At 35.3% G+C, this 72,089-nt stretch overlaps 1 protein-coding gene across 1 annotated transcript; it reads left to right on the top strand.

Annotated features, from left to right (window-relative positions):
* The first annotated feature begins 37,887 nt into the window (after positions 1 to 37,887).
* On the top strand, positions 37,888 to 67,971 carry tll (nuclear receptor subfamily 2 group E member tailless). The gene is made up of 5 exons (XM_069849398.1): positions 37,888 to 38,020; positions 47,684 to 47,958; positions 52,384 to 52,527; positions 55,794 to 56,041; positions 62,900 to 67,971. Exons 1-5 carry the CDS (start codon positions 38,008 to 38,010, stop codon positions 63,192 to 63,194), a joined length of 975 nt encoding a protein of 324 aa, XP_069705499.1. The 5' UTR covers positions 37,888 to 38,007; the 3' UTR covers positions 63,195 to 67,971.
* The last annotated feature ends 4,118 nt before the right edge of the window (positions 67,972 to 72,089 follow it).

The following is a 72,089-nucleotide window of genomic DNA, read 5'->3' as shown; positions in this document are numbered from 1 at the left end:
TTCTATACATTGTAGGACTCTATTAACAGATTGACGGATTATTCGAATCTCTCTCTTTTTTTCCTACAGATATAGGTTAATACTTTACATTATATTAATACGTTCGTTATTTTTTCTAGAGAATGTTATTACATGCCTTTTCACTTACAAGTATGGTCTACTCAACTTCTGTATAAAATGTACTCCAAAAGGTCAAAAAAAAAAAAAAAAAAAAAAACGTGTTGTGCTAAGTATCGAAAAAAATGCAAATAATTGAGTAGTTTGGGGAAAGAGAAACTGTGGCTCATCTCGCATCAGAATACGAGACTGGTGTTACAACTGTGCGCGATTTAATAAAATATCAAGGATGGAGTGTATAAAGTATGTAAATCTACAAGATGAGACCTTTACTATTCCTATCCTTCCGCTGACAGCCATTACAAAGAGTTTCCTTGCCCCTTAAAAACCAGTTGCTGACAACCAAACTTGAATCAGTGAACTTCTGATCTCCTATCTTGCAAGTTAAACACAAGATCATGGAGAAAATTACGAAAGTATTGGTCACTTAATTTACGAAAATATTTTGTGATACGAATTATCCGATTTTTTCGATTAACAGTTCAGTTCACCCCCTTCATTATCATAGTTAATAGAGGTTCTACTGTAATTGTATTTGTAATGTTCTTTGTATCGTAGTTTTACAATAAATTAGTATTAAATTGTAACAAAATTAACATAATCCAATTCTGCCCAAATTCAACCTCGCAAACTTCAAGCGCAATAATTAACAACAGGTCTCTAACAGAAACAACAACCACTAAATTTCTTGACTTAAAAATCGATAATAGGCCTATATTAAGTTACAATAGACTATTAAAGAAATTTCCCCCAAACTAAATTCAGTATGTTTTGCTATGAGATCTAGACCTATGCAAGATTTATTAAATATGAATACCTTAAAAATAATATATTCTGCATACTTCCACTCGGTAATGAATTTTAGAATAATATTCTGTGAAAATTCTACATGGGCCTGTAAGTTAGTAACAGTAGTCTATATTTCTACTACAAAAAAGAGTAATTATAATAATAGTAGGTGTCAAATCTAGAGAATCGTGTAGGAACATTTTAAAAATACTACAAATAATGCCCATAATGTCCATGGCTTGACAGTAGGCATATATTTTTTCATTAACAAACATCCTCTTATGCAATCGTGAAAACTTTGTAATAATTCAACAGATCATAGCATAAATATTCGTCAAAAAATAACTTTCATACTTCATCGGTAAATTTATCGTGCTATCAAAAAGAGTTTGTTATATGGTAGCAAAAATTTTAGTAGCCTCCCTATGGATATAAAAAATGAAACACAAAACATAAGATTATTTAGGGCCAAATTAAAGAATTTCCTAATGTCTCACGCCTTCTATACTGTAGGTGAATTTATGATAGGTCAAGAACAATGCATGAATATTTCTGTCTTGTATTAAGTATCGATACTAACTCCTTATATTGTACTAGTACATTGTAAAACACTTCCGTATAGTCTACTTATATTTCAACTAGGCTGTGACTATGATTTAAGACTTTGTAATACTATTAAATTTTTTTGACATGTTCCATATTCAAGTTGTGAAACGGTGTACGAATACCTGGAATATAAATAAATACAATAAAATACAATACAATACAATGGGTACAATACAATAGGTACTCCTGGTTGAGTGTTGAACGTTATTATTATTATTATTATTATTATTAGTAGTAGTAGTAGTAGTAGTAGCAGTAGTAGTAGTAGCAGTAGCAGTAGTAGTAGTAGTAATAGTAGTAGTAGTAGTAGTAGTAATAGTAGTAGTAGTAGTAGTAGTAGTAGTAGTAGTGGTGATGGTGGTAGTAGTAGTAAATTATTATACAGGCCTGTACATGTCTTGTATGTAATTAATACAATATAATACGGTAGTTTCAGTTTAGGGTATATTATTTTCCAAATATCGGACATTTCCCAACAACGTATAATTTTTAATTTCTTGGACGTATCCGCTATTGAGGAGTTTTACTCTGTTATCAATAGAGCTCGGATGTTTGGAAAAATGCCTTTTTTACTAAGTGGAAGTAAATCATTATTTTCATAGATGTAAATGTGATTTGGGGTAAATCAAAGTGATAGGGCCAATTTTTACTTTGCCTTTTTAAGGTGTTACTTACTAATTCAATAACAAATACCTTTTTTTGTTATTTTAAAGCAGTATTTGTTACTTATTTGCAATTTTCTAATTAACTGTATATGAAATTTAAATATATGAAACAATGAATAACTTTACTAACAATAGTAAATGAAAGTAATTTATTTCGGTGCTTAATCTGCTAATAATCGTGCTTTAATACTATTGGTGTAATATGAATAATGATCAACAATCCACAGTTACAAATATAATGCCATGTCTTCACGATACCAACAATCAGCTTTATAATTTTAAATATTTGGTCCCAAGACACTTTCAATGATTGAAATATAAATATTTCAGAATTGCCCAAATTATTTATGCCCAAATTATTTTTTATTAAAAATATTGGTGTTTCTTATATATTCCTACTTATTGACACATAAGAAACAAAATAAGATGATTATTGGTCCTCTCAAATCATTTACGCCGTAAATAATGCATGCTCCCATTTGGGAACAGTGGGAGTAAAGGGGTTAAACCCGCTCTCACAGAAGTTGTCAAGTAGCATTTTCAATTGTTTGCTTTCACATTTTCAAATCTTCTGTTACAAGTTTGTGCTATATGTGTTTATTATTGTAGGATGAAGAAATTTGAGTGATGAACAGTCAGTTATCGTCGGGTGAAAGAAGGTACAAGATCGGTTAGCTAGAATGTTCAGTAAAGCATTGAAAAGTAAACTTCATGCTTACGTTAGTGAATTTGGTGCCCATGTGTTTTCAACCGATGGAACAGTATTGTTATGTAAAGTTTGTGAAAAGAGAGTTAATCACGAAAAAAATAACTATTTTATGAGTCAACATGTGTCAACTACGAAGTAAAAATGTGAGTTATGTTGATATAATTTAAATTTATTCCTAAATGCCTTTTTTCAAAATTTATTGTGCCTTTTTTTACGTTTTATTTTCTTTTTGCCCGCCTATTTTAACTGTTATAAATACCTAAACATCCGGACTCTAGTTATCACAAATGATTATAGGCCTTGAACTATAAAAACTACAAAAATAATTTATGTTATCATGTCCACGTAGGTTCTAAATTTTCTGTTTACCCGTTTCAGTACAGTACAAAGATATGTAGATCTATGTACTCATATGACAAAGTAGGTATCCCTCTATCTCGGTACAATCTTAATCTCTAATGATACGGTAACAGTGTAAAGCAAACGCTTTTAAAATAATTTTGCCATCATCTTCCTAGACAATGCAACGAGTCAGAAAAAAGAAAAACTCCATGTACATGATACTTCAAAACGACTGGGAAAGAAGGCAGTGAGGACTGAAAACGAATGGATAGACCCCTCTCTGTGTAGAAGAATAGAACACGTCTGCCACAACAGGCATCCTCAGAATGCCTCGGGGAGAGAAACAAGTGGTTTGATTCCCAGCAGGACGAGGGGTGGGCTCTCCCCCAGCGCTAAGGTCAGAGATCTGTCCTCATTGACTGCACCAGAGGGTTGAAGATAGGGGACTCCTATGTTAGGGCGGTCCCTTTAGGGTACACAGCGACCAATGACAGGGCTTTAAATTATAACATAGGTGGGTTCTCTAGGGATGGAGAGGGGATGTACCCATGGCCAAAAAAGGTTCACATCTGCAAAGCCTCAAAGTCTATCCAAAGCCATCAAAAGTCTTTTGACTGTACCTGCGACTTGTGTGTGAGGACAGTGCCTTCAATCCGAGTGCAAAATGCAGCAACAACATCACATCGATCATCGATTATCGAAAGTGACATCGGGCACATCCAGTAAGTCACAATATTACGATCAATATTTATCACATGATTTGAACACGTCATTGATGTAAATGTGATTGTAAAAAAGTGCAGTACATTTAGAGGAACAATGCCGTTATTACAAGTCACTTTTAATTAATAAAAATATATTATTTTCTATTAAAAACATCTAAAACAGACTTAATAATTTAAGATATAACTACATTACAGTTTATTAATACCTTGAGACAGTGTAATTGCTATTAAATGCAATTTTAATCTTTTAGATGATAACTTTGGACATATTAAATTTAAGCTATTATTGTTGCAAATTTTGAAGAAATTGATGAAGTATTAAGAATGTTCTTTTCTTAAATATAAAATGTACATTTATAGTTAACTCTGACATAGGCCTATTAACTTATGACTTCATTGCGTCTGGAAGTATTACAGAAAAATCCAAAACAATGCATGAATTCTGGTTTGTAATGAAATCATTAAACAATGTTGCATATTGCCAATAAATAGAAATTTTATTAATTGAAGTAGATATAATTAGAGCTTCAGAATATGATACATTATTCAGTACAGATGCGTTAGATTTATGTAACACAATATACAAATAGCCTACATAGCATCAACATTTCTTTCGAGTTGCGCTCTATGCCAGAGACATCAACGCACAAGTGAGAACGTATCCAGAAACAAATCCTAAACTTTTCCCGTTATAAACGCATTTAGGCTAGAGATTGTAATGAATAACTTTTGTTCAGATTAACATTTTTTAAGCCTTGATTGATATTTCATTGTCTTTTAAACGTAAGGTTTTCTTTGTTACGTTTCCTAGTTCGATAATCGTATTCATTGCCGCCATCTTGTCGGCCCAGTATTCATCTAGCTTAAAACAAAGTTAAAACGTCCAGCGCTTTCTTAGTTTGTTCGAGCTAGTCATTTACGTTCAAGTATGCTATAATTTGTTACCAGGAAGTGAAATAAACTAATAAATTGAATTGTAAATATGATGGATGGCAATTAACTAAAATAATTATTATTAAATAGACCATATCTCATTAGGATTTTAAAAAACATATGTACATTAAAAATCGGGTGAAAAAATCAAATACAAACTATAAATTATTAAAATATGGATCCTAACACAAATAGTTTTCATATAAATGCAGTTATAATGATTTCATCAATGAGAGTCTTACAAAACTGGTAAGTGGCGTTAAGTATATGTTATGATGACGATCGAGAAAATTGTCAATTTTATTTAAAACAGAGTGAAGCTTCTTCTGTTGTAATTCAACAAAAAGCGTTTCCAACTACTAACTCAGGGAACACAAATTCGATTCGCAATAAAGAAGATGAAATTCATCTCCCACAGGTACTTTACTGGGTGTGTATTTTCGTTGTCTTGTATAAGTTCTGCCTCATTTTGAGTGGTATTCTTGTGCCGTGCTGACGACGTGATCACTGTTCTCAACTAATGCAAAATATTCAGTTAAAATTTCTTGTAAATGTGAGGATGTAACAAACCAAAATGTGCAATCCATTTAGTAAATTAGTATGTATAAAGGCCTTTTTTTTCAAAAACAACCCTTTCTGCGGACAAGAGGTGTAAGCCTATTAAATGAGACATTGTGTTACATAAAGCCATATTTTTAAATAAAATTTTATATTATACATTATCAAATGTATTTCTGAAGTTCTTGTAAATCAAGAGAAAATTTATCGCTAAAATTACCATTACTTATTTGTCTCCTTTCAAGAGCTCAATAGGCCTATCCAGTTTATTTATTTACTTATTTATTTACTTATTTATTTATTTATTTATTTATTTATTTATTTATTTATTTATTTATTTATTTATTTATTTATCTGTACTTATTTATTCATTCATTCAATCATTTATTTATTTGTATTTATTTGTTTATTATTTATTCATTCATTCAATCATTTATTCATTTGTATTTATTTCTTTATTATTTATTTATTTATTCATTTATTTACTCATTTGTTTACTCATTTATTTACTCGTTTATTTATTTACTGATTCATTAATGTTTTTATTTGTGAACATCAACCATGTTAACTGAATAGACCATATTATTTTTTTAACATCACAGACAAATGCTTAAATACAAATACATAGACAGAAGACGGGGGAAAAAGATGGATTGTAGTACAATTTCAGCCTTATAATAATGGAGCTAGCCGTAGACAGTCCGTAATTACTGCTACTAATTACGATAATGATTATTTTATTACTATTAACTTATTATTGTCATTATTATCATTAGGACTAATATTATTATATTATTTTATTATTAGTCTATCAATATCATTACTGCAGTCTTTTATATTTCTATCATCGTAATCCATTGCTACTTTGAAACATGTGTAGAGAATATATTTTATTTTTTTACTGTATTGCATTTCTGTATGTTATTATTGTTACAGGAATTCAATTTTCTTTTTGCATCACGTTTACACGTAGTTAGCTTACGCCTATCATCATACGTATCCATCACCTCCTCCTTCATCGCTGACGTCATTACCTCCACCGACTAAATAGCTCTGTGAGAATTCTATGCGTCTTCAATATAGCTAATTATTCTAGACATAAAATTAAATACTGCGATCTTAGATGTTTAAGACAATAATATAGTCAGACGGACTATCAAAATAACGAGCAAGCAATGTTTACGGTATTTGAATTTAGCAACTTCAGAATATTCTCGGCTTATATAGACCAGGAGTACCTAAAACTAGCTTATATAGGGAAAAATTTTCAAGCAAATAGGCATAATTGATTGGAAACATGTTTGGATAGAGTAATCTGGCACATTATTGTTTATTTTGCAGCGAAAACCTTCACAGCTTGTGAACTCAATAATAATAATAATAATAATAATAATAATAATAATAATAATAATAATAATAATAATAATAATAATAATAATGATAATAACTGTAATAATAATTATTATATAATATTTATTTATTTATTAATGCAGAGGTAATTGACAAATGCCATTAACCTTGCAATGACTAAAAGCAAAACAAGCAGGGAATATACAAAGACAATTGCAAGAGTACAACTTAAAAGTAAATAGTTCAGAAATTCAACATTTTTTCTCTGGCCTCCCAGTGTCTGTCCACAAAACCGCTAGCTGAGAGTGATGAGCAAATTTGTATATTATTATCAGCGTCCATAACGTCCAAGGTATTGCAGAGGATACAATATGAACTTGGTAGGATACCTAGGCGATGAAGGCGGCTGCCTAGGCAGTCATGCCGTTGCAGTACGGAATAAAGCAACGGAATATTATCTTTGAAAGCACAAGTGTACTCCAATGTTCAGTAAACTAAGATAACAGTGTTCAGTCGTAATGCTGCGGTTTGCCACTCTTTTTGTAGTGTGCACTGAATGAAGAATTTAAAACTTCAGCAATTTCTAACACAGAAACTTTACTGTTACAGATCTGCATAATTTAAACATTTAAACCCAGAAACAATGATATGATATGATAAGTGGAATTTTAAATGAAGTACAAAGAATAATAAAGCTTAATTGTATGTCATAGTTATGTTGGAAGTTGCGATAGATAGGCCTATATTATTATTTTTAATTTTCTTCACTTCGTAGGTTTCCAAGTAACACTGCGTAGGCCCATCTTCCACTTTATCTGTTTAACAAATAATATTTCCACAGCTCTCAGAATCTAGCCGAACATTTTTCGTGTTTCTTTGACTGTAAAGTGAAAGTGCGTATATTCCGCCACTGGCACTGTCTGTTGAGAATCGAATATCGGTCCCTTTGATAGAAGCCGTCAGTCGATATTGTTCCCGCAGCATCAGATCTACGCTTTAATCACTGTGTACGCTATAGACCTACTGATTTCCATTACATTGTCCTTTGAATCTCTTGCTCATCACGAAGTAACATAATTAACTGTAACAACTGAGGTAACAAGAACATTCTGACTGGGCTGTAGACCTATATTGTGTTAAATGCCGCGTTCACAATTTGGCAGAAGTTCTGCGATGAACTTCAGTTTGTCACATTATCATTCAGTTGGCATTCTGCCCAAATTTTCTTGTCTATAACAGTCACTACAACGGAAATTTAAGTACTGGTCTTTGGCCGAACAGGACATTTCGAGCATTTCAACGAAGTCGAGAATGGAGTTTTATATGGCTTGATTGAATCAAAATGGCGGAATTGAATATAATCACCTAATCAAAGAGAGTTAGCTTGTTATCGTGTTTGTGTAAATATATCTGCAGCAACATGAAAAACTCGCACAAAATGTCTACTACGTAAACTAGGAGGAGTGTAATCAGGATGATAAATTCTTGATTTTATTGCACGTTATTCTCGGCGACTTGTAAAACATGTATATGCCTAACTAGAGATTTCTCACGGATCGTTTTCCAATTATTGGCTGAAGGTAAATCCAACCAATTCCTTTAACTTTCTCACGGTTTGTATCAGATATTCATTTTGACAGCGACGTTTACAGTGCGCGCTTTATTACACGGCAACTTGAAGTTTCTAAATTGTAAGGAATTAATCAGAATGATTAATTACAAATTATCGGAGAGTGTCAACTTGACATATTTGTTACGCCTCTTTTAAAAGTACGATGTTTGAAATTTAATCTAGATATAAAACAGGAGCGGGAAAAAGTGTATAAACAACAACTACAAGTCGATAATAAAATTTACAATTAGCCTATAAAAATATCCATTTATCCATTTAGGTATTTGTTTATTTATATGCATTTATTTATTCATTCATTCATCAATTAATTAATTAATTTATCTATTTGTTTGTTTGTTTATTTATTCATCTACTTATTTATTTATTCATTCATTCATTCATCAACTTATTTATTTACATATCTGTTTGTTCATTTATTCATCTACTTATTAATTAATTAATTTATTTATTTATTTATTTATTCATTCATGCATTCATTCATATTAGTTAATAATATGCTAATATCATGTAGCAAAGGCAAGGAATAGCTATAAAGCCTCATAGGCATACGTATAAATTATCTATATGTAGTAATTTAGGTAGCCTATAGTATATTGCTAAAATATCCTTAATAAAGAGGTTGCTTTTATTCTAAGCAAATTTTGCGGATGTGTATACCGAGGAAAGAGATTAATATCGTTCCATAGAATTCTTTACGAACATAGGTTCATGAAAGACTTTAAATTGTATACTTTTTATTTTTACAGAGTCTGATTGATAGACTACGCTTAGTACAAAATAGAATATTAAAAGTTAAATCGACTATCAAAAAAGGGAACAAAATTTCTAACTGCATCATTTTTTTTATGTTCTAATGATATTCAACTTATTTTATATTTTTGTTTTCATATTTTCCGATAATGTTATATCTCTAATGTGATAAGTTGAGCTATATATAATCTTAATTTTTCTTATTGTGTGTACTTAGAAATATTGTATTCACTGTATACTTTGTACTGCACTATTTTATTACTAATATTACTATTATTATTATTATTATTATTATTATTATTATTATTAGTATTATTATTATTATTATTATTATCATCATTAATATTCTTATTTTATTATTATTATTATTATTATTATTATTATTATGAATAATTGTCTTTTTTTTTGTATGCCTCATTTATTTTGACCTGCTGTTTACATATTATTATGCTTTTTTCTTTCTTTCTGTATATTATATATTATGTCCGATTTCTTCTTATTTGTTGTTTATTTTTTATTATTATTATTATCTTATTCAATTTTGTGTGTAAAATTGTAGTGTAATTTGTAAATTTGTAGTGTTTTTGTAACGCAGTCTTTACTCCTGGTTGAGTGTTAGAGAAGGCCGTATGGCCTTAACTCTGCCAGGTTAAATAAATCATTATTATTATTATTATTATTATTATTATTATTATTATTATTATATAACATGAAGTCATATGGATAAATATGTAGAGATAAATTATAGAAATAATTTTTGACTCAATTTGTTGTTAATTTTGATTTCGTTTGATTAAAAATATAATTCATTCTTAAGAAAAGTAGTTCTTCTAGAGAAATTTCAATATAGCATTTGTTTTGTAAAGATTTAAGTTTACATAATTAATAATAAGTAGGCCTACTAGTGTTATTATTATTATTATTATTATTATTATTATTATTATTATTAAATCAACGTGTGCAATGCAGAAAGGGGCTTATGATACAAAATATTAAGATCTCTGACAATTAGTTCTGGTAGTTTTCATTTACTTAATGTAACTGAATTTAAGAAAGTGTTCCTAATTGAATTATAACATTTGCTCTGGAAACAACTGCATAGCATTAACAATAATAATAATAATAATAATAATAATAATAATAATAATAATAATAATAATAATAATTGCATGGCTCAGATCCGCACGTCTAATCACGTTTTATGAAGACTGTTATAACGAGTATATTCCATCTCCCTTTAAGTCTTCCTACATTTCTTTAGCGTCTCATTATGCGTACTGTATCAATGTATATGATAGACTATTTCAATGTATCCTGAGTTTTTTGTTAAAGGCTTACGTATATTGACATAAACTGTAACAATTCAATTACATAACTGCAACTCTATCTTTATTATGTCGATCAGATTCCTGTGATAATAGCCTAACGTGTTAAAACAGTGATCACCATTGTTTTATAGAACTGTATGAGATCATGTATTCTTACACATTCTTTGGTAGAAATTCTCTTTGTGACAAGGTACCTATTATTCCTTGAAGCTTTGAAATTTCTTTATCGGTATCATAATGTAGTGTAAGCAGAGCCTATGAAGCTATTAGACTAATATCACAAGTAAACAATAGGCCTATGTGCTATTTCATTTAATTATTATTTTTCTTCTTGTTATTTCCTTTTTTTTTAATGTATTTCAAATCCTATGATTTTAATAGCTATATTGTTTTCTTTGAAGAAATGTCCAAACTATATCCTTCTACCATTCATAAGTTACGTCGGCTATATTCTGTAGTTGCCTTCGTTAACAGCAATTATTATTATTTCTCCAATGTATAGAAACTACTGTGCGGACAATTAATCCGATAAATAATTATTAGTGTATCTTCCGACGTTTAAAAATGTAGGCGAAAAATTAATTCACACAACAAATCTATATTTAATAAACCTAAGAAATTATTTCTACTAACAAGATATAGAGTTACGTATTTCTCTACAGTATTGTTTCTAAATTGCAGGCCTATCTATACCTTCATCTATGTGTAGGCTATGATTTTGCGGGTCGTAATTCTAAGGGCGAATGCAAAGTTATGTTTTTTTTTTTTTTTTTGTCTACATTTAGTAAGTCACCTAGTAGTTTTGAATGTGAAGGGGATAATTTTTTAAACGTAAATAAAAATAACTGTTACCAGAAATAAACTCTGAACAGTGTTGCCTAATTAAATGTAGTCTACACATGAAATTGATTTTAAAAGGATTTAGAACAAAAATTTCAAATATAAGATGCCTAGGATAACTGTGTTGAATTTACAAAAACTTGTGCCAGTGATAGGCCTAATACTTCACCTACATTTATTCCCTGGACACTTATATAAACTAATGATCCTGAACGGTCTTCATAAACTTCAGTAAAGGAGTTATTAACTCATACGATTTAGATAAGTTCAAATCTGTCGAATAAGAATCACTCAAAGAGATTAAAACCTTCATCATCATTTATTCAAAATGCTGCATATAAGAATAATAATAGCAATAATAATAATAATAATAATAATAATAATAATAATAGTAATAATAATAATAATAATAGTAATAATAATAATAATAATAATAATAATAATAATAATAATAATAATAATAGCCTACATTTACAGATCATCAACTTAGCAGCAGCATCTAGTGAAGATGACTTTCAATATTCGGTACACAATTTCTACATTCTTAGTGAAAAATATGGTATGCAAATAACTTAAAAATGATGAGGAAAATATTTTTTTCAAATAAAATTTGCAGAAAAGGCAAATTAACTGAAAGAGCAAATGGTTTAAATACCTGGGATACTAAATATGATCATTTTTTATGAGTTAGATAGGTTATTTCTTTTTAAATTTGTGAATAAAGTAAAACAAATGGGATAATTAACAGAATATTGAAACCTTACCTAATACACGATAAGATTATATGAAACATTAGCAAGATTTGTATTATGTTACGGAAGTGAGACATGGACAATGAGAAATAAAAACGTAAATCGAATTAAAGCAAATGAAATGAAACTGATCAGAACAACAACAGGATACTTTCGCTGGGATCATAAAAAAAAAACGAAGATGTCATGCAAGAACTTCAGTTACAAGCACTTATAAAGTTTATAAATAATTACCAGTTCAAATTGAAATCATTTACAACAAAAGAATACCAAAATCCATGCTTCATTTCAATCCACTTGGAAATAAACCGTTGGGCCGTCCAAAGTAGAAGTGACCTGAAAATGCAGCATTAAAACCTAACAGGTCATTGGGTCTCATATGTTAGTGGAAGATGATTATAATGATGATAATTTTATAATGATGATAATAATAATAATAAATAACACAGCTAATGATTTGCATTGAAATAATGGAATGGTTTCACAGTTTATTAATAAAATTGAAACAAGATTAATGTTCAACTTTATTTTTATTTTGTTAACCAAAACTAATAGACTTATTCAATACAGGTTCAGAAAAATCTGAAAGTTAGAATTTATAAAAGAGTTGTATTACCGGTTGTTCTTTATGGCTGTGAAACTTGGACTCTCACTTTGATAGAGGAACATAGTTTAAAGGTATTTGAGAATAAGGTGCTTAGGAAAATATTTGGGGCTAAGAGGGATGAAGTTACAGGAGAATGGAGAAAGCTGCACAACACAGAACTGCACGCATTGTATTCTTCACCTGACATAATTAGGAACATTAAATCCAGACGTTTGAGATGGGCAGGGCATGTAGCACGTATGGGCGAATCCAGAAAGGCATATAGAGTGTTAGCTGGGAGGCCGGAGGGAAAAAGACCTTTAGGGAGGCCGAGACGTAGATGGGAAGATAATATTAAAATGGATTTGAGGGAGGTGGGATATGATGATAGAGAATGGATTAATCTTGCTCAGGATAGGGACCAATGGCGGGCTTATGTGAGGGCGGCAATGAACCTCCGGGTTCCTTAAAAGCCAGTAAGTAAGTAATAATAAGAATGGACAGATGTTAGTTTCATTATAAGTATCAAATATTAATCAGTAATTAATCTGTTAAGTAAGAATTTATATAATTTTGACCTAAATGAAGTTATTGTCCAACAACCCCTTACATCACTCGGAAGCGAGTTCCAATTTCTAGCAACTGAAACTGTATGGGATGAAGAATATAAAGATGTGTTATAGTAAGGTATAATGAGTAAATTGTTATGATGAGACCTGGTACTTAGCTGATGATATGCGGATAAATTTTGAAAACGAGAAGCCAAATAGATTGGGGTAGTAAAATAGAGGAAACAGGAAAAAATATGCAATTACAATTTCATAATAAAAAACACACAATGTAGGGCTACTAATGAAATTTACTGGTGGTACTAAATTAGTAACAGCAAACGGCAATAAGAAATATTAATTTCATGAACTTTAAGTTGCTTTCAATAGACCTTCATGGTCTAAATGTAAACTTTTCATCACGATGATGTTCATAGTAATAATGAAGATTTCAATTTTATCGGATGTCAGCAGAAAGATGAAATTCATACACAATACGATTAGTGAAGGCAAAAGCAATTTGAGCATTTTATAGGTAAAAGAAATTAGATGGACTGAGGTGATATTTCTGTATGGACTTAGGCCTATCGCACTTTGACAATGGTCTCTATTGTGGACAAATGGTCCAGGTAGAGTTCATCTTCACATTGTTCTTTTCACGGGCAGGGGTGCATCAGCTGACAGCGACTCATATGTTGCACAGTTTCTCACGTCAATTTAGTGGGATGCCCCGTTACCGCATTGCGACGCCATATGCGGTCGGTGCTCTATGGGAAATGCGTGAGAATGTCGCTACCGGCGCATCTATACCAATCTGTTGAGTGTCATCTGTTCCATTGTTTAACCAGCACCATATGCCATCACATCATGATTCCTCTCCGGTTTTGCACACATATATCATATGAATTGAATGATTAATAGGTCCATTCTGTTGCGTTGATTTTCCGACGGTAATTTAAGTGTCGATGCATATCGTAAACGTTGATAAGGGAATAAAAGATACAAAAATAATACATGACAGTGTACATAGAAATAGAATATCTCATTGTTTTCTTTCATCTTCTTCTTTTTTACTTTCTTTCTCAGTCGTTTCTTTTATATATTCTTTACTATCAAGCTTTATGATTTTGTTTTATTCTTGATCTAATAACATTAGATTAAAGGTAGGCGTTCACTACATCATTTTGCACTCCTCGTACGAATCGCACGCAACGGACATTTTAAGTGCAGTGCGTTCACTGTAACGGCTCTACCTCATCGTCTCATCGGATTCTTTATCAGCTGTTTAAAACATATGACTACGATATTGACATTGATGAAAACAGAGGAGTTTTGAGGTTAGGTCTATTAATCATGACTGTTAGCGAATAAGAATCTGTAATTGTTTCATGCTTCTTAATTGAAGAGTAAGAAACGAAAGAGATATTGGTGACATTATATATATATATATATATATGTGTGTGTGTGTGTGTGTGTGTGTAAGAAACGACTTGATTACTGTAATGGGAATGCCTCAAATTATATAATTCTGCGCAGTTTCTTACAAGCGAAATAAGTTTTCCGTCTGCCATTTTGGCGCGACACTGAACATGGCACAACATAATAGTAACAGTTCAGCAATTAAAATTGATTTATTAAAGAAGGCCATGATCGCACGCATCGGAAAAGTTGCTCATCCGAGAAACGTGGACGGATTTACCGACAGCCGATGCGAACAATACGATGTAATGAACGCGGTTACATAACAATTACAGCAAAGATTGTCTTTTTCCGATCCGTGCGATTCGGCCGATGAGTGCGAGAGGTGTGAAGTAGGGTATATAATGAGACTACACAGAATATAAATGACAATGTAGAAATTGAGCCCACCAATGTTTCTTTCCTACAGTTCTGAAGTTGTATTTAGTCGTTATTTATATCAAGTTAAGAAGTAATAGAACATCTGACGTCACTTGCTTAGCAACGGCAATGATTAAGTCTCTCTATTTTGGTGTCACTTACTTATCAACGGATTATTCAGACGAAAAAGAGTAATTACATCGTAAATACCTGTTTAGATATATGGTAGGCCTATATGACCATATTTAATAAAATTGAAGGAAAAATAACCATTGATATTATAATACACAAATTGCATACCTTACACTGTAAATCATATTGACGATTTATTCATATAAATAAGAACCAATTTGTTTAAAATCCGAATATTACAATAATACTTAACCGAAAGCATAGCCCAGGCGTTTCAAGCAATTACGGGAATCGCATGAATTCCCTATCATTTTTTATTTAGTGAAGTATTCAATATCACCTAAGATCCTAGACAGGATGGGGTATTTATGGAGACAGCGAAAATCTCGACGTAATAGATACAGAAATACAATAGATTTTTACTAATCTTTACGAATTAAATGATTCTGATTAATAATATGCGGATAAAACAATAGCGATAAATCGCGAATTAGAATTCTAATAGCGAAATATGAACACATTCGCGAATTATTACTATTGCGTCTTTTTATAGCGAATTTCATATTTTAGGTTTTTTCGGATTTTTTTACTTCAATTTGTTATATATCCAAGTAGGCTACATTACATGATATTCCAAGTGTTCTGATTACATTAGTGAACTCAAAAGACGGAGAATTCAACATTTCACTAATAATTTGAAAGTATTAATTTGAGGCCTGCAAGTTTTTTTCGTTTTTAATGAATGTGTGTTAAATACAGTCTCAATCCAACAAATATTGTTTATTGGCCATACCGCATCTTTACCAGAATCCAAAGAAGCTTTAATGTCAATTATTTGGAAAGTAATATTCATACTGAGTTAATACTCCAATTCCAAAATAATTGTATTTTTCAAAATTTCCATTAATCTCCACCAAGAGTACAAATCAATCTCCAACAACCTCCGCCGACACCAATATTAAAAAACACAAAACATAAATATCTGCAGTCACCGGCGTAGCTCTGTCGGCTAAGGCGCTTGCCTACTGATCCGGAGTTGCGTTCGGGCGCGGGTTCGATTCCCGCTTGGGCTGATTACCTGGTTGGGTTTTTTCCGAGGTTTTCCCCAACCGTAAGGCAAATGTCAGGTAATCTATGGCGAACCCTCGGCCTCATCTCGCCAAATACCATCTCGCGATCACCAATCCCATCGATGCTAAATAACCTCGTAGTTGATACAGCGTCGTTAAATAACCAAGTAAGTATGTAAACATCTGCTCCTGGGCCTAGACTATAAGTTTGACAACTTACTGAGCTACAAACAAATTCCAATATATTTCAAATAAAGACTGTTCACAGAAAGAAAGAGAGGTGGCATGTAAATAATACTGTAATTCTTCGAAAATTAGTCGTATTTCAAATAAAAAAAATAGGAATGGATCTTTACATAACCGCAGTACTTTTTTATTATGAAAAGTTTAAGATTATGGGAGTATAATACGAATATAAAAGAAAATATATTAAACTCTGATGGAGCTAATCGAACTGAAAAGTGAATTTGTGTGCAAAAGAATTGTTTCCTTACGAGAATTATTTCAGGTGTGTTTAAAGGGCCCAGGCAAGAACACAGAAAGATGGAGGTGCGGATACAGGCTTATGGTTTAAATTTCCCTTGTATCACAATCAGGTGGTCGCAGCTGCTGTCAACTCGAGCGTTAATAAGCTCTCATGTGTTTAATTAAGAGTCAATGATTGCGTGCTCAATGTTCACAAGCTTGAGCATGCAGCGCTAATAATAATAATATTAGCAAACTCTAGAAAACTATTAATAAACCAGATTATACATTATTATTGTTATTGTAATATTCTGCGGGGTAAAGGTAAAGTCCTTCCTGGTGACTGAGCAGCACGCAACGGAGGAGTAGAAGGGGCATGGAGGTGAGTCAGGCCACTAATTAATAATCAAGTGCTCGGCCAGATCCATGTGCGTCACGAATGGACCTCCGCCCGCTACACCACGTTTCTCATGGCGATGCAGTAGCGTTGCCAGATGACAGCACAAGTGCATTCCCACGCATTTCCCCATACGGCACCGCGCAATCTCGCATCATATGGCTTGCCCTTATCACAGAGTTCCGGTATTTACTCACGCAGTTCGTCTATTTTACACATACATCGTCACATCAGCCTTTTAAAGCCATCCTCTGATCACATCAGCTGTAGCAATAATTTATTAACTGTACAGACATGGATGAACTAATAAAGGGTGACTGTCGTAGCTCAGGCGTAGCAAACTCTACCTTACCTCTAAAGCTACAGTTTGTCTACGACGATCTTCGTTGGGATTTCGTCCCGTTGATTTGAATGTGCATGGTTTATTTACGGCGATGAACGTCAACGAACATCGTCGGAGTTTGCCTTCGAGGCAAAAACTTGGCGATCATCGCCGAGAAACCAATTGTAAAATTACAGTAAATCATGAACTAAACCATTTAATAACATGTGATTTACATATCCTACCATAATGGCGGTAGAACAGAAATCTTTCTGCAATTTTTCCACTAATGAAGACGAGATATTAATTAATTGTATTTAAACACAAATCCCTGTTCGACATGAGCCAAAAAGAAGAACCAACGTAAATAATACTTACTTACTCACTTACGTACTTATTTACTTACTTAGTTACTTGCTTACTGGCTTTTAAGGAACCTGGAGGTTCATTGCCGCCCTCACATAAGCCCGCCATTGGTCCCTATCCTGAGCAAGATTAATCCAGTCTCAATCATCATATTCCACCACCCTCAAATCTATTTTAATATTATCGTCCCATCTACGTCTTGGCCTCCCTAAAGGTCTTTTTCCCTTCGGCCTCCCAATTAACACTCTATATCCATTTCTGGATTCGCCCATACGTGCTACATGCCCTGCCCATCTCAAACGTCTGGATTTAATGTTCTTAATTATGTCAGGTGAAGAATACAATACGTGCAGTTCTGTGTTGTGTAACTTCTCCATTCCCCTGTAACTTCATCCCTCTTAGCCCCAGGTATTTTCCTAAGCACCTTATCCTCAAACACCCTTAAACTATGTTCCTCTCTCAAAGCGAGAGTCCACGTTTCACAACCATAAAGAACAACCGGTAATATAACTGTTTTATAAATTCCAACTTTCAGATTTTTTGACAGCAGACTAGATGACAAAAGCTTCTCAACGGAATAATAACATGCATTTCCCATATTTATTCTGCGTTTAATTTCCTTCCGAGTGTCATTTATATTTGTTACTGTTGCTCCAAGATATTTGAATTTTTCCACCTCTTCGAAGTATAAATCTCCAATTTTTGTGTTTCCATTTCGTAGAATATTCTGGTCACGAGACATAATCATAAACTTTGTCTTTTCGAGATTTACTTCCAAACCTATGGCTTTAGTTGCTTCAAGTAAAATTTCCGTGTTTTCCCTAATCGTTTGTGGTTTTTCTCCTAACATATTCACGTCATCCGCATAGACAAGAAGCTGTAATGTAACTCGTTCAATTCCAAACCCTCTCTGTTATCCTAAACTTTCCTAATGGCATATTCTAGAGCAAAGTTAAAAAGTAAAGGTGATAGTGCATTTCCTGCTTTAGCCCGCAGTGAATTGGAAAAGAATCAGACTCTGCTGTAAGTTTCACTGAGACACATTTTAATTAATCGAACTAGTTTCATAGGAATACCAAATTCAATAAGAATATTATACAAAACTTCTCTCTTAACCGAGTCATGTATAACTGATGTACTTTACCCTTATACTCCCATTTTTTCTCCAATATCCGTCTTGCCTCTCTAAAACTAGGTATATTTCCACCAATCACAAAATGTCTTTGCACCTATGTACTTGTAGGAGTTTCATTGTCAAAACAAAATTAATGGTTCACTGAACTTGTAAACATTTATATGGTTAAGTACTCTTTGTCCCTTGTGGCAGCTCACGAATAGTGAGAAGATTTCTAAATTAAAATCTATTACGCCAAGTAGGCCTATATTTTATGCAATTCTTAATATTTAGTACATATAAATACGATGTCTAATTAAATGATTTAATATATTGCTTTAATGTTGTAATAGGTCTATGAGTATACAGTACACACACATTAAGCACGTGCTGTTTAATTAAATTTATATTTGCATAAATATGTTGCAGAATGAGAACGTCCGTATGTAACTTTCCGCCTTTCATTATAAACATCAAGCGAATGAGTAGCAGAGATCTTTGTAACAAATGCTACAGTAAACTATCAAATTACAAAGCAAAATATTAAGCCTGCACAATGTAAAATCTATTACACACCAAACAATGGTTCGGAGGGTACAATAAGTAGGCCTATATCCACTTTGTTTAGCGAACCTTACATCTGGACATGTCCTTAACAAAATTCCATGACTGACAACTTTGATATGTTTACGATATAGCAACTTTATTGATTAAATTTTGGGTAGAAGTGTTTCAAAGAGCTCAATTTACTTTGATTAACGCGACAGATGGGCATACTGCTGCATAGCGCTGCGCCAAATGACGCTTCCTGCTGCAGAGCGATCCCACGGCTCAGCCGTGATGACTCTCATCCCCGGTCTACATCACCTGGGCGGGCTTAGATTGCAACCTGGGCACCGGTGCGCGAATTCCTTTACCAGTCACCTTGTTTCAATATTTATATACTTACTTATGGCTTTTAAGGAACCCGGAGGTTCATTGCCGCCCTCACATAAGCCCGCCATCGGACCCTATCCTGAGCAAGATTAATCCAGGTCTCTACAATTATATCCCACCTCCCTTAAATCCATTTTAATATTATTCTCCCATCTACGTCTCAGTCTCTCCAAAAGTATTTTATCCTCCGGCCTCCCAACTAACACTCTATATGCATTTCTGGATTCGCCCATACGTGCTACATGCCCTGCCTATCTAAACGTCTGGATTTAATATTCCCAATTATGTCAGGTGAAGAATATAATGCGTGAAGTTCTGTGTTGTGTAATTTTCTACATTCTCCTGTAACTTCATCCCTCTTAGCCCCAAATATTTTTCTAAGCACCTTATTCTCCAACACCCTTAACCTCTATTTCTCCCTCAAGGTGAGGGTCCAAGTTTCAGAACTATAGAGAACAACCGGTAATATAACTGTTTTATAAATTCTAACTTTCGGGTTTTTTAAGAGCTGACTGGATAACAAAAGTTTCTCAACCGAATATTAACAAGCATTTCTCATATTTATTCTGCGTTTAATTTCCTACCGGTTGTCACTTACAGTTGTTACTGTTGCTCCAAGATATTTGAATTTTTCCGCCTCTTCAAAAGATTAATTTCCGATTTTTATATTTCCATTTCGTATTATGTTCTGCTCACGAGACATAATCAATAATTGTATTTATTTATATATTCATTTACTATAATAATAATAATAATAATAATAATAACAATAATAATAATAATAATAATAATAATAATAATAATAATAATAATAATAATAGCGTCCACCTCTGTTTCGGTATGTGGACGTGAGACCAGCAGCCGGCTGGTAGGCCATGGCCCTATATGTTCTGTCGTGCATGGGATGATTATTATTATTATTATTATTATTATTATTATTATTATTATTATTATTTTTATCTCACAAAGAAAGGGAGACGTCTGCCTGACAAATTAAGTGGCCATTCACATCCAGATTTCAATACAACACAAGAATTTAATTTAACTAATTACCATGGAAACGGTAATAATTTGGAAATTAACATTACTAACTATGAAAACTGTATTAAAATTTGATTCAATAACAATATTAATATGCAGAATACAAATGACTATTTAATATAAGTATAGAGACCTTAAGAATTTGTAGACAAATACTTTCAAAATTCATGCTGCAGTATGCCTAGAAATTTCAAATAACTATTAGTACATTTAAGACTAGAAAAATTTGAATTACATTTCATATAATTACTCAAAAACCTTGGGTGATACAATAATTTTTAAAACACATTGAAATCAGCAAGAAAAATTCTATAATTATCACCCATTCGTTATCTTTTAACAAAAATATGTTTAATTTTGTTGACCAGTGTAATGTATTTATACTGATCTTGTGAAATAATTTGCACTTTAATTCTAAATTTTTCCACAATTTGTTAATCATATTAGTCCGAGCCATAACACCAATATACGAACCGGTGTAAGAAAGAACAGGGTATCTAGAAAAGGAAGCTTGTGGAATGTTCCACTATGCTCGGATTATATCCTCCACACCCAAGCTATGAAGAAAAAGGTCTTTGATCCGCCGACTGTATGTTTATGGTCAAAATACGGGGCCTAATGAGTGTCCCACAACAACTGTTGACAGGTAGACAAGACACAATGTGACGCCCACACGGCCGGTACCCGTCCTACACAAGTCATATTTCAGACGCTCACTTTCTAGCGCTGACAGCGGCAACTTCACAGTTAGCAGATCTGCCAGTGGGACTCTGCATCCTCTTATCTCCTTCGATCTTTACACAAAGGGGAGAATTTTGCAATCTAAAAACGCATCTTTACCGTACAAATAACGTACTGCGAAGAAAATATTGCACTCAAATAAGAGTTCAAAAAAGTTGTTACTGTCCATGTCATACAATTTTATATCAGAATTTCTTCTTCTTATTCTTCTTCTTCACTACAAGAATTAGGTTTCCTAACTTGTTCCGTCAAACGTTTTTGCAGTCTCCCGAGATCTGTAAGCTCTCTTCGGTCAATGGTCAAGGCTTCTAGAAATTTTCGAGTGTTGCGGAAGCTGGCACTTCATCCTAGCGGACCCCCTAAAATGTTTCGCGTAATTTAGACTGGTAAAGATGTTTTTTTTATTTTATTGGGTTATTTTACAACGCTGTATCAACATCTAGGTTATTTAGCGTCTGAATGATATGAAGGTGATAATGCCGGTGAAATGAGTCCGGGGTCCAGCACCGAAAGTTACCCAGCATTTGCTCGTATTGGGTTGAGGGAAAACCCCGGAAAAAACCTCAACCAGATAACTTGCCCCGACCGGGATTCGAACCCGGGCCACCTGGTTTCGCAGCCAGATGTGCTGACCGTCACTCCACAGGTGTGGACGGTAAAGATGTTCTATTCATTAAATATTAACGTACTTAGTAAATTAAACATCCTTAATAAATTGACAGCGACATTAAATTTTGGTTTTACATTAGAATAAAATAAAAAAAAATCATGTAGGCCTATATACATTTTTTTTTTTACGTTACGGTATATCACTCTCTGAAACCAGTTTTATCGACTTATAAGATTGTTAATGGGGTGGTTGATATTGCCTTGCAGCAGTCAATTTTGCAATTGTAAATTCTCTAATACGTAAATCTGCCTCAACTTTAGGTTCAAGAATACTACAGAGTTGATATCGGTTTGGTTTACCGATGTATAGGCGAGCGAGTCCTCGGAAAGGACTGTAGTTGCGGCCGTCAGAATTAACACCGTAACAGCGTCACCTTACATGGAGTCTAAAAACAAATAGAAATAATTCATTGAAAACACAGAACAATTTATTTTAGAGTATTACACTGGGTTATATAGTAGTGATAACGTTTAAGATGTAATAAATGTGTTGCATTTCTTGTAGATGTAAGAGACATGCTAGTCTACTGGACTAATTTCTTCCTAGAGATTTTTGTGGCGAACGTTCAAGAATAATGCCAATGTCATCTAATCTAGCCTATGTTAAAACTGGTCTGCTTCTAGGCTGTTTTTGTCCAACACGATCCCGTGTTTTTAAATCTATTCACTAGCTTACGTACTGTCTCTCTCGTCGGCGGTCGAGTACAGTAGTCGGAAATTTCGCAATAAACTCCATAGAGACTCGGCGAGCCGTCGTACTTATAGTAGTCTATGGCCCGGTTGGAGAAATGCAAATCAAATTAGTTCCTGATCACCAATCAGTTGATGTCCGATGTATATGATTGTTCATTGCGTTGCACGAAACTGAATCTCCAAACAATTTGCCTCGATTTACTAATTGCTGATTTAAGAAAGAAATGCATTTGGCATCAACAATATTTAACAACCACGGCCGATTTGATGCTCTTTAAGAGGGGAGAAACGTGCATCGAGTGGGCACTGATCAAGAAAACAAATTAATGCTTTGCCGTTTTGTTTTGTTTTTGTTTTTTGTAGGAGTAAAACAGACGAATTCCATATGTATAGGCTACAGAATAAAGTAAAAGAAATTAAACCGAACTAAAAACGTAAAGAGCCAAATTTTTCTGGTAATAATGATAATAATAGAGCCTTCTTATTAAACATTATAAGGGCTTTATTAATGTAATAAAAAAGTAAGACGAATGGTATTTCGGTGAAGCAGAAAATAAAGAAATCACGACGTCATTCATCATATGACGTATGACATCGCTTACGAATATTTACCGAATATTTTCTTCATTTTGTTTGGAATTTTCATCAGAAGAAACTATTAGGTAATTTTAGAACAATATAACTACCTACTTTAACTATTGTCTATAAAATACTATAACTTACTACAAACAAATACACTTGATCAATGATCAGTCAATAATCAGCAAAAATCTGTTGATCAAATCTGATGGAAGTTAGATTTTCGATCAAATAATGATTGTCCTTTCTGAAATGAAAATAGAATTGATGACCAGTCAAACCCTCCTTGATCGTTCATCATATCCGATCGGTCTTTGTGCAACCGGCCCTATGTCTTGCACACAAACACACTTTCTCCTAGAGGCAAATAGCGAGCCTTTCTTTGCGGTATCTTGCACGAAACTGTACTCGTAACAATTGCACAACACGCATGGGCGCGTGAAGGGAAATCAGAGAGGAGAGTGGGCGGCAGACAATAACACTAACGCCGGTCGGGTAACATGCCTTACGACGGTAAACCAAACAAATAACGACTTTGTATATATCTTGAAGAAGACTAGGGAAAAAATTTTACACTCATACAGGTATGTTTATGCAAGCTGTGTCAAGCAGCGGTGGATTTGAAATATATATTTTTTTATTTCATATATATTTTATTATTTTATAACATTGTTTACTTGAAAATAAGAAATAAGCGGTGAACATAAAATATGATACCGGACTATATTCTTTACGCCGAGAGATATAGCCTACTGTCGGCAAGCGTCCAATCATGAGACAACACAACACGTGCATTTGTTGACATCAGGTTTTCGTGTCCACACCTGTGGAGTAACGGTCAGCGCGACTGGCCGCGAAACCAGGTGGCCCGGGTTCGAATCCCGGTCGGGGCAAGTTACCTGGTTGAGGTTTTTCCCGGGGTTTTCCCTCAACCCAATACGAGCAAATGCTGGGTAACTTTCGGTGCTGGACCTCGGACTCATTTCACTGGCATTATCACCTTCATTTCATTCAGACGCTAAATAACCTAAGATGTTGATACAGCATCTTAAAATAACCCAATAAAATAAAAAAATCAGGTTCCGTAACCTTTGAGTTGGATGAATAATAGCTGGGATGTGAAGTAATATGCGAGAGTAGGTAGGCATCCATACAAGAGCAACCCCTAACACAAATTCCGAATAAAATATCCATGCCCTAGGCAGGATTAGAACCCGTGACCGCGGCTTTCACGGATCGATAAAGCTACGCATCTCAGCCTTTTCCAACACCGCGATAAACCATTCAGGAAACCGAAATCTATTCAAACACAACAACAGCACTGTTACCTATTATTGCGTGACAACGTGAAGGTAATCGAAGACTGATTCTTCACTTGATCCTTCGATCCACATTTGAAACCCACAGCGCCACCCATATCTCCAGCAACAAGCTTGACAGCGCCGCACCGCCAGTGAGATATGATTCTATAGCGGTGGCTAATTATGTCGACGTTCTCGCAATACGTGGACCCGTCAACATTTGCCGCTTCGCTGGCCTCGTAACTGCCGGGGAAGGATGCGTTGTATTGTCCCAGCCGGCGCGGAGCGCAAGTTTGTCACGAGGCCTGCCTGGTTCATGCTTCCGGTGTTTCGTCTACTGATGCTTGCATTTCCGTTTGTGCACGTGTATTACATCGTTCCACATTAATTTTCCTATTTCCCTGTTTTATCAGCACGTACACTGATTATTCCTCTTTCATACCTATTTTACGTGATTATCGATTCCTTCCTCAATATGAAGTGAACGCTATAGAGCGGAAATGTGTATAATATCAATTGCTATTGTGTTCAGCCATTCATATCAGCCCATAAACGACATAAAAATACTGTAAAACTAAAGTATTCATCTCTCTTAGTCATAATGGAATCACTAGACTATGACAATGGTAATAGTTTCATTCAGAGTTCCTTTTGAAGGCATGAAGGCTTTTAGAGAAGATTATGATAAGACGATGTTAAGCAAAAGTGAAGTGAAACTGGCAGCAACGGAAAGAAAAATAATAGGATGATACTTGGCACAAATCTACTTCATTCACCACAAATCTATTAAGAACCGCCATGGTTTGAAAATACTACATTAGGCCAAACTAATATATATATATATATATATATATATATATATATATATATATATATATATACCTATTTAATTCTTCGTTAGTTGTTTAGTCAGTTGCGTGCTTGATTGTCTCAATTACTTGGTTGGTTGACTGATTGGTTAGTCGGTCGGTCGTTAGTTAGTCGATTAGTCGCACGGTTCGTTGATTGGTTAGTTGATCAATCAGTCGATTGGTTGGGTGGTTAGTCGGTGGTCGGTCTGGCTGTAGGTTAATCGATCAGTCTGTCGGTTAATTGTTTGGTCGGTTGGTTGATCAGTTGATTAAGTCATCTGTCGGTCAGTTGGTTCGTTGACTGGTTAGGCGGTCGGTCGCTTGATTGGTTCGTAGGTCGGTCGTATGGTTGATTAGTTGATTGGTCGATCGGTTAGTTGATGGCTAATCGGTCAATTGGTTAATTGATCGGTTAGTCGGTTAGTTTATCGATCAGTTAGTTGATTGATCGATTGGTTGGTTGGTTTATCGGTCGGTTGGTTGCTTAGTTGGTCAATTGATCGGTCAGTCAGTTGGTTGTCTAAGCGGTCTGTCATATGTTTGATTGGTCAATTGGCCGATCGATAAGTTGATTGGTCAGTCGCTCGATTGGATGGTTGATCGATCAGTTTGTTAGTTGATGTGTTGGTTGGTTGATCGGTCGGTCGATTGGTTAGTCGATCGATCGGTGGGTTGGCTAGCTGGTTGGTTGGTTGGTTGGTTGATCTGTCGGTCGGTTGGTTGGTTGGTTGATCGGGTCGGTGGGTTGATTAGTTTATCGGTCGAACATCGGTTGGTTGGCTGATTAGTCGACTGGTTAGGCGATCAATCAGTCAGTCGGTCGGTTGGATTTCTCCATAGGAGTGCTTATAGGTAGGCCTATTTAAAAGCTGCCACAATGGAAATTTGAAATACTAGATAGACAGTATTAACATTTCAGAACATGATACTCCAAAATTAACTTTTACTTGCAACTCTGCCTTGATCAGATTTTCAGACAGTTCGTTTCAGTTACTGTCTAGATTTGACAAGAAAATTGAAAATTCTTTCACAGAAGGCATTAGATGCTGGAATTGGCATTACAAATATTATAAATTTCAGTAATTCACAGTATATCCATAGACTGTTCATCAGAAGCAGTATATTCATACACACTTCTTAAGATACAGAAGCCGTCATATCATTCAACTGAATATCCGGCTCGTCTAGTCAGCATGAAATCTCAATTCCTGGACATTTCGACGTACAGGGCAGGATCAAAATGTTTTTTGGACAAAAAAAGTCCCTTTTCTGGACTGTCCAGATGAAACCTGGACGGTTGGCAAACCTAGATGTGGATTTACAAGCCTTGTGATGTTTATTTTATTTACGGAGAGACGAGATGTGCTAAGAAGGCAGCGCTTCAATTTCATGTCCGAAGTATCGGCTTCCTGCACGTTCAAAATTTGTTGCTGTTGTCTTAATTTTTAAATTAAAATGGAATTTGTGGCCAATCGCTAAAATCCATCCCATAAACATGTTTCATTAATCAAAATGCGACCCGACTAATTAATTTATAAATTACTTAATTCTATTATAAATATTACACCCGTGGAGACCAAGACCAATCAACCAACTGCTAGCTTCATGTTCACTACAAGAACTATTGCTCTAAAGCATGAGTGTCCAAACGCCTATAGAACCCGAAGATATTGCACATCACGCATGCTCTGCTGATCAATAACTTCCCATATAAAAAGGAAAAACGACCTTAAAGAATATGCGCTGCGGGTTGCTTACGCCAGGGATTACCTCGTATGAGTTACAATTGAAGGGTTCAGAGCCATAGTGGTCCAAGCGCCATTTATTAAAAACGGATAAAACAAGAGTTAAAATTGATTACCATAATTTAACGAAACATATAGCAAGCAAGATGACGTATGCAGATTAAAATTAAATGATATGTCAATCTTCATTAAATTATGGTATTTACTTAACTTTGTCTTGCTTTCTCCGTTTTTAATAAATGGCGCTTGGCCCGCTATGGCTCTGAACCCTTCAACTGGACATCTAAGCTCTAAAGTCTAAATACTGTAAGAACTTACGGAAGATTAAAACACAAACGACACATTCAGATTGCCATATACTGAGTGACATGCTGTCCATGTTATTCTGCAATCATCTTGGAGAATCCTGACGTCTCTGTTGAAAGAATTAAATTATACGCTTCGCTAAGCAGTATTTTGTCTCTGTTACAATGTGACATGTAGCCATAAAGCTAACATCATCTCTGCTTTACATCGCGATACGCTCTCTCAGCGGTTGGTCATGTAACCGTATAGTAGACTCGCGCAGTAGGAGTTGTCTTATATATCACACGTGTGGGTTTAATGTAGCTTCTTTTTATTACAAATATCAGTCTTCTGATAATGCCGTACCATCACGTAGGATGCGATCTCTTGGTTCGCGCAGGATTAGCAGAAAGTACTTTAGACAGCGCTCTCTGTAGCCAAATGCGGTCACATAAATGTTTTCGTGTGTTATAGATATCCCACTGTTTTCAATGTAGGCGGCTCAACAGTGCCAGTATATTTGAAGGACGCAATTTCTCTTTAAATTTAAAATAAAAAGCAGTCATATATTTGAAAAATATGAACTCTTGAGTATGTTTGCTATTCAGAATGTGCGCGGCCGAGCTTTTAAGTGGCTATATAAATGAGACGAATAAGGTAAATTTAATCCTGTGAGCAAGCATAATAATTTCCACATTACATTAGTGAAATTTACAATAACTTTCATGAAGGCCTGAACAGAATATAAACTGAGGAAATTCTGATTTCAATTTTACGTTTTAAAGATAAGCACAAAACCATAAGCATATTTCAGGAGCATAGTATCAAAGTTAGACAATCCCATTTTTTGCGATTTCGAGATATTGTTTCTCATAGAATTTTGTTTGCTGAATGCGATTGTGGAACTGTTTAGTTTAAAAAATGGACAGAGCAGAGTGAAAATAGCACTTAATTGTGCGCTTTAGAATCAAAATGTAGACAACTCCACTGTGGCTTGGTTTCAAATTAGGAAAATTTCTTCAGCAGCCAATGAGAAGTCCACATTCGTACCACCTTTTTCCATCACGCATCGCGAATCCAATATGGCTGATTGTTTATATAATCGGTTTGTGGATGAATAAGTAGGCCTACTGTTTTACGTAAATTCGCTTTGAAACCGGGTTAAAAGAGACTTAGATTCAATAGTAGACAATTTCACTTTAAATATGGTTTTGTTTGGTTGGGAAAAACGTAATACGGCGAACCCTAAGCTCCGCCCACGCTCCTTTTCCACTTTTCCCCTACAAGCTCACCACACACTCTACGTGATAGGCTAGTGTTGTGTCGAATGCACATTTCATGTGGGTGGGGATAACTTCCCCTACTGGCGTTCACCGTATTACGTTTTCGCCGTTTGGTTTAAAAAACAGACAACTCCACTTTAAACATGGCTTCGTTTGGTTTAAAAAAACAGACAACTCCACTTTAAATATGGCTTCATTTGCTTTAAAAAAAAACAGACAACTCCATGACTTAGTTTCAGAGATGGATAACTCCACATTTTAAACCTGAATTTCGACCTGAATATTAATTTTAATCACAATTTGAGACTGAAAAAATTTTTCTATGCCCCATGAGAATGTTTAAAAAAAACATTAACATTGGTTTCCAAGGATCTAGTTTTTTGCCTCTCCTGTAAAAAAATGCAAAAGTGGACTTGTCCAACTTTGATACCAAGCTCCTCATTTATACAACACGAAGACTTTCCACGCTGAAAACTAGGATTAAGATCTCCGAGCTGAAGTGAATTTTCTGACTGGGAAGACTAGTTCCTCAGGAATAATTGCAACCAAGAATACCAATTTCTGATAACGCTTTGTAGCTAAATTAAACCTCGAAAAGCACTAGATATAGCTAAAAATAACGTAATATTAAAGGTAACCTCAGAAGTTGCTAGATTTCGCTAAAAACATAAGTTTAGTAAGTGTATAGTAATACGATCTCCACAGGCCACAACGTAACTATCACCTGGACTAACTTAGTGTCACGAGTCTCAAGTTAATTTTCTAGTGACCTCATTACATAGCGTTTCCACATCACTCAAATTTTAATGTAATAAATCGTCCAATACAAAATACTTATAGGCCTATACAGAGTGGAAGTGAGATAAACCTGAAGATTTTCAGAGCGAATAACTCATGTTGTAGGCCTATATAACAAAAATGTGTAATGCCATATTGGTGGAAAGTTCATAGTTTTCTCAGAAAAAATGTTTCTTCCCAAATATTTAACACCCTCTTATTTGGTAACTATTGCGAGCAGGATCGTGATTTTTGTCTATATCGAAAGAAAATGTAATAAAAATTAATTTATTCCTCAGGTATATTTAAATAGCGTGGACGGTTTTCGTGTAATTTTAATTTAAAAACCACTAATTCCGAGCCACTGAACGATGCTAATAGATAGCAACATTGTAGTCAGAGAGGGAGGTGGGAGGTCGTTTACTTAGAAAGACAGACCTGACTTCTTTGATCTCTTAGGCCTACATCTGTATTACGAGAAGAAAGAGTAGTGTGTTAGTGACGATGTTGCCGGACTGCTGAAACTTCTGTCTTAATTTTGTAATTAACAGTGCATTTAATCCAAAACGTAATATAGATTTTATATTCATTTAAGTGTAACCTATGGTCCCTTTCAATTTGTAGGATTATTTCACTTTTACCTTGTGTACCCTATATGACAAGAAAATTTAACTTATATTCTTAAAAAGTAATAAAATTATAATAAGGGCGCAATACAAAAATTCAGCAACAATAACATTCAAATCAACAAATAGACTTTAAATCAGAACTTCAATATCATTAATATTTAAATTTCCATTATTAAATAATAATGAGTTTTGGGATAAGTAAAATTTTAACTGGAATGATTTGTAATTTTGAAATAGGCATAAAAAATCAGGTTGATGCGCTACTTACTCATCTCCCCAGATAACCTCCGACAGAGACGAGACAACCTGGAAGAAGGGAGAACAGATCAAAGTTAGCCAGTCAAGATCGTAAAGGAAAGCAGAGGCAACCTATTAAGATTAAGTTCGTGGCATGACAGCCCATGAAGAGCCAAGGCCGGTACCTGGCCTCTCGCCTACATGCTTCCGCAGAGGTGAAATGAAAAACTTTCTTCATGACACAATTCTTGTTTATTCCGCACAAAGAAAGTGCATAAAATGTTAAGATGAATGTTTACACCAATTACACATATTATTTTATTGCGACATTACAGAGAATATTTTGATACTTTATTCAACACAAAAACTAGCTATTCTTTTTTTAATAATACGCGAAATTTTAACAGAATTAACACCATAAAAATACGGCTTTCATTATTAAGCAGCGTGTTTTTTATAAACGAGCCGCCACTGTTCTCCTCTAGTCTCATCCTACTTTTCCGTAATTAGGCCTATCCGTAACATCGTCTCATCACCAATAACACTCCCTACAGTTCGAAAGGGATGTTAAATAATTACTACAATATATTATTGTAAAGTGGATGTTGGGGTTCCTCTTTGTGTCGCACATCCAGAGAAAGAGCGGAAAGACGTGACGCAATCGCCAGTGACATTTGGTGGTCCTTCCTGTATCACCTCGCATGTGTATAATGCTCACTTTATTATACATCCTTTCTGTTTCTGCAACCTGTTATTTCCGGTGTTCATCTAAACCCCTCATACACCCCATCAGGAACCTCAATCTCCCCAGCTTCCGTGCGGGAAAAGCACATTCCGATATTGGCCTTTTAAAGCACCCCCTCAAATGTGGGCACAAAGCACCGGAAGAGGGCGCTGCAGAAGGTGTACCACAAGAAACGCAGTGGCCTCGGTTACGAGCTGTTTAAACTGCGCTTAAAGAATGTCCTTGAAAGATCCTTTTAAATACACGTCATCTATGTTTGTATTTGAAGTAGTAATACTTATGGGGACTTGTATGGGGTGCGCACATGAACTCATGGAAAAATCATTATAAAACACACAAAATACACAAAATGTTGAAGCTATAATCTGATCATTCGGGAATAGTTTAAGGGCAAGACAGGTAAGTTATAGAATTACGTATAGTCCGGGTCAGCTTACTTCATACCCTAAGGGTGAAACCTAACCATTTTCCCCCCATTACTACATATGCTAGTGGATTGTGGTGATTTTATAGTTTGCAGGTTGAATTTTTGCCAACTTCGTTTCGAATCTCGATACTAACAAATACTACAAATGGTACTGTAAAGTGGGGTGACTTTGAACGCTGAGGTGAATTTGAACAGTAATTTAGTTCCTTTCTAAATTAAATGCCGCACCCAATTGGGAAAAAAATTGTTTAAGTTGTTAATAAATTAGTTCAGTTTTTTCGCAATAGAGTACAGCATTTAATTTAGAAGAGCGCTAAATTACTGTTCAAAGTCACCTCGGCGTTCAAAGTCACCCCACTTTACGGTGGTGATTTTGCAGCAGGTATGTTGGCAGCTGAGACAAATATCGACAATATTTGTCGGTACTGGAGTTCCATGAAATTAAAATTGTACTAGATTTCTGAGCCGGTTACTGGAAGCTAGTGAAATTTGAACATACTAATAATTAATATCAGTATTCATATTAATACATAATAGTTATTTTATGTGTTCAGTTGTGGTTATAATTCAAGACTATAGTCAGATAAGTTTTCGGAGTTAGTACTAATAATTTCATGTAGTCAAACAAGTTTTTTTTTTTTAGGTTAGGTCTCGTGATTCAATTGTTTAGTCAAACCAATTAATTTCGTATTACCAGACAAAATACCTAACATGTTGATCTCTTTCTCGTATAGTTTGCCTACGAAAATATGTTACTAATTATTGAATTACTTGGAATAACCTTCCAACATAAAGTACGATAAGTAAATAAGTCATTTATTACGTTGGATCGTGTGATATCTGATAACAGTTAGCAACACTGACAAGATGGCAATATTTTCTGTTTAGGAACTGTTCTTACGTGACCCTCACTATACAGCCTTAGACACAAAAATTGATCGATCTCCTACAGCAGTGGTCGTCAGCACTCGCTGAAATGGATAACGGGTAAAGACTGGTTCTCAATAAACCGGAAACGGAAACGAGAACGGAAATAATGTTAAAATAAATGTATTTAAATGTGAGCATTTACAACAGTTAATTGTGAATGCTTACATTTAAATACATTTATTTTAACATTTCCGTTCTCGTTCTCGTTGTCGTTACCGTTCCCGGTTTATTGTGAAGCAGTCTTAAGCAGTGCATCGTAATACCCCGTCGTGCAGCAGGAAGAGTCAGAGAGCATACCCACTTGCATCCACGGATGCACTATAGTGCAGTCTCTTATCCGCGGGTAAGAGACTCGAGCCCGAGGATGCACTGTGCTGATGACCGCTGTCCTATACCATGAATTTGTCTAAGTCCACTTCGGGGAGCGCTTAGTTCACACGACTAGGAAAAGAATGTTCATTTTGCATCCAATTTACCCCTTAAATATATCTTTATCATCACACTTTATCTATAAACAAACAGGAAAAGAAACAAATAAACCAAAGGAAAAACAGAGCGGAGTCGTGCATAAGAAATTCGTTCATATGTAAAGGTAAGCTCTCACGGATCTTTCTGTATCACTAAACAGTTCCTGAATGGGTAGGCGCCTATAATTGATGTTATTTTACTTAAGAGAATAGTAATACTATTTTTCAGCAACATCTGCTCTGAGCCCTTATATTCCTTTCTCAATCTAACAAATTTTCACATAAACATCGTCAAAACAGACCAAACTTTCATAAGACTTTATAATTCTTCGGCATCTTTATCATATTATGAGGTACGTTGATTCAATTTACACATACTGAATTGTCATTAAAGTTTCATTATTTGTATCTTCTACAACTTGTATTGACGTAAGTACTGTTTTTCCTAACGCCATTGTCATGGTTATTATAATATATTAAGTTGGTCCCTCCTATAATTTGCACCTAATTATTCCTGGCACTACACCAATTGATTTCTCAAAAGGTGAAGGTTGACAAGTTTTCTGCTCATAGAGAAAGAGAAAATAAACACAATTTGATACAAGATATGCAATGAGCATATCGCCCTGCCTTGGAAAACAATCAATTCATCTCCGTCAACAATTCAATAGTCGCCATTACTGTCAGCATTATCATCATCAACAACGCTGTCAAAGCCTTAATAATAAAATAAGGAAATATAGAAACATCGTAATTTCAAGATGAAGAAAAGAGATATTGTTGCATTTCATTTAGTCGCAGTATGCTTACATTGGCGGCTACTAAATGCAATGCAATATAATGTATGGCTAGAGCACTGGACCCAGCTTCGATCCCTGGTGTACCTCTGATTTATTACTTTTGTTGGGAAAGCCCATGGTCCAGGTAACACACGGGTTTTCTCTGAGAGCTCCGATTCCTCTGTGGCATCCTAATAAATCTCCATCATCATTATCTTATCGCGGGTGTAGCGTAGACCAGCCTCATGTGTAGGTAAATTTGTCTACACAACAGGCTTCATATGAGTAAATGAACAGTCAACTATCCACCATTAGAAGAAAAAAAAAACAAAATATTTGAATCGCTTATTTTTAAAACCCCTCAAGTGATAAAAACAAAACTCTTGCGAAACCAATAAAAACTGTTTAGTTTCATTAATTTTATTTTAATTGTCAAATTGTGTTTAACAAGTGATATTAGTTGTTAAATATGAGGTTTATTTACCATTAGTTGTGTTTTATAATATATATATATATATATATATAAAGTCCCCCCAAAAAATTAAATTAATTAGGATGTTATGGGGTTTTTCCAACAATCAAACTGAAACTAAGCAAATTATTGCCTTTTTGCAAGTATTAGAGTGAATGAAAGTAGGCTAAGTATGAACAACTTTATAATCTATGTAAAAACTACGTATAAAATCACAAAAAAATAAATAAAGTTTTTTTTTCTGCTTTAACAGACATTTTTCTTATCAGGACTTATTATTTTTTGTGTTCGCTTCCTCTGCCATTATTATCTTTGTTGGTGGTAGGCCATGTGTACAGTTCTGCGTAGAATCCTTTCACTTCATCCGATATGTACTGCAAAATCTTCTTAAGGTCCTCTTCTTTTAGCATTGATTGGTAGCCTCGAGCTGTTATAAGCTAGGTCTGTTAGCAGTTCAAAAGGTAAATTTTCAGCACAAACATTTTTCTCAGGAATTCAAATGGTGAATAATTCTGCCGTTCAATGAACTCTTCACAAAGAACTTTACCTTTTCACTCATTGCAGTGAAAAAACTCATTCACCTTCGACTACTTTATTTGAAAAACACCATATGTGATGCTAGTTGTGGGTTTTTTTTTTTTTACAATAAATGCATATTTCTTGTCCAATTTTTTTACATGTTACAGTCATGCTAGATATAGGGCTTTTATATCAAAAGATGCGCATTCATGCTGGCAATCAAAATCTACACAAAAAACGCATTTTGTAAAAAATGTCGGTTGTGGTGTTTTTACAAAAAACGATTCATTTAGTAGTGCGTCTTAAGGTTCGTTCCAACAACAGTCAGTAACCGTCTGCAACCATCGTGAGTATGCGCAGTACAGGAAAGGCGTTCCAACACACTGCGAACCAGTTCTGGACCGGAAACATGTACTGCAGTCAGGCGTGCCAACAAACTTTTGACACGGATCCGGAACTGTCAGAAGTAGTCAGCGGATTGAGGCATGGACTGGTGAGTGCGTATCTCGGGCATGCGCATACGCTCACCAACGTCTCCTGGATACTGAAGAAAGACATGATCGACTGTTCACATCAGTGAGGTTAAGATGAAAAGCGACAATGCAGACGAATAATAAAACTAGTGATTTAATTTAAATTTCCGCCAAAAAGAAAGAGAATGAAAATTATTTGGGTATTGAAATAATTAATTACATTTTCAACATGCAACTTTGATTAAAAGTATAATAAATAAGTATAATAAATAAAGCACATAAATTAATTATTAAAATGGAAAAAATATATTTCTTTTTAGATGAAAGAGTCCCCGAGTGTACGACGTCGAATTAGCAGGTTCTTAGCTTCCATATTTTTTGTTATCTTTCTACAGAAAATTATCGAAATTCTGCAATTTGAATTAGCTGTGAAACGATAAATTCTCTGGCAAAGATGATCACAGTTATAGCATCTCTGGATTTAGTATCAATGATCCGAAAGAGCGTTCCAACATCATCCAGTTCAGTTTCAATACCGTAACAGAAACCCAACCAGTGCATGCACATAAGATAATCCATGGTTAGTATATGAACTGCTAGGCCTACATGAACCGCTACTTGGAACAAACCTTTAATAAACACAGTTCAGTTCCGTACAAGTAATGGTATTTATTTATTTATTTATTTATTTAGTTATTTATTTATTTATTTAGTTATTTATTTATTTATTTATTTATTCATTCATTTATTATTTATTTATTTATTTACTTATTTATTTATTTGAATATACAATTTCTTGAACCCTATTTTACCCGAAAGTACATTAGGGTTATAGTCATAGAATGATAGTTTGTATTATTACAAGGAGAATTCATTTGACGTGGGTAACCCAGTCTTGCTACTTGAAAGTAACACTTATATTTACTACATTAATTTTAATTAATTACAAGTTCTTAAATATATTACAAATAAAATTACAAAACTATAACATGTTTTTCTGAACACATTAAATTATGATGTCATATATTGCATTACAAATATGTAAATGTCCGACCATAATTAATATTCTGTTTTCGAATACTGGACAATGAAACAAAGGGTGGTCCACAGTTTGCTGTCACAGACACATAAGTAGCCATTTTCCTTATATAATTTAAATCGTTCTAAATAAGACCCACATTTTCCATGACCTGACAAGAATTGCTCTAACAAGCAAACATCCTGATGGGGCAGTTAAAAAAGTTAAATTTTCTTCTTTCACCTTGTTAATAATGTCAAAACAAGTGCTTATACAAATGTTGGTCATTCGACCGCAATTACGAGGCCGTCCAGAAAGTGATTTTCCGTCGGGCCGTTTACAGAAAAAAACACAATTTCATGGAAAGATTTATTGAAACAGGTATAGCAATTGTTGCGCTATTTTTCAACATATTCCCCATCAGAATTAAGACATTTGTTTTACTGTGGGATCAACAGAGAGGTGCACAACACGACACAAGGATACAAATATTGATCCCATGGTATGACAAATGTCTCAATTTCAGTGGGGAATATGTTGAAAAACAGCGCAACAATTGCCGTATCCGTTTCAATAAATCTTTCCATGTAATTGTGTTTTTTTTTCTGTAAACGACCCCAAGGACGGCCTCGTAATTGCGGTGGAGTAGCCAAAATTTGTATATGCACTTGTTTTGACATTATTAACATTGTGGAAGGAAAAAATTTAACTTTTTTATCTGCCCCCATGAAAATGTTTGCTTGTAAGTATAATTTTTTTTATTGGGTTATTTTACGAAGCTGTATCAACATCTAGGTTATTTAGCGTCTGAATGAAATGAAGGTGATAATGCCGGTGAAATGATTCCGGGGTCCAACACCGAAAGTTACCCAGCATTTGCTCGTATTGGGTTGAGGGAAAACCCCGGAAAAAACCTCAACCAGGTAACTTGCCCCGACCGGGATTCGAACCTGGGCCACCTGGTTTCGCGGCCAGACGCGCTGACCGTTACTCCACGGGTGTGGACTTGTAAGTATAAGATCCGAAAGAATTTTGTTGCTATTTAAGCGGGTGTCTACCCTAGGAAAAAAGATTTTTCTCGTAACTGAACGCTTTGTACTGCATAGCCACTGATTAAGTAATGGTATTTGAAGGGGCTATGAATTTGTTTGTGGTTGCAGGTCGCATCCTGTACGACATCCCTTGCAAAGTCTGCCAGGACCACTCGTCTGGGAAGCACTACGGCATCTTCGCATGCGACGGGTACGTAGCACAACTAGAGCGATGCGATGCGATGTAGCGAGCTGTTGTTTCAGCCTTGTTATTGAAGTGCCTGCATTGTTTGGTGTGCAGCTGTGCCGGGTTCTTCAAGCGCTCCATCAGGAGGCAGCGTCAGTACGTGTGCAAAGCCAAGGCGGAGGGCAGCTGTGTGGTGGACAAGACGCACCGCAACCAGTGCCGCGCCTGCCGCCTGCGCAAGTGCGTCCAGGCCGGCATGAACAAGGACGGTAAGCTGCCGCCATTTACATTATACAAATTGTTACTTAACGCAGCACTCATTTATTTCATAGATATGCTGAATCATTAATGTGTTGTCTACGTCAGATGCTTGTGTTGAGAGTCCTTCACTGGGATCTGAACGCAGTGCTTTATAGGCCTAATCTTCAGTGGCGGCTCCTGCATATTTCTTAAGAGGAGGAAAGAAATTAACAGCACTAAATGACACCTTCTTGAATGAAACATGCTACAAATTAGCCTACATGCATACATGTAAGACCAGGTAGTGTTGGGGTTGGCCTTCCCTTCTGTATAGCAATAATCTGTTCTTGTAAACTGAGTTTCCTAAATTGTCCAAAATATATTATGATTTCACTTCCATTCATTGTTGAATAATTGCACAAATTAACAATTACAAGGAAATTCACAACCTCGTAGCATTTTTCGAGCTCTACAACATCACACGTGTTAGAAGAGACTAGCTACTAACTCGTAACCGGAACCGTTTTACGGAAAAATGGAAATGGGAATGGGAAGTAATCTGAGGAAAGCGAGAACACTGCACCCACCCACGTGGTCTGTGTTGCCACATGTACATTTTACAAGTTCAGTATCACATACTTTTGAAGAATGTCAGTTCTTGTATTGTTCAAAGCTGCCGGTGGCCGATTAATTTTTTATGTTAAAAATGATGTAGTTTGCAGTACCTACTTTCAGTTTCAAATATATTTGTACAAAACTGACAACTTGGCTGTTGCCCTGTCTAGTAAACAATGAATAGAAATGAATTTCAGGGGCCAACTACGTAAAACTACTTCCTCTTTGTTTTACATAAACCCGACTTTAACCACAGTCTAATACTTACAGTCACGCAACTCATACGTATAAAATATGCCAACATTTGACAGCTGGCGCGACAGTAGCCCTCTAGCGGCAGGCAAGTTAAAAGTGTGCACACGACACATGATAACATATCAGAAAACGGGTTTTGCGTAATTTGTTTTATATTTTTATGCTATACAGTATAAGTGTATATGATTCTTATTAATTTTACTTTAGAATCCTAGAAGAATTTCACACGCAGTTAATCTACAAGTTTCAGAAGCTGTGAATAAACGTAATTCTTTCTGCTCCTTACAACTGAATCATGGTCCTGTTCACGTATCATGGTTTGAAATAATATAATTGTTCGTACGTGGATGGTTAATTAAATTCATTCCTAAATATATTTATGAATCATTGGAACTCTATATTTCCTGTGAGAAGAGTCAAAATTAATAGCTTCAAAATTGAAGGGCATATCTCGTAGGGTACATTGCGTGGTGAATTCCTCTCCCTATTTCCTGAGAAAGTAACTATTTTCCATACCGCAAATTGGGGCAAACTCGGCCGCTGAGGTAAACTTGAAAATAAAAAGGGGAAGATTTAAACCTTAATATGACAGACATTGATTTATAAAGTTCATTATTTTTCATTTCTTAAGAACCGGTATTTCCTTTATTATTTTGAGTGGCAAATAGTGCTGATATTATGGTTTAAATGTTTATGGCAAGTTTACCGCATTTTACATTACATTTCCAGTTTTCACACATAAGCTTAATTTTAACTTATCCTACTTATATAATACGTAATTTACATGTCCTTATTGTTAATATGACGTAGGTTGAGAACAAATAAATGAACACACAATTTTGTTGAAAAAATTGTGACTTCAATTAACTCAGAAAATCTAGGCCTAATTTTATTTTCAGAGCAGAAGTGGTGTAAGTCAAAATGAGTAATGAGGGTTAAAGTAAACGTTCTTTATAATACAGCGCAAAGTAGCAGTTAATATTGAATTTATTTAAACTATTAGTAGTCAGTGAATAGCACGAAGGATATATTAATTGCTACTTTGCGCTGTATTTTACAGAATATTTACTTTAAACCTCATTACCTAATTTTGACTTACACCACTTCTGCTCTGAACGGCTCAAATAATCACTGGGAATATAAAATCAACACCAATAACAGTCATGCAAATTGTTACAGAAAAAATTGCTTTTTATATTAAATTTAAGAAGGCTATTGAGACCTTAATACGTCTGCCACATGAATCTACACCAACACATCAGAAATTTATCGACACAGTCTGGATTTATTCAAGAAGTGAATATTTTGCAAAAGGATTACAATAATCCATGAATTCTTGAAAAATTAACATCATGATCCCTACTTGAATGCAATATAACGTTCAACTTTTGAAAAATATAAAGAAAAAAAAGACGAATACAAAAATTATGGAATTACTTGCATTAAAAACTTAAGATACATTATCCAAAATCGGAATGGTTACACATTTACACATATGATTTCTGCAAAAAATTATTATACTGTAACAGGTATTTACTTTGGTTTTATTTAAACTCTTCTTCCTGACATACAAATAGGTAACATAACTAATAAATGTTTTATAGAATACAATACGTAGGCTACCTTCAACGTGGATTATTGGTTACGACTGAGTAATGATTTTCTCTTGGTCTTCAGGGAATCTGAAGAACGACAAATTCGGAGATTTAAACTTGTTACTGCAATTTTCGTCATTGCACACATTGCCTTTATTCCGATGCATGATTAAAACGTTATTATAATATCTCTCATCCCTTTAAAGCATATGCTGGCTGAACGAGACTATGACCAGTGCCTTGCCTGCCGCTTGGGCGCTAGTGTCGCGAATGTTGGCAGAAAAAGTGTTGAAGTTTCGTGACTGTATGTATTAGACTGTGCTTTAACTTTCAAATATCCACGAAAGTTTCAAACCATGAATAGTAGCCCTATATAAAGTGCAATGAATAATATTTTTGATTTATAATTAAAAAAAAAAGTTTACATGGTGTCTTTCATAGCGTTGCGTTAAAACTGTTTTTATTGTGCCTCCTCCTAGATGTGTTACAGTCCGGTTGAATGCAACATCGTTAGATGGCAACGGTAGCGAGCTTGCTGCACGACCAGTCGGTTTCTATTTCCCGCCCATGACTGATTCAGAGGAGGATCTCCTCCCTCTCCGTTCATTTACTTGCTTTAAAACTCTGCTTCTTTCTCTGGCCGCTAGTGCGCTGTTGTCTATGTGTGTTAACTGCAGTAGAGGAGGAATGGAGTGCCTTTCCTCTACACAGACAATCTCGCATCTTTCTCACGGTTTTCTACGGCACATGAGCGCGCTTCGTTTAAAACTCGATCAACCTAGTTTTTCTTGTAGCTGTGAACTTAAAAATTATCGAATCTTCCTCGAATTTCAAGGCACATATTTTATTTGGTATTTACTTTCAAAAGAAGAAAATGTGAGGAGGACGTTCCTCCCTTCCCTCCCCCGAGGAACCGCCACTGCTACTCCTCGATTGATATTACGTCGTATGCAGTGGCGGCTCGTGATAAAAAATTGTGTGTGTTCACAATTTTCTGTTCCAAAATCGAAGAGAATTTGAAATCATACGTTTAGCCTAATATGAAATGTCATGATTCCAATGTTTCACTATCGAAAAAAACCATACGTAAATTCAAAACAACATATAATAATAATAATAATAATAATAATAATAATAATAAAACCCAGTCTTTTTATTTCCAATTTTTCCTGGTAAGCCAGTTTACCTAGTTTTTTACTGTTCAAAATTACTTGAACAGAGTTCATTGTTTACGTTTGTCAAAAATAATTATATACCATAATGCCGTTATTTACAAAAGCGTGTGTTCAGTAATATATTTTGATCCACAACACACTGATACACTAGAGCCTATAACAGTACTGTAATCCCATTCGCATAGACTGATTACTATAAATACATGCCAGTAAATATTATTCTTAAATAATATACACGACCATACAGATACTTAATTCATACTACTATCACATTCAGCCAGCACGTGTTTGAAAGCCAAACTATGCTATTATGCTAACACTGATGTATAGTAATTCACAAATTACACTCTCGTAGCAGCACTGTACACACATACACATAAAGTAAACGTTCCGACAGTGAGATGCTGACACCTGCAGGCTAAAATACAGACTTATTAAATGTTCTCCTCGAGATATAGCACGTCAACGATAGGCATCGATGCACCTGATATCTGTAGGATAGATTCACTGTTCTCTTAACGCTTTGTGCTCTTGACGAGTCATAAGCGGCCAGCGAAAGACAATTTTCTCCCGCGCATGCGTGAAATTCCTGTAACCTTCTTGAAAAGAGCACGGCTTGTACGTGAACGGATGTTGCCAAGTTTACATAAGACGTTTATGCAAGATGCGGGAAGTTTAAAATACTCGATTCTGATATACATCCCCACTACGTCAATACGGTATTAAATAATAAAACTAGTCGCGCATTAATGGAAACAAAGTGTTCACGTGCTCTTGTGCCATTATTGACGCACCGCCACTGGTCGTATGTTTTGTGGCTTGCGTTCAGTGATGTCATCGTGAGTACAAATTTGCCGATGGGTGCCGTAGATGCAGGTTCAAATTTAATGAGGGACAGGCATGAATTTTGGCGTAGGGTTAGTCTATGAAGTCGGGTCAATATAGGGACTGCAATTAATGGTATGACAAAAACCACCATAATTTTCAAAGTACAGTAAAACCCTGATTATCCATCACCGTATTAACCGACTGGTGGATTATCCGACTGTGTTTCTCTCTCTCGCTTTATTTGGTTTGCAGAAAAATATGAGTATTGTACATTATATTGGTATGAATTTTTTTTCTACAAAGTGCTTTTTTACTAACCTTTACCCTTACGCAGTATGATCTACTCTTCGAGTGGTCATACTGCCTAACTTCTATGCAAAGTATCTTCCACAGGTGTCAAAAGAAAACGTGTTTGCTACGAAAAAATGTGCAAGTAATTGAGTGGTTTGGGAAATTAGAAATTGTCTCATCACAATAGCAGATAGGAACTACAATTATGCGCGATTTAATGAAAAACAAAATATAATATAAAGTGCATCAAATTTGTAAATCTACCTCTACTATTCCTATCTTTCCACAGACAGCTGTCATAAGGAGTTTCCTTGGCCATTAAAAACCCGTCGTTGAAAACTAGACTTAAATTAGAGAACTTATGATCCACTACTCTAGCGTGTTAAAAGAAAAGACCTAGGGGGAAATGACGAAATTGTGTTATGCACTTAGTTTATGAACACCTTTTAGAATACGGATTATCTGATTTTTTCGATTAACAGTTCACTTACCTGCTTCATTACCATGGATAATAGAGGTCTGCTGTAATAGACTTACAACGATAATACTAAAATACTATTAAAGGGCAAGGACTCCCGTAGCGATAATGTGCAACGAAGTAGCGTGCATATCCCACCAATTCCACCGGCGAGGCCCGAAGATGTCGTTTTTCGGCCGCAAGTCAACATTTCACTCAATCTATCTCGGCATCCGGTTAACGTAACATTTTGGTGTTTGGTGTCGTTATAAAGCTCTCTGAGAAATCTACCAAATAAATTGCAAATTTACTTTATTCAACGCAAAATTAATTTTATACTATTTATTTATTTATTTATTTATTTAGGCCTATTTATTTATTTATTTAAACTATTTAGACTATTTTTTTTCAGAAAGAAATAGGTCTATACATTTTGAAGATGCCAAACAATATCACTTATTAACGTAATAAGAAACGGCAAAAATCTCAGCAGGAGGTAAGAGTAGATCAAACGGAGTCGAACAAGCTCAAAATCACCAGTATCGAGCAACTTAAACAGTTTCAACAGCGCAATAATAATAATAATAATAATAATAATAATAATAATAATAATAATAATAATAAGTAGCACATGGATTCTTATGTATGATAATTATATATTATTGGTAATGCCTCTCGTTATTTGTTCACGGGATATATTTTTCACTCGGAATTGACACCAACAGCATTGTTTGTGTAAATTCAACTAAATCTGTTTACACAATTGTAGAAAAATAAATTTCACAATAGTGTTACATTGTATAGACAGAATCAATCATTCGGAAAAGAGCTCATGTCTGCATTTATCTTTTGGCCTCGTGCCTCGAGTACAGTATCAACTGGTGTGTTCTGGTTTAGAATGCAAAATCTGTAATATTTTCCTTATGTGTTAGGAGTGAAATTTTTATTCATTGAAAAAGTGGAAAGAGACCGATGCACCAAAATTTAAGAGGCAATTCTACATGTTAAATGTAGCAAAACTATTATTAGACTTTTCCTTCGATGAAGTACCATTAAAGCAGGAAAAAATAGTCTTTGCTCAATATTTGCAGCGTTCTATTGCAGTAGTGGCTCTAGAGAAATGGCTGATTGCATACAACCAGATATGTAAAAATTATCTGAATAGTAAATATCTTCAATCCTTTTTTGCATATCAAACCGTTTAACCATGAATTTAAATTGGATAATTGCGAAAATCGTTAAAGTAAATCTTGCAATACAGCGCACGTCGCGTGTTACCGACTAAGTACAGCAGAGGGGGAGTAGAAGGTAAGGAGTGCAGGCTGCGCTTGCTTAGAGTTATTGCAGTAGCCGTGATGTTGCCAAATGCTTTAGAGAAACATAATGATTTCCTCTAAAACTAGAATGTATTTTCCTGTTTGTGATTATGTATTCAGTCTCTTTTGTTTATTACATATATTTTTTATTATTGTTACTTTGAAGTTAATACTGATTGTGTATATGTATTCAATCTCTCTTTTTTACTTAATTATGTTTATTATTATTTTTAAGTTCAAATTTGTATACCGGTATGTATTTTTCTGTATGTGATTTGATCCAGGTTGAGTGGAAGAGAAGGCCTGATGACCTTAACTCTGCCAGGGAAAATAAAACTATTATTATTATTATTATTATTATTATTATTATTATTATTATTATTATTATTATTATTATTAAAACGATGAAAGTTAGAGAAAAACTTTTTTGTATTTTTCAAATCTCTCCTCATGATCTATTACCAGTTTCATTTTGGTGCGGAGGTTACCATCCATCCTGTATGGTAAAAATGCAACTAACAACAGACATTTAAAAGTACATCCAAGGATTTTAATTAGTAGTGAAATTACCATCTTTATTCAGCTGTGTTTGCATTTTCAACTACTATATCGGAAGCACAATGCAATGTACGCATGCGTCAATCTTAAAATTACGTTTAATACGTTACAAGATAAAATGCAAATACCCCGTAGACTCACACCACTTATAAAACGAAACGAGATTTGCTTCTTTGTCGCCAATGTCGAGCTCGTTTCGGAAACTGCAATAAAGTAATCTTTGCAAATGAAAATGTATGCAAAACACAATTACCGTTCATTTCTCTTTAACAAAATAATACATAGTGACCTCCCCTTCACAAACCCCAAGCATTGTAACAGTTCAGGCTATAATAGAAATAGCGGACAGTACAATACAAATCACTTTGTTCAGCCCCCCCTAGGAATGCGCCTGAAATTAACATTCTACAAATTCCTATCTGTTACTCCAGTAATATAAAACACGAAGCATAAAACCTACTGCTTAATAAAATGCTTCGTTTCTGGGAAGCAACGAGTGGAAATATTTCCGAACTAGGGCGAACTAGGCAGCCAAGAGTGTGCAGAAAAAGAAAATCTCACGGAATGTTGATAGCAATTTCACAGCCTCGTTTATATGGAGTTCCTTGATATGAGTTAATATAATGGGAAAAATAAACATAGATTATATAACTACATTTTGAATTAGAATAAACATTGTTATAAATAATGAAAGATTAGAGCAAGGCTATCACATTACCTACCTAGGCTGTAATATTTAATATTTATCTTTGCATGACTGGCTAAATTACTACGACTAAATGGTACAATCAAAAGTATTTTCAGGAAAGTGAGAAAGACTATTTTAAAATTGTATACGGTGTAAACGATATAAACTGCTAAAAATAATCCTGGTGGTAGAGCATAAATAACTGAAGAAAAAAGTCAAATGAAGTTTTCCTGTATCTGTACATGTTTTTCCAGAAAAAAAAAATGTTTTCTGCGTCTAATGCTTTTGAAAAAGAGAATAAAGTCATTATTTTCTTTGCCTGATACGTATGTTGAAGCAGTCATTTGTTACTCTGCTGTATATTGGTGTAGTATGTTGGGTGCAAAACGGCTGGGGGGCTCATTGTGCTAACCACACGATATCTCCATTCTGGTTGGATGATTGTCCACCTCTGCTTCGGCATGTGGCCGTGAGGCCAGCAGCCGGCTGGTCGGTCTTGGCCTTCGTAGGCTGTAGCGCCACGGATTATTATTATTAATATTATTATTATTATTATTATTATTATTATTATTATTATTATTATTATTATTATTATTAGTATGTTGGGAGCAAAGATATTAGCAATGTCATTAACGTTCATTCGAAATGTAAACAAATAATTAAACCAACAGCAATCTTGAAAGAAATGGTATTTTACAAATGAAAAATAAAATTGTAAGAAATCATTAAATTTTACTAGAAAATTGTTCAGTAGACCGATATAATATAGCCTACTGCCTGAATAATTGTGACACTTTATATCATTTACACACTGTATAAGATTATTGTGATGTACCGAAGTACGTATGATATTTCCGTGTAGGAATTCTACACCATATGATGAAGAATTGGTGGAGCGAAGAAAAATTCTCTCCGGCACCGGGACTCGAACCCGGGTTTTCAGCTCAACATTCTGACGCTTTATCCACTAAACCACATCAAATTCCAGCTCCGATGCCGGATTGAATCCTCTCAGTTTATGCTCCACCTCTTAGTTTCCCTTTAGTGGCCAACCCTCATGCACTGTGTCACAGATGTGTGGCAGTGGCACAATGTCCAACACACTATGTGCAGAGGTGCACTCATTACGAGTGACTAAGTGCCGGAATCCGACGGAATGAGCGCCGTCCTAAATCACTAAGTGATTATTTACGCATAGAAGTGCCTCAAATTTATGGTCCCAATGTACTATGCATATATTATTTCATAATGATCTGCAGCCAGGAAGTCACAAGGAGGATAGCAATAGCAAAGGAAGTTTTTAATAGAAATAGAAGCATCTCTTGCGGATCTCTGGAAAAAAAATGAGGAAGAGACTAGTGAAGTGTTTTATGTGGAGTGTGGAATTATATGGGGTAGAAACATGGACGTTACGATGAAGTGAAGAGAAGCGAATAGAAGCATTTGAAATGTGGATATGGAAAAGAATGGAGCATGTGAAATGGACAGACAGAATAAGAAATGAAGCTTGTTGGAGAGAGTGGGTGAAGAAAGAATGATGCTGAAACTGATCAGGAAGAGAAAAAGAAATTGGCTGAGCCACTGTCTGAGAGGAAAGTGCCTACTGAATGATGCACTGGAAGGAATGGTGAACGGGAGAAGAGTTTGGGGCAGAAGAATATATCAGATGATAGACGGCATTAAGGTAAATGGATCATATGCGGAGACTAAGAGGAAGGCAGAAAATAGGAATAATCGGAGAATGCTGAGTTTGGAGTGAAAGACCTGCCACTGGGTAGAAAACTATGAATGAATGAATATAAATTTATTATTATGAAGAATAAGGGGGGCAGGAATAAGCATAGACAAAAGAAGAGCTGGTAGGCCTACAATTACTATCTAACTTTAAACGGTAGGAAATTCCGTGTGTTCCAGCTGTGCAACATGAGCGTGGGCCCAGAAACTCGACGTTGCGCAGGCAGATGGCGCTTTTCTACAAGGAGCCCAACTCGCCGCCCCCGGGAGAGTTAACCGGGTCACTGGGCGTCGCGTCCGTTTCGCCGCTTCTGCAGCCGCCGCCTCCGCATCCACCGGTACTCGACCTAGCGCTTCCCAAGGTGCCGCGCCCCGAGCCACCCCACCCCCTCCTGCAGGCGTCGCCGTTCTTCTGCAGCCCCGCGGCCATGGCGGCAGCTGCTGCTATGCCCAAGGTAAGATACGAGTAACAAGAGATGGGTGGAGAATTTCGTTTACAATGGGGTCCCACCAAAGGCGATTTCAGACGTAAGAATTCAATGTTGCCTAATGTAACAGATAGAGCAAGTAGCAGCCTTTTTGTGATACGAGATATAATAGAGACAAGCAGATCACCATGTTTTTGTTCTTACTCGACTTGTCTCAACTATAAAGCCTTGGTTTTTCTGAACCGACGAATGCAACGTGCGGGGTGCGAGATCCGCCACGAACAAATCCGGACTACACGAGAGACAGTGAGTGGTTTCTATGGCTGCAAGATGAGGAGACCTCGCATCTCGCAGTTATAGAAACCACTCACTATCTCACGTGCAGTCCGGATTTGTGAGAGGCGGACCTCGCACGTCGCATGCGTCGGTTCAGAAAAACCAAGGCTTCAAGTTCTCTAAACTTAATATTATTTAGTCTAGTTTAGAGTTTCTAACTTTTCCAAACTCGCATAAAGATGTCGTATATTTAACGTGTTATAAATTTACAGAACATAAAAGAACTCTGATCCTGAATGAGAGAAATGCAAGAGAAATTCATTTATAGTTTGCGATTCATATCAAAATCAATCTAAGCATATATACAGGTGTTCAAAAAATATGAAATATTGCTCATAACTTCTTAACTTCTAATGTTACAAAAAAAAAAGTTATATACAAAAGCTGTTGGAGACAAAACCATACAATATAAAACTCGTGTTCGAACAAAGTTAGTTATTCAGACATACAGGGCGTGAGAATAAACTTTATTTATATTAAAATTTACATACTTATTCCGAATCTTCATTACATTTTACGTAGTAATGTGTAGAAATTTTACCCTTTCACCATTTTTATTTTTTCTAACTATTTCTTAAACTTGTTTCCCGGACTTCAAACGTGGGACAAATAAGTAAATAAAATGATGTTGAGTATGCCATGGTAAAAAACAACTTGTTACGAATCCATACAATAGCCTCGGAATGGGACTGATTCTCTGGCACGACCACAAAATGGGGGAATAAGGGTACAGTACATCAGTTATTCATAGATTTCAAAAAGGCATATGACTCGGTCAAGAGACAATACAATACCAGTGTTCGCACAAAGTTAGTTATTCAGACATACAGGGCGTGAGAATAAACTTTATTTATATTAAAATTTACATACTTATTCCGAATCTTCATTACATTTTACGTAGTAATGTGTAGAAATTTTACCCTTTTTATTTTTTCTAACTATTTCTTAAACTTGTTTCCCGGACTTCAAACTTGGGACAAATAAGTATATAAAATCATGTTGAGTATGCCATGGTAAAAAAACAACTTGTTACGAATCCATACAATAAGCCTCGGAATGGGACTGATTCTCTGGCACGACCACAAAATGGAGGTATAAGGGTACATTACATCAGTTATTCATAGATTTCAAAAAGGCATATGACTCGGTCAAGAGAGAAGTTTTATTTCATATTCTTATTCAATTTGGTATTCCCAAGAAACTAGTTCGATTAATTAAAATGTGTCTCAGTGAAACTTACAGCAGAATCCGTATAGGCCAGTTTCTATCTGATGCTTTTCCAATTCACTGGGGGCTAAGGCAAGGAGATGCACTATCACCTTTATTTTTTAACTTCGCTCTAGAATATGCCATTAGGAACGTTCAAGATAACAGAAGGGTTTGGAATTGAACGGGTTACATCAGCTTCTTGTCTATGCGGATGACATGAATATGTTAGAAAATCCACAAATGATTAGGGAAAACACGGAAATTTTACTTGAAGCAAGTAATGCGATAGGTTGGAAAGTTAATGCCGAAAAGACAAAATATATGATTATGTCTCGTGACCAGAATATTATACGAAATGGAAACATAACAATTGGAGATTTATACTTCGAAGAGGTGGAAAAATTCAAATATTTGAAGCAACAGTAACAAATATAAATGACACTCGGGAGGAAATTAAACGCAGAATATATATATGAAAAATGCCTGTTATTATTCGGTTGAGAAGCTTTTGTCATCTAGTCTGCTGTAAAAAATATGAAAGTTAGAATTTATTAAATAGTTATATTATTGGTTGTTCTGTATGGTTGTGAAACTTGGACTCTCACTTTGAGAGAGGAGCAGAGATTAAGAGTATTTGAGAATAATGTTCTTAGGAAAATATTTGGGGCTAAGAGGGATGAAGTTACAGGAGAATGGAGAAAGTTACACAACGCAGAACTGCACGCATTGTATTCTTCACCTGACACAATTAGGAACATTAAATCCAGACACTTGAGATAGTCAGGGCATGTAACACTTATGGTTGAATCTTTGGGAAGGCCGAGACGTAGATGGGAGGATAATATTAAAATGGATTTGGGGGAGGTGGGATATGATGATAGAGACTAGATTAATCTTGCTCAGGATAGGGACCGATGGCGGCCTTATGTGAGGGCGGCAATGAACCTGCGGGTTCCTTAACAGCCATTTGTAAATAAGCAAGGCCATAAAAGTAAACAGAAGACCATGACTAACCAAACTTTACAACAGATGCTTAAAATGAGAACCATTCACAACCAAACAACGTCCCAGTCGATCACGAAACCAGTAAATTGTAAATATGAGATGGAACAGATTAGTCATGTAACTGTTGATATATGAGAGCCAATTGTATACTTTTTTTTTTTTTTTTTTTTTCCTTTAACGTCAACTTAATTTTTCTCGCCTTTAGCACTGTGTGGGTTGGTTCCTTTCTGCATAATGTGGTCCAATTATTCTCGGGGTGATCTCATAATATGTCTATCATCTATTGTTTAGACTTTAGACTATCTTGTATTATTTACGTGTTAGTATTACTTCATTATTAAATGGTCAGGGAATATCACTACTTCTGAACTCTTAATGTTAACCAAAATTTTCACAAGAGGAGACGGAATATACTTACGTACTTATTCACTCACTTACTTACTTACTTACTTACTTATAGCTTTAAGGAACCCGGAGGTTCATTGCCGCCTTCACATAAACCCTCCATCGGTCCCTATCCTGTGCAAGATTAATCCAGTTTCTATCATCATATCTCACCTCCCTCAAATCCATTTTAATATCATCCTCCCATCTACGTCTCGGCCTCCCCAGAGATCTTTTTCCCTCCGGCCTCCTAACTAACACTCTAGGCCTAATATGCATTTCTGGATTCGTCCATACATGCTACATGCCCTGCATATCTCAAATGTCTTGATTGAATACACTAAACCAAAATTTTCAGAAGGGGAGACGGAATACACTAAGGCCCGATTGTATAAACCATTTAATCTTAGATCAGAGGTTAAATTGATCCTTGTTTCAGCTGAACTTGGAATTTTGTGTTGTATAAAGTCTAATCTGAGATTAATTTATCTCAAACTAAAGTCAACTTTGACTGAAGAAATTTCTCCGATTAAGTTAGATGATCCAAGTTCAGTTATTTCTTTTCTGTTTGAAATATACGAGTGACAGATTGTGCAAATAAAATATCCATTATTATTAATATGAATAGATATGTTAGGTACATTTATATAATATATTTCTTTCAATTTCTTGCCTTAATACACAAACATTCTTATATTTTATAAGGCTCTATCGTGTTCAGCAGTATCAAATAACATAACCTATAATTATATTATGTTTATAACAACCATTAATTATTAATGGATATGATAGGTACATTCATAAATGTTCAATTAACTGTATTAGTAAACGAAAATTGTAGTTTTATAAAGCTTTATTATGTTTAGCAGTATCAAACACCATAACATAATAATAACTTGGAGAACAGTCAATCTTCTTATATTGTCCGCCATTATTTGCATTGCAAAAAAAAACAGTGTCTCCAACAGAGTGTAATACGGAAAGTCGCCAAAAAGTAGTTGTAAAGTCGCTAGATTTCTCATTATCAACAAGGAAAGATTAAATTTTGTCACCATGGGGTGCTAAAAAGGTCACTAAATCCCTATTTAAGCAATATAAAAGTTAAAAGAAATTGTTGTTGAAAAAGAGTTAAAGTCGCTAGATTGGCAACACTGAACAAACCTGTATAACATGGTCCGCGCATCACGTATTTCACCTGTTTATGCGATGTTGCCAGATCCTTTTCACGTGAACTTAGATTGCATTTGAACCAAGGTAATTTGATCGCAGAAATGTTTTATACAATAGAAGAAGTGTCTGAACTCGGTTCCCTTTTCGATCTTCGATCAAAGTTGATCTTTAGTCAGGGAGTTTTATACAATTGGGCCTAAGAGATCAATTTCTGGAAGCGGATAAAAGACTTCGTATTCGAACTTATGACTAGTTTTATGGCGCGCCATAAGCGTTATCAATATGTCTCTGCGTAGCTGTAATCAACTTTCACCGCAATGTGTAACAGTTCTGTTGCTTTTGTTGCAGTTCCCTCTGGGTCTGACGCTGCCGTCTCCGTTCCCGTCGCACACGACTGAGACGTTATGCGAATCCGCAGCGCGCCTGCTCTTCATGAACGTAAAGTGGGCAAAGAACGTACCTGCATTCACCAGCCTCAACTTCCACGATCAGGTGCGTTTGACACGACCATGCCGTCCGGAAAATATGAGAATTTAATATAAATATGGAATATTTCATCTTGACGTAACGACCGGGACGGTTCCGGGCTAACTCAATCAATCATTCAATGAACAAATCAAATAAATGAGGGGAAAATGAGAAAGAGAAAACCAAAGTTACATGGATGTGCGTGGTTTCAAGACTCTTGTGTTTCATCTTAACATTTATGAGAGCTCCTAGCCTAAAGGCCACTTGTCTCACATAAGGGGGCTTGTACACCTTTCGCTATCATAAATTTAGTAAAATTTATAGTTTAATTTCTTTATATCTTAAATTAATTTTGTGCTGCAATTTGGTATAGCGATTAAGTAATATTTCCAGATTAATAAACAATTTTTAAAATCCAAAAAATAAATAAATAAATAAATAAAATAAAATAATAATTTTAATGATAGATTGGTTTCTCTGACATCTTGTGCAATTTTGGATAATTTAATGTGTTTTCCTTTATTTTATTCGTAATGACTGTTAACAATTTCTATCCTTATCAGTTGAATATATACAGAGTGACTCACGAGGATTTATCGCCACTTACGGAGCTTATTTCCAAAGACATTCTGAGTAAAAAATGTCATATAAACATGTGTCCTAAACTCAAATTTTTCAGAGTTACATTAATTTGAAATTGTTTGAAAAATACTATTATTCTTTAGTTTCAAGGTCAAAAGAATATTACAAATAAAGAATTAAATATTCAGAAGTATTTCTTTAATTAGCTAGTATTCTGAAGCTAAAAATGTGTTCTGAATTCCATAGTTGCTTCATACAGAATTTTTTTTTTTTCGATTTTGACTACAAAATTACATTTTTCTTACGCATTTATCACAACAAATGTTACAAATTACCCCACTCTTGTAAATTATTTAAGACTGCACATTCGTCAGCACAATTAGGCCTAAACTGGAACGAATCAAGTTCCTAAAGTCGTATGATTTTTAACAATTTTTATATTAAGTGCGTAAGAATAATGTAATTTTTAGTTAAAAATTGAAAAGCAAAATCTGTACAAAGCAATTAACAACACATTTTCAGCTTCAGAACACCAGCCAATTAAAGAAATGATACTTCTGAATATTTTATTCTCTATTTGTAACATTTTTTTTTTTACCCTTAAAGTCCACACCTGTGGAGAAACGGTCAGCGCGTCTGGCCGCGAAACCAGGTGGCCCGGGTTCGAATCCCGGTCGGGGCAAGTTACCTGGTTGTTTTTTCCGGGGTTTTCCCTCAACCCAATACGAGCAAATGCTGGGTAACTTTCGGTGCTGGACCCGGACTCATTTCACCGGCATTATCACCTTCATTTCATTCAGACTCTAAATAACCTAGATGTTGATACAGCGTCGTAAAATAACTGAATAAAATAAAAAAAAATAAACTTACCCTTGAAACTAAAGAAAAAAGGTATTTTACTAACAACTATATTATATCCCACCTTAAGCAATTTAAGTAAATTTTTTCATTGAAAAAATGCTGAAAAAGTCATAAACTAGTATGAAAGTTAAATAATAGTCTTTATAAATATCTTACAATATGTACAACTTTCAGTAATTTTTATTTGTTCTGGAGGCCTGGCTCGGGACATCGCAGAGTGAGGATGATTGTGGAGTATGATGGAATGAGAGGGAAACGGGATAATGCCGAAAAACCCCCTCGCGCCCGCTTAGTCCACCACAAATTCCTTTATGACCCAGACGGGGATCGCCAAGTTGAAAGGCAGAGAGGCTAACCACTCGGCCACGGGTGTGGTCATTAACATTTTAAATGGGAGGACAATCGAATCATAACATTCATAAACCCTACATGTCCATTTATTACTAAATTCAGTTATATATGGTTTCGTATTCTAAACATAGGCTATGTAGACTCATAATATTATGAAGAGAAACGCCACATTTTCTGGCTTTTCTATTGGATTATGGAGCCTCTGTATCACTGAATCCCCATTTGTAGGAAAAATGTTAGGTTTCTCAATATTTTAAGTTAGCACTATTTTTCAACCCAAAGCTAGCTCTATGAGTCTTATTCTTTACCCATAGACTACGCCGATGACATAAAAGTATCGTTCACTAATGAAATTCTGTGAAGAGGTAGAAGTGTTTTCTTAAGGACTTAGGCCCGATTGTATAAACCATTTAATCTTAGATCAGAGGTTAAATTGATCCTTGTTTCAGCTGAACTTGGAATTTTGTGTTGTATAAAGTCTAATCTGATATTAATTTGTCTCAAACTGAAGTCAACTTTGACTGAAAAAATTTCTCCGATTAAGTTAGATGATCCAAGTTCAGTTATTTCTTTTCTGTTTGAAATATATGAGTGACAGATTGCGCAAATAAAATATCCATTATTATTAATATTAATAGATATGTTAGGTATATTTTTTTCAATTTCTTGCCTTAATACACAAACATTCTTATATTTTATAAGGCTCTATCGTGTTCAGCAATATCAAATAACATAACCTATAATTATATTATGTTTATAAAAACCATTAATTATTAATGGATATGATAGGTACATTCATAAATGTTCAATTAACTGTATTAGTAAACGAAAATTGTAGTTTTATAAAGCTTTATTATGTTTAGCAGTATCAAACACCATAACATGATAACAACTTGGAGAACAGTCAACCTTCTTCTTATTGTCCGCCATTATTTACATTGCAAAAAAAAAAAACAGTGTCTCCAACAGAGTGTAATACGGAAAGTCGCGAAAAAGTAGTTGTAAAGTCGCTAGATTTCTCATTATCAACAAAGAAAGATTAAATTTTGTCACCATGGGGTGCTAAAAAGGTCACTAAATCCCTATTTAAGCAATATAAAAGTTAAAAGAAATTGTTGTTGAAAAAGAGTTAAAATCGCTAGATTGGCAACACTGAACAAACCTGTATAACATGGTCCGCGCATCACGTATTTCACCTGTTTATGCGATGTTGCCAAATCCTTTTCACGTGAACTTAGATTGCATTTGAACCAAAGTAATTTGATCGCAGAAAAGTTTTATACAATAGAAGAAGTGTTTGAACTGGGTTTACTTTTCGATCTTCGATCAAAGTTGATCTTTAGTCAGGGAGTTTTATACAATTGGGCCTTAGACATATCTAACTCCTTTACCAAAGTAAGGCTAAAGTCGTGTTTGTAAACCCTAAAGACACGGACTCTACTAATTGATGTTGTGTCCGTCAAATACTGTAAATTAACGGTTTGTCGTCGTTTCAGCTGCTGCTACTGGAGCAGAGCTGGAGGGAGTTGTTCGTGTTGGGGGCCGCGCAGTACCTGCTACCCTTGGAACTGGGTCAACTCGTCAGCTTTTGCGGGGTGAATCACAGGGACTCCGAGCGAACACTGGCCCTCCTGCACGAGGTTAAGGTGTTCCAGGAGACCCTCACCAAGTTCAAGCAGCTCCACGTCGACCCCCACGAGTACGCCTGCCTGCGGGCTATCGTCCTCTTCAAGACCAGCGGTAAGTGCAGGGAGTGTTTTATTGCCGCGCCTTGCCTTCCATGCCGCTGCGAAGTAGGCGATTACAGTCACGTTTCGCATGGTCTGTCACCGCGGGAGGGCTGGCTGATATCATAAATGTTCCCAATTGCTCTGTCCCTTTGTCAAAAGTCTTCTCCTTTACCACTGACGCTGGCGTCCCTCCAATAACGGTCTGAAAGTCACTGTTTTCTTTTAAGTGCAGTAAAACTTGTGTTACGTTGACCAGCTTTCTTTCCGATCAAACCTAGTGAACATATCGATCGTCGAGTTCAAAAGTGCGACAACTCAAAAATTGCAATTTTCTGGTTATTTATACTACTGAAAGCCCCTTTCGGAGCTCTTTCCGATTCAATATTGAGATAAGTCATATTTACAACCAAAAAGAAAAAAAAAACTAAATAAACTGCTTTAGAAGTAATTATAACTATGGACTTTACTAATTCATTATTAGTACATTTCGAAATTTATTAATAATGAACTGGAAGATTGTGATATATTCGTCCTGAATACTGACTCATTTCTAATTGTCGTGGTTATGAACCAAAAAATTCTATTCCTTTCTAAGTGATTTATTTGAAACTTTCAACTGAAGACATCTCAAAACTTGTTTTTTTGAGTTGTCGCACTTTTGAACTAGACGATCGATATACAGGTGGCCATATTATACCTGTGAAAATTAATTATGCAGATCTGTCTAATGAAAAATGAATACAACTTATCTTAGATTTAAGCATCTTCATATCAAAGTCTCCATATATCTAGCTGAAATAATTTTTTTACAGTATTTGAACTGGAATCGCGATTATTAATTAAGGCTGGTTCACAATAAACCGAAAACGAGAATCGGAACGAAAACGAAAACGGTAAAATTGTTCAAATGTGTACATTTAAATGTGAACATTCACAATTAACGAAAAGCTTGCCGGAGCCCGGGATCGGGAACGGAGAGTTGGCCAAGTTTCAACTTTGGCGTTCACGTTTCCGATCACAGCCCACTAGATTCATTCTAATGCCATCTAAAAGCTATTTTGTTGTCGTATATTTTGTAGCAAGAAGACCGTGACATAACCTATGCATTATTTTGTTCTGTGCTGTGCATCATGGAACAAGTTTTATTTGATGAGATTCTAATATTGAGTGTTGAGGAAAACCCTCACGTTTACGATAAGCGGCGCGCCTCGTATAAAGATGAGAAAATGAAGGAGAATACGTGGCTTTCAGTAGCTGTATCTTTGAACACCGATCAGAAGTGAATCATATTTTAGTACTGTATTGGTTGTATTACACACTACATATTCATGCTTCAATTCAATAACTACTGTTGTGTTCATTTTTGTTCTGTTACAAATGTTTCTTCTCTAATTATTTTACGTTATGGTAGACTTAAAATAGGTTGTGATAATAAAGATGCATGGGCATATTTGTAGTACCGTACCTAATGAAATGTTTCAGTTGAAATTTCGAAGTTGGTTAACCTGTGTTTATTTTGGCTGCCTTGTACTCATGAGAGAATGTCATTGGTCAATTATACACAAATAACATCAGAATGCGCAATATTGACTTTACATATCGTTATTGACATACATATCGATATGCATAGTCGTCTACGTTCTCGGTTTATTGTGAATCAAAAATTTTCATATTCACGTCCTTTGCTTCTCGTTCCCGATTTATTGTGAACCAGCCTTTAATTATTTGCTGGAACCTGATCCTCAATTTCGTCTTCTGTTGTAGGGATTTCACTGTATTATTATTATTATTATTATTATTATTATTATTATTAGTATTATTATTATTATTATTATTATTATTATTATTATTTCGCACTCTGCATAGCAATTAAATATTAAGTCTATATATGCACTTTACTCACGGCTGAATTAGCCGCCAAGAATAAGTCAATAAATATGCTCATCTTTTAGACAATTATATCTTTGTCCCCTTTGCTGTGGAGACCTTCGGTCCTTGGAGTCATGACGCTAAAGTTTTGGTATCTCAAATCGGCCAAATTTTGATCTCTCCATTACTGGTGATCGTCGTTGCACTACATTTGCGTCAACGCTGAAGAATTGCCGTTCAACGCGGAAATGCAATGAGCGTTTTAGTACTCTTCCCGAGTCCAGCCCTTTGGATGAACTCTTTCTCCTGTAAAATTTATTAAGTATTCCGTATGTAAATATGTGTATTTAGTTTTATATACCGTAGGCCTATGTGTAATACAATGTATATTATTTTATATAGCTCCATAATATACACTGTAAATCTTAAGTAAAAATAATTTTAAAAAACTGAGCTATTAATTAAATAAAAAAAAAACAAGAAATGAACTAAGAATGTAAATTATGGAAATTGTTTGAAAATATATAATGACATTTCAGTGTTCCTATTTTATTATAGTACATACTATTTGTTGATCAGAAATAAAAAAATTGAAAATTGAACATTTTTGTAGTAAAACTGAGGTCTGTTCAATACTGTATGTGAATACGGGTGTGAAGAAAGTGATGCGTCACTTTTTTTTATAGACTGTTATGATGAATATGAAATTTACAATGACATTTAAATTTTTCTCATTTATTGTAGTACGTACTATTTGTTGAATAAAAATGTTAAGAAATTGTTCAAAATTAAACTTTTTGTAGGACAATATACCTACCCTCCGGTTGGTACTGCATATTATTTAAAATATTTCGGTATTGCTAGAGATAATTGTAAAACTATACAACAGTCTATAACAGACCGCAGAGCAGGAAAGACTCTCTTCATCCGCGAAAATATTATAATCCGCGAGGCGACTTCCCAAGGAGGGTCTGAGCAAAAATAATCGGCTGCTGAATCACGCCCACATGTTTCGTCACAAGGCGAGTATACATGTAGCGAACGAACAGCGAAAGACTAAAGTTTGCAAACATCCGCTATTCGATCTCAATTTTTTTAGTTGGTTATTCAACGACGCTGTATCAACTACTCGGTTATTTTGCGTCGGCCGGATTGATATCGAGATGGTATTTGGCGATATGAGGCCTAGGATTCGCCATAGATTACCTTACATTAGCCTTACGGTTGGGGAAAACCTAGAAAAAAAAAGCCAGATAATTAGCCCATGAGGAAATCGAACTCACGCCCTAGTGCAACTCCGGATCGGCTACGCCGGTGGCTTGATATCTAGGCCTTTCCGAACAAATACGAATCATTAACAAATGAACAGAGAACATTTGCGTTTGTTGATTATGCGCATTAATGTCCGATGAATATGCATTTGAAGTGCCGCCGTTATTATTTTAGGCAGGTTAACAAGAAGGAAGTTAGGAAATAAAATACTATGTTTGCAGACGCTATTATTCGAAAGTCGCGATCGATATAGAGGAAGTGACCTGCTTAGTAATTTACGCCGAATTTAATGGAAACAGTTTCAGAACTTCCATTCAACATCTGCAACATACTTCGAAATGTTGCTATGCAAAATAGGGTAAAAATTTTGAACAAGAAATACGATTTTTTTTTTTCCTCTCTTCACTTTAATTTTGATATTTTGGTAGTCAGGTAAGATATACTGTCACTCTAGTTCTCTAATAACAGGAATAAATCAAATTACAAATAGGGAAATCGAAAATATGCTATCGTATTCGCTCCTGTTAAAAACACTAGCGCTAGCAGTCGCGCAGATTACATTTGTCATCCACTCTACACGGAAAAAAATCGCAATTACATCCAAACACTCCAGACATCAGGGCTAAACTGTAGGAGGAAAGTACTGAACATTTCACGCTATCAGGATTGAAGGCGGAGATGTGATGATGTAATAAAAAGCAGTGGATTACACATGTATGTCGCACGAGTACTGGATGATTAATAATTCAAGCCTACATTACAACCGAAATTTTTGCGATAGTTTCCGGAGCATAATGTTTTCTCATATTATTTTGGTAACCTGGATATTCCACAAAATTTCCTGGTGGCCTAGTCATCTCGGGCAGATTACATGGACATCAGCATTTGGAAATCTTACGGAGTAGACGCATTTTCGTCCACAGCGCATCCGAGGTCTATGCTTCTACACTATTACTGAGCGCCGATGTCGCCTCAACTGTCACTGTATATGACAGCTTACGCGATTACGGAGCTCGAACATAGCATTCGCGGAGGGATATGACGCACTCGCACTCTGACAGTTCGTAGAATTAACACCAGTCATTTTACAAGGAACGGGTAGTATTAACATTCTATAGTTATACACGTATTGCAAACGCATCTGTTTGGCGTCCATGCAAACGTATTTTTTTAAATATATTGCAAACCCCCATCGGATTAGAATAAACTCTTCCAAATTGGTTATGTATAGGCCTAGAGGGTGAACCGTAAGTAATGTCATTAATTCCAGGGGGTTATTCTTTAAGATACATCAAACAAAAAAATTTAATACAATTTTGCTCGTTTTTGCTTCCTTTCAGAGATAAAAAATTGTTTTATATGAAACATTTCATTGCGTGTTCAGGAAAAGCCACTGATTTAATTCCCAATATGTTCAGTCAATTTAAGAGATCAGTGTATTATTAGGAACATTAAATCCAGACGTTTGAGATGGGCAGGGCATGTAGCACGTATGGGCGAATCCAGAAATGCATATAATAATAATAATAATAATAATAATAATAATTATTATTATTATTATTATTATTTATTTATTTATTTATTTATTTAATCTGGCAGAGTATTAGAGTATTAGTTCGGAGGCCGGAGGGAAAAAGACCTTTGGGAGGCCGAGACCTAGATGGGAGGATATTAAAATGGATTTGAGGAAGGTGGGATATGATGATAGAGACTGGATTAATATTGCACAGGATAGGGACCGATGGCGGGCTTATGTGAAGGCGGCAATGAACCTCCGGGTTCCTTAAAAGCCATTTGTAAGTAAGTAAGTGTAGGCCTATTATGATGATAAATAATGATGTGAAGAATTTCAGTTTTGTCCTTTAAGTGGAGAAATTTGATCCCAACAAATGTAACATTGTAAAATTATTTTTCGGAACGAAGGATTATATTTGTTCGGATCAAATTTATGCACATTTAAAAGACAAAACGAAAATTCTTTCAATATTTTATTATCATAATACACTATTGTCTTGAATTGACTGAGAATTAAATCAATGGTTTTCCGAAAACACGCTACGAAATGTTTCATATAAAACAATTTTTATCTCGAGAAGGAAGCAAAAATGGGAAAAATTGTATTTCACTTTGTTTGTTTGAAATATCTCAAAGAATAACTTCCTGGAATTAATCACATTACTTACGGTTCATCTTGTAGGCTATGTACGTATATATGTTGTCGTATAGAAATGGAGTCGTTCACAGTGTTGTGTGTTTCGAATATGAAGTAAGCATTTTCCATGGCAACCGAAGTCGGATAACGTGGGGGTAATTTCCGTTTCACAAAATCCTTTCCTTTTTTTCTATTAGTGTTGGCGTATGTATTCGACAGATATTGGAGAAAAAATGGGAGTATAAGGGTACTGTACATCAGTTATTCATAGATTTCGAAAAGGCGTATGACTCGGTTAAGAGAGAAGTTTTATATAATATTCTTATTGAATTTGGTATTCCCAAGAAACTAGTTCGATTAATTAAAATGTGTCTCAGTGAAACTTACAGCAGAGTCCGTATAGGCCAGTTTCTATCTGATGCTTTTCCAATTCATTGCGGGCTAAAGCAGGGAGATGCACTATCACCTTTACTTTTTAACTTCGCTCTAGAATATGCCATTAGGAAAGTTCAGGATAATAGACAGGGTTTGGAGTTGAATGGGTTACATCAGCTTCTTGTCTATGCGGATGACGTGAATATGCTAGGAGAAAATCCACAAAAGATTAGGGAAAACGCGGAAATTCTAGTAGAAGCAAGTAAAGCGATGGGGTTGGATGTAAATCCCGAAAGACTAAGTATATGATTATGTCTCGTGACCAGAATATTGTACGAAATGGAACTAAAAATTTGGAGATTTATCTTTCGAAGAGGTGGAAAAATTAAAATATCTTGGAGCAACAGTAACAAATATAAATGACACTCGGGAGGAAATTAAACACAGAATAAACATGGGAAATGCGTGTTATTATTCGGTTGAGAAGCTTTTATCATCTAGTCTTCTGTCAAAAAATCTGAAAGTTAGAATTTATAAAATAGTTATATTACCGGTTGTTCTGTATGGTTGTGAAACTTGGACTCTCACTTTCAGAGAGGAACAGAGATTAAGAGTGTTTGAGAATAAGGTTCATAGGAAAATATTTGGGGCTAAGAGGGATGAAGTTACAGGAGAATGGAGAAAGTTACACAACGCAGAGCTGCACGCATTGTATTCTTCACCTGACATAATTAGGAACTTGAAATCCAGACGTTTGAGATGGGCAGGATATGTAGCACGTATGGGCGAATCCAGAAATGCATATGGAGTGTTAGTTGGGAGGCCGGAGGGAAAAAGACCTTTGGGGAGGCCGAGACGTAGGTGGGAAGATAATATTAAAATGGATTTGAGGGAGGTGGGATATGATGGTAGAGACTGGATTAATCTTGCTCAGGATAGGGACCAATGGCGGGCTTAATGTGAGGGCGGCAATGAACCTCCGGGTTCCTTAAAAGCCAGTAAGTAAGTTGGCCTAATATAGACGTTACATGTGAAAATTACGATTAACTGTAACACGTGCATTTATTCATATTAAGAGCGGTACAGTTATTTAGAATATACCATAGAACTTTTTCGCATATACAGCAGCGAAAGATAGACGCTGTATGTATTTGACTAGGATTGAAGTTCATGAACGTGTTTGCCCTGCAGCTGATATGGACAGCGGAAGCAGTTCGACCAGCAGTGCCAAGAGCAGCGCGTCGGGAGCGGAGGACAGGACGCTAGTGGACGCGGCAGCTGTGGCGGCGCTCCAAGACCACACGCAGCTCGCGCTCAGCAAGTACATCTCGACGGCGCACCCCGACCAGCCGCTGCGCTTCGGCAAGCTGCTACTGCTGCTGCCCACGCTCAAGACCGTGTCCGCGGCCACCATCGAGGAGCTGTTCTTCAGGACCACCATCGGCAACATTCCCATCGAGAGGATCATATGCGACATGTACAAGGCCAACGACGTCTGAACTGCAGCTGCGCTCCGAGAGGGGTTGGGTTGGAGTCAGAATCGTACTTGTCGCCAATTCTGACCTGCTTGAGAAGGCATCGACAGATTTAAGATGGGAGCGCAATAAAATCCGGCAGGGCAGGTCCCACAGAAGCGACGCGGAGGTTGTAAGCAAGTTCTGTGAATAACCCACCGCGATTACCACTGCAAAGAATAGTCATTCCGCTAGAAAAATGTGGGACAAGGATAGAAGTCAATGACCTCCAGTACAAATTCCAGTCCTCCATGACCGTCAATATCTTCGTTTTGGTAATAAAGCGTGTAAACGCTAATTTTTATGTTTTTAAACATTCACAAAAACCATATATTTCTTTTCGTTTTTAAACACTGTTTGCAAATTTTAATAGCAGTTCATAAAACAATCAAAATGAAGTCACCGCGAAACTCTGAAATCTCATATAATAATAAATTAAGCTTCCTTTATGAAAAGGCTGCCAGATTTGACAAAGCGTATTATATATAATTTGGAAACACATCTAAAAGGTAAAAAGATTTACATTTGAAACGGTTAGTGAATTGAATATATAATATCAATGTTTCTGAAATAGACCTGCTCATTACCTATGTTCACAAACGCCATGTAACTTTTTTTCGTTTTTGAACAGTGTGTAGAAATTTAAATTGCAGTTTTAAAATCTTGTCACCGAGAAACATTGAAATTTTATAAACGTAACTAAACTCAACGTCTTTGAAACATTCGTTCATTACCACTAATCACAAGCAATGCAATTATTGCATTTTTAAACAATGTGTAGAAATTTTAGATTGCATTCTATAAAACTTAAGCAAACTCCAGTCACAGCGAAACTTATAAATTTTCTAAATTTTAATGTCACTAAATTCAATGTCTCTGAAATACTCATCACCTCTATTCACAAAAACCATTTATTTTCTTCATTTCTAAACACTGTGCGGAAATTTAATTTGCAGTATAGGGCTATAAAACTTGATCAAAATTCAGTCACAGCGAAACAGTGTCGTATCTCGAAAATTGTGACTTATAAAGATACGCTATTTCCTAGTAAAATACTGCTGTAAAAATATTTTAATAAATACGTACCAAAACCAATGCGCGCTGGTTCAAGTCCTCATGGAGGAAGAAATTTTCTCATGAAATTTCGGTCAGTGTGTGGACCAGTGCTCACCCAGCATCGTAATGCACCTAGGGAGCTACGATAGATAGCGAAAATCAAATTTCGAAAACCAGCTATAACGGCTGGGGGGATCATCGTGCTAACCACACGATACCTCCATTCTGGTTGGATGATCATCCACCTCTGCTTCGGCATATGGACGTGAGGCCAGCAGCCGGCTGGTCGGTTTTAGCCCTTCATCCCTTCATGTGCTGTAGCGCCACGGCTTTACTTTTTTTATACCTCAACCAGTAAAACTGAGTTGGAAATTAATTACTACAGTAGTATGTGATTTTCGACATACGACAGGATTTTACTGGGGCTGTGAAATGTAGACCTAACCCTTCACTACAAGTTACTATTCTAAATTCTGAAGACAAAAATTTGTCAATTTATTTACTTTATAGGTTATCGGTTTCTAAATTCTGGAAACAAAAATTTGTCAATTTATTCTATCTATAGAGGTTGTCGAATAGCTCAAGAGAAACTGCCTACGGACTGGAAGGCCTCGGGTTCAACCCCATGTGGTCCACTCAGCCTCATATAAGACTGAGTATATTCTTTTGCTGGTGTAAAAGGCGATCGAACCGTGATACCAACCACACCACCTCAATCAAATGCCCCGAAAGCATAGACTTCCATCTTCATGCCCCGTATGCGCATTCATGCATCTTAGGGGAATATCTTAGGATTTACATACGGCAATAGAAAGTCAATATCGAAAGCAAGTATAGCGAGGGTCGCATAAGAACAGTTCCTAAACAGCAAATATTGCCATCTTGTCAGTGTTGCCAATTGTTATCAGATATCACACGATCCTACGTACTAAATGATTTATTTACTTACCGTACTTTATGTTGGAAGGTTATTCTATACAATTCAATAATTTGTATCATATTTTCATAGACAAACTATACTAGAAAGGGAACAACATGTCAAGCATTTTGTCTGACAATACGAAATTCATTGGTTTGACTAAATAATTGACTCACGAGACCTAACCTAATAATGTATTTTGTTTGACCACATGAAATTATTAGTACTAATTCCGACTATAGTCTTGAATTATAACCACAACGCAACACATAAAATAACTATTATGTATTAATATTAATACTGATATTAATTAATTATTAGTATGTTCAAATTTCACTAGCTTCCAGTATGTATTATGTATTAATATTAATACTGATATTAATTAATTATTAGTATGTTCAAATTTCACTAGCTTCCAGTAACCGGCTCAGAGATATAGTAAAATTTTAATTTCACGGAAGTCCAGCACCGACAAATATTGTCGATATTTGTCTCAGCTGCCAAAATACCAGCTACAAAATCACTACCATTTATACTATTTGTCAGTATCGAAATTTGAAACGAAGTTGGCAAAAAAAAATTCAACCTACAAACTAGAAAATCATCACAATCCACTAGCATATGTAGTAATGGGGGAAAAATGGTTAGGTTTCACCCTTAGGGTTTGAAGTAAGCTGACCCGGACTATAGAGTAGACCTGCAGTATATTATATGAGTCTTCTAAACATATTTTACACTAAAATCATGTTTTATAAATTGAGTTCCAACTCGAACTATTAAAACTTGATAACCACATCTATTTCGTTGTGTCTCATGCACGTTAAACTGTTAAACGTAACTTTAAATTGTTTGGTTCTATTCTTCCCGAATTTCATGTAGGTAATGGAGGCTTTGGCTATATCCTATAAAATCAGAGGATGGCGCAGATAAAAGTAGCCCGTGTAAGTATAGAGTAAATACAGAAGCGAATTGCTGAACGGGACTCATCTTTTATAGAAGATGTTGAAAGTGACTCCCTGCAGCATCAATACGCAGCTGTGCACGTCTAATCATATTCAGATACACTCGGCGTAAATTACGTATTTCGCATTTTGCACAGTTCCCGTAGCACGCCACTTTTAACCATAATCTGTATTGCTCTCTTTGCCGATTGTCCTCTATCCGGAAAATTGTCTCTGAAAATTTCGCGGGTTTCCTTAACCGAATCTGTTCTCACATACGCTTCCATAATTTCCACTCTTTCTTGTATCGAGTAAGTCATCTTTCAGAATGCGAACAGACACGTATAAAGGTAAGCGTTCACTACATCGTATCGCACGCATCGGCTCTCGGTAAATCCGTCCACGTTTCTCGGATGAGCAACTTCTCCGATGCGTGCGATCATGCCTTCTCTAATAAATCAATTATAATTGTCATCTGTTACTATGTTGTGCCATGTTCGGTGTCGCGCCAAAATGGCAGCCGGAAAACTTATTTCGCTTGTAGAAAACTGCTAAGAATTATGTAATTTGAGGCATTCCCATTACAGTAATCAAGTCGTTTCTTACATAAATATTATGTAACCAATATCTCTTTCGCTTCTTCCTCTTCAATTAAGAAGGATGAAGCAATTACAAATTCTTATTCGCTAACACTCATGATTAATAGACCTAACCTCAAAACTCCTCTGTTTTCAGCAATGTCAATATCGTACGTCATAAGTTTTAAACAGCTGATAGGGAATCCGATGTAACGATGAGATAGAGCCGTTACACCGAACGCACTCCACTTAAAATTATCCGTTGCATGTGATATCCGAGGAGTGCGGTACGATGTAGTGAACGCTTACCTTACTTCGATTGATGACTGATGAAATACTGACAGGAAGAATGCTAACAATCGATTATTGCATAAAATTGTCCATTGTTGTAACTGTTTACTCATTTCGTTATGATACGATACATAGAATACGGCAATGGAATTTCAAACAATCAAAATATCGCATTCGCATTGAAACGGAAGATGGGCTACTTTTATCTGCGCCACCCAGTAGGCCTATTTAATGATTCATCTTCGCTGCATTTAAAAATATTATGAAAACTAAAAAATATAAATATTATTATTACTATCATTAGCTTTAAAGCACTACTGTGATTATAGCACGATTACTAATGCGTTGCACGTTGTACAAAACTTACCTCACTTAGAGAACACGAAAATATTTTCATATTACAGACCAGGATAACAGAACAGTTCTCTGCATCCATTAGCAGGGACGGGGAACTCGTATTGTAAACAGAGCAGTCAGCATGAGTACCTGCATACAACAGCAACTGACAGCGGGAGAAGAAAAACTCTTTGAGAGAGGTTATTCCCCGTCGCTGCATTGGATTACGTCGGAGAGTAAATAATAGGCCTAATCATGTTCTACCGAACAGATTTAAATTTATCTACGACCATAACTACCTTAGACAAAAATAAACATATAAATTAAATTTCGTGTGAATATCCAATACAAATAAAATATAATCCAAATAAAATACACACTGTACTTATTTTCATACTAAATTTCTTTCACTCTCTATGAATGTCGTCCCGCATTGAAGACCTCGGAAAAGAAATACGGAATGAGCGCTGATTCAAGTCTCCATTCATTCATTCATAGTTTCTGCCCAAGGGCAGGTCTTTCACTGCAAACCCAGCATTCTCCAGTCTTTATTATTTTATGCCTTCCTCTTTGTCTCCGCATATAGAGGAGAATTGTTCTCATAAAATCTATGACAGTGTATGGGACCAGGTTCCACCCAGCATCGGGATGAATTTGGAAAGCTAAGGAGATTAGTAAAATGCGTTTCGTAAGCCATATACAGGGTGGAAGTGAAATAACCTTGCAACTTGAAAGGGACGATAGGGTATACTGAAATGAATAGAAAACCTATATTACGTTTTGTGATGAAATGCACGATTAACTAGAAAATTAAGTTTGAAGTTTCAGCAGTCCAGCAACGTCGCCGCTAACACACTGAACTCGTGATACAGATGTAAGAGGTCAACGAAATCGGTGTTTACCGGTAGGGGAGCTGCTTTCTGCCTCGATGTTGTAACTTGTTCGCATCGTGCAGTGACTTCAAATTAGAAGTTTTTAAAACTATATTTACACAAAAACCGTCTACGCTATTGAAATACGTCAGAGGGATAAATTATTCTTTATTAGATTTCCTATCGATATGGACAAAAATCACGATCCTACTCGCAATAGTTATCAAATAAGAGGCTGTTAAACATTTGGGGAAAAAAAAATTCTGAAAAAACTATAAAATTTTCACCAATATATATATACTAGGTCTATAGATTTTTGTTACATACAACATGAACTATTCGCTCTGAAAATCTGCAAGGCTATTTCACTTCCACTCTGTATAAAGGATGAGGAATCATCGTGCTCACTACAGTTAACCTTGTACTTTTGCTGAGGCTTGTGGACGTGAGGCCAGCAATAGATTAGCAAGCCTTGGTCCACCATGGGCTGTCGAGAAACGTATTTTCTTTTTCCCCATTAATATCACGGTTCTTTTGCATCTTATTTCCGATATTTATGCAATAAATAAGAAATAACACGAACAAAATTCTGTATTTTATTCACGCAAATACAATTACAGGTTTTTATAATCTCAGAAATGATACGAACAGAGATTTATTTGTTATGTTATAAGAAAGGCCCCCAGAGAATATTGTTATGTTATACCAGGTCTGTACTTAAACAAAAAAAGGAAGATGTTGAAGTATTTTTTCTAAAAACATCACAGGTTTGAAAATTGTAAATACACTGTATGAAAATCTTTAATTTTATATAAAATATGTACATATTAAAAAGTGCCTTAGTTTTATCTTCTTGCAGATTTCACTGTAATCTGGATTTAACTGTACTATAAATATATATTCTATTTAAATTGTACCTTGCTGTGTTATTTTTCTCTTATATTTCCTTATACATGTGGGTCTCCTGGCTTGTAACAAATTCCTCTTAGGATCTACACACAAGTTGGTTATAAGATGATCAAATTTTGCCCTACTCTTTCCTTCCCGCTTTCATGGTTGTGCATCCCGTTGGAGGTCTCCGCTTTCATTACTCAGATGAAAGAACATCTCAAGCGGAGAAAATATGAATTCTGACTCGAGTGAACAGCGAGTTATACTGGATCTCTCTACCGCAAAGGGTAGCTTAGAAAGTCAGTGAAAAGAAAGATAGAGCAAACATTAGGAAGTGGCATATCTCTTCAAGAGCTCTCTCAATGTTTACTACTCCGAAATCCTGGAAAAATTTCAGTATCATCAAGTTCAGCACTCTATTTCACTAGGTTTGAAACAACTAATGGTAAAATGTCTCGAGATCAATATTGCAAGTTTACACATCTCTAAAAAGAATAAAAGATCAAAAAGATCCCAAGGCCCGGTTTCTTCAACCTTTGTTAAATTATAACAGTGTGTTATTCCATTTTAACTGTAAACTTAACAGTTGAAGCATTTCTTCAACTACTGTTAGTACTAACAGGCTGTTAAAACCTATGTTAATTTAACTGCCCAATTTCATGCAGTTAAATCGTTTAACTCTCTGTTAGCATAGAAGTATCCAATATGGCTGGTGCGTTAGATGCTGAACTAATATATCTGCATTATTTAGAAAAATGATATCCATGAATAGATAAACAGAGCGGATGATTTCTGTGATTTGACAGACCAGAAGTTCATACAAAGGTATAGGCTATTTTCTGCCAAGCCTCACTTTTCGCTTTCAACTTAGATCCGTTTGTTTGTTTATTCTCATTAATTGGTTTATACTGGCAAATAATTTCCAGCAGAAGGTTTCTTTCGAAAGAAGAGAAATTAGTGCCAAGATTTCTTTTTGTTCCAGTGTTTTCCATTTCATAATAGCAATACCAATACGCTTCTCCACGCTATTGTGATACAGACGAGGAAAGAAGCAGAAATCAAACCTGAGAGAATAAAAACACTTCTATTCTCTCTGAGTCAAACAACGGAAACAAGCGAAAATCGCAATTGTCAGAGTTCAGAAAACAGAAGTGAGCCTATACTTGGTTATAGGTTATGGTTAAACTCTAGAATCTCTGGTCCTAACAGAGAGTTAGCAAACAGAATGTTAAAATGTGAAATGTAAAGTCGAAGAAACGCAATATTTTAACAGCAATTCATACTTTTAACTTACAGTTAATTAACGCTATGTTAGGTGCATTATAACAAAGGTTGAAGAAACCGGGCCCAAGTGTCATTTATATTTGTTGACGAGGTCAATAGGATTATTTATGATCATTCAACTGGTCTCATGCGAAGGCTGTAAGAGAAGACGTTGCATAGAATGAATACCTTATATCTATAAAGAGGGCAAAGAAAGACAATTAACACATACGAAGTGCTAAAATGAAGGAAACGGTCACTGCTAATAGAAATGAGAAAAAGAAAATAATAGATACACAATTAATACATTAAAACCAATAAAATTAGTATTATTAGTAATAATTACATAAGTGAATAAACGGATATCTCCAAAGTTTATTAATACAAGGAGGAATACTTACTTACTTACAAATGGCTTTTAAGGAACCCGAAGGTTCATTGCCGCCCTCACATAAGCCCGCCAGCGGTCCCTATCCTGTGCAAGATTATTCCAGTCTCTATCATCATACCCCACCTCCCTCAAATCCATTTTAATATTATCCTCCCATCTACGTCTCGGCCTCCCTAAAGGTCTTTTTCCCTCCGGTCTCCCAACTAACACTCTATATGCATTTCTGGATTCGCCCATACGTGCTACATGCCCTGCCCATCTCAAACGTCTGGATTTAATGTTCCTAATTATGTCAGGTGAAGAATACAATGCGTGCAGTTCTGTGTTGTGGAACTTTCTCCATTCTCCTGTAACTTCATCCCGCTTAGCCCCAAATATTTTCCTTAGCACCTTATTCTCAAACACCCTGAACCTATGTTCCTCTCTCAAAGTGAGAGTCCAAGTTTCACAACCATACAGAAGAACCGGTAATATAACTGTTTTATAAATATACAAGGAGGAATAAGTGCATTTAACCTGAAAATACAAAAAATAGCATTAGGCGTACATATATTATTTTTTCAGCACTCTATTAATCTCAAGAAATAATATAGGGTAACAAATTTTCAAAAAGTACTATCATAATATTACCAACCATTATCCTACACATAACTGCTTAACACATTTTTCTCTCCCTTGAAAAATGATGAAAATGAACTTATCCCCTTTTTCCCGCCCACCAATGAATTTATGTGCTTATGGGTAAGAAAGTTAGAATTTATAAAACAGTTCTATTACCGATTGTTCTGTATGGTTGTGAAACTTGGACTCTCACTTTGAGAGAGGAACAGAGATTATGGGTGTTTGAGAATAAGGTTCTTAGGAAAATATTTGGGGCTAAAAGGGATGGAGTTACAGGAGAATGGAGAAAGTTACACAACACAGAACTGCATGCATTGTATTCTTCACCTGACATAATTAGGAACATTAAATCCAGACGTTTGAGATGAGCAGGCATGTAGCACGTATGGGCGAATCCAGAAATGCATGTAGAGTGTTAGTTGGGAGGCCAGAGGGAAAAATACTTTTGGGGAGGCCGTGACGTAAATGGGAGAATAATATTAAAATGGATTTGAGGGAGGTTGAATATGATGATAGAGACTGAATTACTCTTGCACAGGACAGGGACCGATGGCGGGCTTATGTGAGGGCGGCAATGAACCTGCGGGTTCCTTAAAAGCCATTTGTAAGTAAGTATGGGTAAGACGATCCCTGTAGCATAGTAATCAATTTACAAATTTTTACAGAAATATTTGACATAAACTTGATATTATGATGTTTGGCCAAAACAAACATGTAACTA

The sequence above is a fragment of the Periplaneta americana genome, chromosome 16 (genome assembly GCF_040183065.1).
Source record: "Periplaneta americana isolate PAMFEO1 chromosome 16, P.americana_PAMFEO1_priV1, whole genome shotgun sequence".
Lineage (NCBI taxonomy): Eukaryota > Metazoa > Arthropoda > Insecta > Blattodea > Blattidae > Periplaneta > Periplaneta americana.
Note: the sequence above shows the minus strand (reverse complement) of the source record. Positions and strands in the feature narration are given on the sequence as shown.

What these genes read in the sequence shown, in the direction of transcription:
- tll (XM_069849398.1), top strand. An exon ending in CAGCTGCTGCTATGCCCAAG is followed by an intron (nt 47,959 to 52,383) that starts GTAAGATACGAG and finishes CTTTTGTTGCAG; the next exon opens with TTCCCTCTGGGTCTGACGCT. An exon ending in GCCTCAACTTCCACGATCAG is followed by an intron (nt 52,528 to 55,793) that starts GTGCGTTTGACA and finishes TCGTCGTTTCAG; the next exon opens with CTGCTGCTACTGGAGCAGAG.